Raw genomic sequence first — 72,089 nt, forward strand, 5'->3', positions numbered from 1 at the left:
GATAGTTCACTGAAATCTGGGAAAAAGTTCCCTCGATATCTCTATGTAGTTCCACCGTCCAAAATTACATAAACACGATCATTAACAACCACGAGGATAAAAGAAAGGGGTTCAGAATGTCCGGATGCTTACCTAAGCCGTGAATGGCGAGATTGGGCGGAGATGGTGGTGGTCACGATGTCGCTGCATAGTGAGGTGAGGGAGGAATTTTGCAAATGTTTTCCTTCATTTATGGGTTCATAGAACTCACAGAGGTAAGGTTGTAACGATTTTGCTGGTGGAGCTCGCTAGAAAGACGAAGGTGATGGTGGTGTGATTTCTTTGTACTTGCAGAGAGAGAGGGCCGAGATAAAGAAGTCGGGAGAGGAGAGAGCTAAGAGGGTTAAAAGAAGAAGGTGAGGTGGCAATCATCTAATGGAGGATAAGATGAGGGGGATTTGAAAAGTGAGAGAAAAAGTGTCCCGAGGTAGGGGGACACAGGAGAGGTGAAGGCATGGGGTGTGGGGTCCACATGTCTCACAAAACAATACAAAATATCTCTAAACATGAAATTACCAACTTGCCCTTGGTATACAATGTTTCATAAAATTTTAACCGTAATTCCAATTTCAATTCCGCTTGCGCCTACGCGTTCGTACCTTCGAGAATTTTAAGAATACGATAAAATAGTAACTTGTACGAGTCACGAAAAGGCGGTCAACAAAAGTCAACAATCTAAAGTAGCCAAATGGACTGAGAGAGCCCACCTGTTGGAGATGCTCTTATAATATAAGAGGTTAATTAATTACACTAACAAGGTTTATCATTTTTTCAAAAAATTATTTCATGTTTGGTAAATTACACTAACACTCTTAGTTTCAAATCTTCAAGATATAAATAAAAGAATAATGTACAACTATGTTCTCAGAAAGAAAGGTACTTATGTATACGAAACTAACTCCCTGCATTATTAGAGCATCTCCAAAGGAGATATCAAATTGTCCAAATCATTAATAACGGTAACAAAAGACAGCATTAATGTTTTCCAACCGAGAAGCCAAATTTGATGTGACATGACATGGATTGACATCTCTCCCCTTTGCTGCCAAATTTGACAGCACCTTCAAATTTTTTTAAATTAAATATTAAATGTTTTTTATTAATTTTTTATTAGTTTAAAGCATTATCCTTTTGTTTCTTTTCATTCCCAATGCAAAGAAAGTACATGAATTATTATTTTATATTTAAAATTTGACATATCGGTTGGAGAGCAAAAGCTTAAAAGATGTCAAAGTGCCATGTAAGCCTTCAAATTTAAATTTTAGGTTTAAAATTTGAAATCTCTCATTTGGAGATGGTCTTAGGAACTAATATAGAGATAATGGATGAAAGACCTCCACATTAATTAACCATAGTTGTTAAACAACTTTAGAGAAGATAGCTACCTCCACTAACCCATGTGCATTGTCAAATGAATCTTTCTAAATCACAATTTTCTTTTTAATTAACCCTTAAATATTTTCCTTCTCTATTCATTGAGGAAAAATAAGGAAGAAAGTATTATTTGATCAATCTAAAATGAGGAAATTGTAGTAATGGTCCCTCAACTTTAATTCAATTGGAGTAATGGTCTCTCAACTAAAAATTCATGACCATTGATTCCTTAACTCATCAAAATGCCCATCTATGGTCCTTTTCATTAACTCCATTTGAATTTCCGTCAAAATAAGTCACATGCCATGCATGTGAGGCTGAATTAAGGGGCAAATATGAAAAATCAAATGAGAAAAATTGTAGTAATGGTCCTTTAACTTTAACCCAATTGGAAAATCGTCCCTCAACTTTACCCAATTGGAGCAATGGTCCCTCAATTTTATCCCAATTGTAGCAATAATGCTTCCAATATGACTCATTTTGATGAAATTCTGATGGAGTTGACGAAAAGGACCATAACTGCACATTTTGATAAATTAAGGGACCAATGGTCAATTGAGGGATCATTACTCTAATTAGGTTAAAGTTGAGGAATCATTTCTACAATCTCTCATCTAAATTACATTCAACACTTAGAATGATGCTATTTGGAGACACACACACATAGACACATAGATATACATATATATAAAGTTGATATCATCAATTTCGGCACATTCTCTAAAAGAGTGAGTCACATTATAGAAAATACCTGCATGAACAATAAAACATGTCAATGATAATGTTAATTTTGTGTGTCTACGTAAATCTATATTGTATGCAAAATGGAGCAAGGAGCAATTGTTCGGGCGAAGATTTCTCCAAAGAGGGCTCCTCGGCACTCAACACAGCTCCCTAAGGGATTGGCACTTTGGATGTGAAGTCTAGCTCTTGCCTACTAATGTACTGCAAGAGGAGGACAAAGTTAGTTTTGAAAGGTGCCTTTGTAGGGCCTTAGGTGTAGGCCTTGAGGCTTGCAATCAAAACTAAGTGCTAGGCATGTCACTGCTATCTCAGTATAGTAGATGTAGAACAAGATTGTGCTTAGTCGATTACTTGCGTCCCAAGTTACTCGGACTTCTTGTTATCAAAGAATTGTCGTGGATGAGTTAAGCACACATTAAGTCCTTTTTCTTGCCTTGTGATCAAAGACTTTCAGTTCATAGTCTTGTATATTCGAAAGCACTTGGAGGGTAGTGACTCATCAGCTTTTTACTTGTATTGCCACTGAAAAGTGCTTTTTAGCTGATTGTGAGTTAGTCCCCATCACTTGACATTTAAATCATAGGCACATGGCCAATGCATTAATGAGAAGGCGCCAATTTGTCATTGGGCTTGATGCATGGGCTTCGGGCAAGTCTCCCTTCTAATTGACATTTCTAGGCCATCACACACTTGCAGCCTAATGTTCAAATATTAACCCAAACAATAATATTTCTTTTTTTTTTTCTTTCTTTCTTTCAATATCACTTCAAGATAAACCAGTCTTTTTACTTTGACATAGATGCATCCCATTGCAAAGCCTTGACCAGTAGCTATCATCTAATTGATTCTAAGCATTTCATGTTCGTGCATGCATGCATGGGATCTCAAGAATTTTCACGTTAATTTGGTTGTAAAAAGAAACGGACAATAATGCATATTAAGTTAGTCAAAGAGAGCAACTTCCATGCAGAAATCCATGCCATGTAAGTCGTCCAACTTAGAAATGTGTTGTCACATTAATCAAGTCATTCCACATGATATCACCTAGTATTACAGGCGCTCATGACATGCTTAATATTCCATCCATGGGAGGGGGTGGATGGATATTACTTAACCTCCACGAAATTAATGTGTTCGGAAAAGGATATTACTATCATCCCTCGAGACAATATGTTATTACCATGGTAATTAAATCAGATTAATTTGGTTACGCCTAGGGATGAAAGATGTATTTTTGCATAATTTATGTGTATAAAAAGTGCATGTCACTCTGCCTAAATCACTCAATTACATTCAACACTAGTGTGTTTCTTCTCTCATAGCCAGTGACCAATAGAAATAGCTATCGCCCAAGACTGAGTTCCTGCAGGTTTTACTGCAATGGCCCTCGGTTACATGGCAGAAGAACCCCCTTGCGTCTTCCTGCAGCTGCTCAACATATGTTCACCATACACGGAATGTGGCCGACAAATTTCTCAGCAATAGTAACATGCACTGCTCCTACTCAAGCTGCAAAGTTTAACATGAATCCGGTATCTATGTTAATTCATGCTTCATTTCCCAAATATTCTTACAACTTCATCGATTCTTTTTAATATTGTAGCTATGACCAAAATCTAAGTAACTTTTTTAATTATAATAATTAGTTGAGAGGAGATCAGCAATTGCTAAGAGACATGGATATCGAGTTAGTATATATAAGAGCGTATTTTAAGAAAGAATTAAACTACATGAGAATAAAGACGAGATGCTGACAAATTTGGTACTAAAATAAAGCCTAAACTGCTCCACTTGACTCCCATGATCAGTAAGCTACAAAAAAGTAAACCTGCTCAGGCTGCTCTCAACAAGAAAAATCCAAACGAGAACATAAAATATTCAAAACATTCTCCTACACTCTAGTCAAACGTTAATGAAGGAATGCAACAGTGTTAACACGGTAAAGCATTTAAACCTAGGCGGACCTGAAATTCTTGATAACATATTCAACATTCCACAACACAAACAATTAAAAAAGAAAGATGGGTGGCTGTGACATGAACGGTAACCTGTATGAGGAGAAGTTTAGTGCACCAATGCCTTGGATTGGCATGTATGTAGCAGCAGCATCCTTGGCCTGTCTGATTGCAATGGCTGCAGATGTAATCCTCGGCATCTGGCACCATAAGTACTGGTTTCCCTGCAAGTTCTTCTCCATTAATGCCACATCTCTGACCTTGATAGGTGTAGCCATCAAATTGTCGGTGGATCTGAACACTGCCATGCCCAACCGTCACGACCAGCTTGCAAAGCTTAGCAGTTCTGCCTTGATCTGCACAGCAATGGCTAACTCCATGCCGTCTCTTGGAGCCATGGAAAATGAAGAGATGTTCATGAATGTAATTGCCTTGGGAATTCTAGTCATCACCCTTATTGTCAATATTTGCATCCAATTAGCTACCGGTGCAATCTTTGTTTTCTGGAAGGAGCACGCTTCAGTTATGTTCATCATGCTTGTTTTGCTCCTCATGCTGATTTTCTCGGCTTTAACGGTTCCAACAACAAAGAATTATTTAGAAAAAGGGTACAAGAAAAGATACCAATTATCTTCAAAAGAATGCACAAATGCAAGTGGTAGAAAAGAAGTTACCAAACTCAGAGACACATTGACAAAGCTTTGGCTGATGGCTCACACCTCTAGCCCTCAATTTGTGATGGGCAGGTCAGTGACATGCACTGCTTCTGGAGCTTTCTGTCTTTTGAGTGCCATGATTTTGGCCCAAGCCATGTTTAGAACATACTTGATGCCATGGTCCATTAAGTTTTGCAGCGGGGAATCAGACTACAAATTGACAACCACTTTGATTCTATTTACGCAAGCAGTTGCAGTAGGAGTTGGTACTATTTCCCCGGCGTTTAGATGGTTCATCGCCATCAACTTTAAGTGCCCGAAAAGAGGAAATATAAGCTACAGAAAAGAATTCGAAATAGAAAGGTACTGGATTCAGGGGCTTGCGGAGTTGAAAAAGTGTCCATTAACTTTTAGAATCAAATCTCGGGACTGCAGGAAACTTGCACATGAAGCAAGAAACAAACTTTTGGACTTGTGTATTGCAATGCAAACGGGGATTGTCCTATCAAGCAAAGCAATTCGATCAATTTCCATTTTCTTGGTGAGTCGAATCTTTTTACTCAGCGACTTGTTCAGGGAGTGGAAGAACAAGAAGTTGGAATTCGACTCCATCCCAATGTCCCAGAAAAACCCAAGGCAAGATCTTAGTAATTATGTTCTGTATCTTGAAGGTGAGGATGCGTTGGTTCATTACATGATGAATTCCAACTGTGATGCTACTGATCATTGGACTCAGAAGGGAATGAAAGAAGAACCCAAGCATCTCATTAAGCTGTTGGAGAAATTGACAGCCTCACAAGGATTCAAGGGAGTGGCAGAGTTTGACAGTGATCAAGTTCCCTCTCTACAATGTGAAGAACCTCCAAATTGTTGGGCTCTTCCCGTTGTGACACTAACAAGTATTGCACTTGCACTTCCAAACATCGGTTCTGGTTCAATCGAAAATCTGATAGATGGGGTACATGAAGGGCTCATGTACATGAATGCTATTGAGGAACAGCTGGATAGCAAAGGAGTTCTTGCCAACATCAGAAAGGCGGCAGAGGTCGTGTGGCTAAGAGTTGATCTATATCACACATGGCTAGATTTGGATCTCAGAAAATTGTCACGTCAAGGGAAGAGTCTAAAGGAAACACTTGAAGAACTTTCTGAGACTGCAAAATCCATATTTGAAGAATGTAGAAAGCGGCGGATGAGTAAGGAGAATGTGTGTTCGAGAGATATCCCTTCCAAATGGTCTGTTAAGGAGCTTGCCGCTAATTCCATGTACAGGATAAGCCAAACTCTTCTGCTAAATCCTGATGGCCAAATCAATGAATCAAGTGAGAGATTGTATGAATCAATGGTTGTGATGATCTCTGACATAATGGGTGCGTGTCTAACAAATTTACAGGAAGCTATGGCAATCAAGTGTTTTAACAGCACAATTGAAGAGAGGGAGGAAAGTGTGAGACTTGCAGTTCACGTTCTTGGTAAAACTGAAAGGATTCTTTATATTGTGGAACCTGGTATTCCTTCAAATTTGGATCATCACCAAATGGCATGCATTGATGAGTGGCGTTCGGCACGGAAACCCCAGATAAATTTCAAGGCGTGCACATCATTTCCAATATCCGAGAGTGACAGGGATTCTTCGGCAGGCTCAAGTGATCACTTTTACCTGACGATGGATTAGGTTTTCTAGGCTGCTGTACTCTAGCATAAATAGGCTATTAAAAGACTCTTGTATTCAGCTTTTCATCAATAATATTCCAGAATTTAGATTCAAGTGTTCTCTTGGGATTTTTCCCTAGAACTCTGTTAATTCACTTCCTACTACGATTTGGCCCTATTTTACCCGCTGGACAGTTCCTACTGCCTTGCATCAGACTCTACAATTAAAACTAGTTGAAACATCTTTTAACTATACGTAAATTATCCTTAAAACTAGTTAAGATCATAGCATACAGAAACAAGAGGCTCAAGTTCAATGCATGCTAATTAAGCCACCTCAAACTGTTCAAAATTACTAAATTTAGGACATTATCTGCATATAGGAAGGATGAGCGGCTGAAAGAATTCGTTGACTACGTATCCCATTGCAAACAGATATCCATTCATCGATGGTGTCTAATACTTTTGCAATACCGTCACTCGAAACATCAAGACTCGACACTGCCGAGCTAGATCGTTTTACTTGCAGCCTTTCCTCACAAGCCTGTGACATATATTTTTCATGCATGGGAACAAGAGAAGAAAATTACAATTAAGTAGATTATCATTTACCAACTAAAACGCTTTCCCCAACTGACCAAAATGCAATCACATTACTAATCTTGGCAAAGACCCAACCTAAGCCATAAGCCATTGATAGGAATTAAATTTTTGTTTAGAGGAAAAAACAGAAGAATAACCAAGTTTCAACAACATACCATTTATCTACAATAGATCTCAAGGTCCACCTTCATTAGACTGCAAAGCGACAACGTTCAGCATAGAACACACTCTTTGTGATGCATGTGTAAATTATATAGAGAGCAAACACTTGTTTATAAGGTTAAGGTGTTATGGAGTGATGAGGAGGTTAAGATTAACTATATGGTGGGTTTATCAGGAGTTGTATAATGAAGAATATTAGCCTCAAGCAATCTCGATATAACTAGGACTGTCTTAGGCTCTTTGCTGATATGTTTGACTAGAGTTTTCACGGTGATAAGGTTAGTATGATAAGCATCACATAATGGGAAGTGTCCTTATTGAACTCCACTGTGTATTGTGTAAAGCTGGGGCCTGCACTCTCACAATACGCGCAAATATTCCTAAAATGAGTGTTGCAGAGATGAGAATGTTTCGTTGGATGTGTGGGCACATGAGAAAGGACAAGATTAGGAATGAGGATATTCGAGGTAAATTAGGACTAGCTGAAATTGAAGATAGATGAGAGAGAATCGGTTAAGGTGGTTTTGTCATGTGAAACGAAGATGCTCCGATTAGAAGATGCAATCACGAGATAGAGGCTCAAGGCCAAAGGGGTAGGGGAAGACCTAGGAAGACTTGAAGAGAGACTCTAAGAAAAGACTTGGACTATTTGGATCTAACAGAAGAAATAGCACAAAGTTCTAGGATTCATATAGTCCACCCCACTTAGTGGGATAAGGCTTTGTTGTTGTTGTTGTTGTTGTTGTTGTTGTTATTGCAGATTAAGAACTGACTGCATATTATCTGGGAAGGACATGCACGAGCATGTGATGGCTAAAGCCATTCTTATTCGTATATGTTCATCACAATATGTATGTCAGCGACGGCACTTGAATTCTAAACACGGACACTGATCCTCTAAAGAAGTTAAGTTGTTCATGTTTAAATTTTAAGTGGCACACCACTTTGTAAGTCGATACATGAATCAAATATCATTATCAGATCACAAAGGTCTGTAATTATAGTTAAAGAAATTCATGTATCAGCTGCAAGGGTGTTGTGATTAAAGAAAATAATTCACATTTTTCATCCGTCCAAACATGTTGATTTTTTGATATGTAGTTTTGGGGAATAAAGATTAATACTTTGAATGATATATGTGCTTTGACAGCAATGAATCCTAGCTCCATGAACCTGAACACAATTGAACCACTCACTGGTATCAACTATAAGAAATGGAAGCAAGATCTTGAGATCGTGCTGGGAGTTATGGATTGGGATTTAGCACTAAGGAATGAAGAACCACCTGTGCCAACAGAAGACAGCACATCGAGCCACTGACTTGGTCCTAGATACTCTTCGGAACGAAGTGGAAGAAGGGAAGAGATTCTCGAATGAGAAAAAAGGATCCAATGACTTCAATGGGATCTTGTATTTTCTGTGATACAAGAATTCTTTTTATTTATTTATTTATTTATTTATTATTATTATTATTTTTTTCTTAAAATTTTTTTTATTATCTTTTTTTATTAAGTTAAACTCAGTAATATCTATATACACTATAGAATTAATGGTTGACATAAGAGACAAGGAGCTATAAATATTTTACTTTATCTCTATTTTTATCTGAGATTTTATTGTTTTTTTATCGGATTTGTTTATGCAGAATCTAATCAATTAGAATTTTAATTTTTTTTTTGTTATTTTAATGTCTTGATTGGTTTGGATTACATTGTGCAATTTAGTCTTTTTATTTTTATTTTTTTTAATTTATATTTACTGAGATTCTAATTGTATTTGCACATTTTAATTAGGGAAATTTTATTCAAACCCATGTAACCTCTTTCTACACCCAACTTAAATTTTAAATGTTAATTGTTTGTTTTATCATCTTGCATATTACCATCAAGTACAAGATGAAATTAATAATAAAACTACAATTTATCAATAAACCCACACATTATAATTAAACGATACCATCACTCATTGTTTATCTTACGTTCATTCCGACTAAAACCCTAATAACTCTTATACAGAAAAATAAGTTTTTTTTTATCGATGGCTAAAACCGTTTTTCCAGCAAGGATGGAGGAGTTGGATGAACCAACATCTCACTCTCAAACCATTCGAATTAAATAAACAACATATAAAACAAGCAAAAGCCTTGAAGAAGTACCTAAGTTACAGGCCACATCTTTTACGTCAATTGTCAACAACCTTCTATAATCATGGTTAGGTGATGTGCTCTGGACTCAAATCATCAAGGAGTCCCCTCAAAATAAAAGGACCTGCATGAAAACTAGGAGAGAATTTATAGTCAATACGAATCGAAGTTCAGCACTGTGTTCAACATTGCCGGCCATGAACGCTCTATAGCTTCGTGAAAATTTTCCTCCCCTTTCTTGCCTCAGATATTGCAATTGCATCTGTGAGCAGGTACATAGGACCTACAAGATTTTTGACTTTCGAATTTCTTTGAAAACAAAACTACTTAGTTCGAAATTTTGTTTTATAAATGGGTGTAAAGAGAAATTAACATTTTGAATTGGGTATGGGAGGACATTTTAGGTAATAAATTTAGGTTTAAAGAGAGATTAATTCTTTAATTAAAAATAATATGGGTATAGAGAGTAAGTTGGGTGTAGAAAGAGGTTACATGAGTTCAAATAAAATTTCCTTTTTAATTATTTTATTCGGATTGCTAACTCAACAGTAGAGTACAAATTTTAATTGCGGCTAGTATCTTTTACACACTTGTATGAAGCAAAAGATTCGTCCATACCATCAGTAGAGTTTGTAAGACCATGATGGATCTTGAAAGGAATGAATGGGCGTTGTAATTCTTTCTACTTCTCGAGGTATAATGGTAGACCAAAAGGCTCGACTAGAAGGAATCAGAGGAGAAGTTTTGTGTTATATATGGTAATCTTTCTAATAGCCGACATGGCCATATTTGTGAAAAGAGAGAGAGGACAAGTTTATAATATTACCCCTCTTACATTAGTTGATACTTCAAAGCGATTTTACCTGGAATGAAACAACAAAAACGGATTGATGAGGGTGTAATTACTAAACAACTTACCAATGGTATGTATCTTTCGGATTCATTTAGATAACAAAAAAATTATTTTGGTTTTTGTTTCGTAAAGGATTCCATGCAATTTTATACATATACTAGCAGGAAATAGACTAAAAGTTGAGGTAAGTCCTTTTGATTCAACCAAATGGTGTATAATTTAGAGACTCCAAAGCCAAGACTTGAATGATTAGGTGGTTTTTTATTTCATCATTCTTTCATGTTCAAAGGTAAAATTTCAAGAAACTTATTTTCTTCCAATAAGTAGATTCGGAATTAAGAAAAGGAATGACAAATATGAAAATGAGGGCCTCTGTTCATAAAGTTTATGAAAAATGTCGATTGATCCATAGGCGGGGACGACTTATAGTAATTTCTAATTTGTTCTAACCTGAGACATAAACAAGGACAAGGATAATCTTTCTAAAACAAAAAGAATCTCGAAATCTAAACAATCCGATGTACAAATGTAAAATAAATAAGTAAAAAGAAAAGAAAAAAGGATCCGTTTTGACATGAAATGACACACTCCGAATTGAGTTGTGCTGGCCGACATTGGGAGGGTGACGAAGCCATAAAGTGTAGTGATGTGGAAAATGTGAGTAAATTTAAACCTAAAAGTGTCTAAATGGAAAAGTTCCCATGTGAGCGGGAATGAACCCATTTTACACGTGATGTTAGAGCATAAGTAAAGTACAGTTGAAGTAGAATGAGAATTATACCATCGAAGGTACTCTTCTATACCAACTTTTTCCAAGAATCCTCATGAACACAAAAGCTCTGCTACTAAAACTTGAAGGGGCAAAAAACAAGGGTGAGTGGGCCCAAAAATAAAACTTTTGTAAAACCTTTTTGAAAGCATAATAACCCCTCGCCGTAAAATCAGTATAGTTTCTAGATATATATACTACATATAGCATGAAAATACTTACTGTAGCCAGCAATATCACAAGAATGCAATACATCGCAATATTGCGTGAATAAACACAGGACGACCGATATCACATAATCTCACATAAACAAACATGTCATATCAAGTGGCTTATCGACATATGCTGGCATATGAGTTCATGCAAAGATATTCTGACATGACCAAGACTGGGTGTAATAATCATTTACGCTCTAGTACTATAATTATGTGAAGACTGGCACTATGCATATCACATACGAGTCCTAATCTACAATGGATCCAAAGTGAGCATGCGGTATGACGTGAACATATACGTGAAGCCTGACACTGGGCCCGGCGAATACTAACACCAGTGTAGCATACGATGAGCAGATAAGGTAAATATGATCATGCCGCAATAATTCAATCATTCTAGTCAATATAACACTATTCCTGGTCGTAAATATAATTAAGGAATCCCCTTATGGTACAATTACATGTGCATCCCGTAGGATTATAATGATTTCCTAATTCTCATCATTACGGCATTTCTTATAAGCATTAAATAATTATGGCAACACATAAAAAATTCGTTATTAGATGTATATATGGAAAGTAAACACACACACACACACACACTATATATATATATATATATATAAAAGAAAAGACCCACTTACAGATACTTGCGAGGTCGCAACCGTTCGGACTAGAGAATATGCTAAGAAGGGTCCCAGGAAAATTTCGTAAAAAGTCAACGGTCAACCAAAATGTCAACCGAGACGCTAAGTTGGTCAACTACGCTAAAACTTTGGAATTTCACTTAATGGATGTCAAAAATGGGCTCGGGGCATCGAAATTAGCTTAGGAGGGTTTCCGAGAAAATTTCAAAAAAGTCAACACAGGGAATATTCTAGATTCGATTTAGGAAATGGGTCAGTCAGATCTAGGCTTGGATTCAGGTTTGGATTTTTTTTTCGACGGGTCGCCTGTTTCAACAAAAGAGAAAGCAAGAAAATCCTAGCTCTAATCAGGGCCAAAACTCAACCATTTTTAGCGTATAATAGTCAAATTGAAGCTAAGGAGATAAGGGGTAAGATTATACAATTGTGTTCTCTCGTGGTGGCTAGAGTTGGTCGAAAAAAGGTCTAAAACATGCGAACTTCGCTGAAATCTAGAAAATAGTTTCCTCGAGCTATTTTCTGTCATAAAACTAGTCCAAAACCACTTATCACACATAGATTTACCCTAAACAACGAGAGATGTTCATCCGGATGCATTTTCGACTCACCTTCACTGCAAATTGTCAATCCTCATTGGAGAAATGGAGGTCAAGGTCTGGGTTGTACTTCACAACCTGGGGGTCTTGAGCTTAGGTTCATACACGTTTTTGTCCTCATTTCAGGGCCTAAAAATGTGTGATGGTGTGAACACTTGCTGGGGAAAATGGCAAGTGATGGTGGTTCAATATAGTTACAGAGGTGAGAAGAGAGTTTTTGAGAGAGGGCGACCAAGGGAGTTAGAGAGCTTAAGGGAGAAGAAGTGAGATGGCAGCAAGAGAGAGGTTAGAGAGTTTCTGGAATAGGACATAGGAGCAAGGGAAGGGTGATGTGTGGGCCCCACATAGCTCAAAAAACAAGACACAAAATATCTTTAAACATGGAATTACGAATTCACTCGCGATATTCGGTGTTTCGTAAAATCTTCATTATAACTCCAAATTCAATTCTGCTTGGGATCACGCATCCGTATTAACGAGTACTTCGAGAATATGGTAAAATAATAGCTCATACGCGTTGCAAAATGACGATCAACGAAAGTCAACACTCCTGCTTCTAGGGACATTTTGGGTTAATTCACATTTTTCAAATGAATAAAATCATTAAATTAGGGACGGGTTGTTACATGAAATTGATCTATCTATATATCTCTGACTTATAGATATGAGATGATAAAACATGGCAAAACCTATACCAAAAATTGGTTGCTGAAACATGGAAGAATTGAATCTTAGATTAAAACATTATGTATGGATGGTATGAACTGCCTAAACAAGATTTTTTAAACAGTGACCAACCAAGGCTTAATCACTACATCAAAAAATTTCCATTAATGAAAGATGTAAATCCACTGGAAAATAAAAAATACACATGCCGAATGAAATGGTTGTTGCTATTTGCTACAATAACGACTCATTGGTTTAACTGAATAACAAAATAAAATAGATATACATTTCTCTTTGTCTCAGGTCAATGGATTTTGTCAATCTATATGTAAACATAGAACCTATTTAGATATACTCGAATGACCCCTTCTCGTAATTAGAATGTATATATCCCTATTCCGATCTGCTTCGGTATGTAATGAACTTATAATCATGGAATCGACTTGATTATCAAATTATAGATTATAAGTTCATAACCCTAGCCCATTCCCATTCCCATATCACGTCCTGAATATGAAACAGATTTACAAAATACCCACCCAATTCATCCTATTTCATATCCAGGACGTGATATGATTCCTAAGAATGAATTCGATATGGATAGTTCCAATAAGATTTCATTCTTGAACAAAAATTTATTTTTTATTTCATCTATTCCCTAACCAGAACATGGGGGGATACACGTTACACTATGATTTTGAATTAGAAGAGAGGTTTTAAGAAATGAAAATTTTATTCATTCTATCAAGAATCGAGTCGGATTTGGTGTATCATAAGGGATTTTCCTTTTCTATAGGATTTAATAAAAAAAACAATTCTTGGATGAGATGTTCAACTCCAGGGATGAATCGAAAAAGAAATCTTTATTGGTTCTACCTCTTATTTTTATGAAGAGAATGAACCTATTTATTGAAGGATCATAAAAAAAAAAAGGGTCTGGACTTCCTACGGGAATGATTGGAAGATCCAAAATCCAAAATAGTGGTATTTGCTAACAACAACATAATGGAGGCAATCATTCAATATAGATTGATCGAAATCTGATTCAAATCTAATATAGCACCTATGGGTACATAAGAAATGTGTTGAATCGATTTTTTTTAATGAATAGATCTAATTGCAACTTCGAATATGAAATTCAAAGGGATCAAATAGGAAATGCCCTCTTACTAAGACAGCATAATGTTCTTGTAAATTATGGCCAGGTATATAAGTGTTAATTTCAAATCCAGAGGTTGAGTTTGGTTTTTTGGGGGTGATAATGGGAATGTTGACAGATAAGTCAACCTTACTACCACTTGACAAAATTGTACATGAGATTTTCACCTCATATGGCTCCTTGCTCAATTCTTTTGAAGTCATTGTAATTAATAGACTCAAATTAGTAAACAATCTTTGAAAAAAAATGAACGAGAGTGAAATTGTGTAGAGTAAATTATTTGTTACATTTGGTGTACAATTTTTGTTCAATAGGGGTGTATTTAGAATTTTTTATTTTTTATATTTTTAAAACCGTATGAGGTAAACATTGTCATTGCATATTGGGTTTATAAGCCACTTAATATTAAATATAATGTGGGGCGTAACAACATTATGTTTGTGGGCTAATAAAAAATGTCTTTCTATATTTATTTATCTTTATTTATATTTTTCTCTTGTAAGGATGCTTTGAGTGCAAACATGATTCTCTCCCACACATCACTTTTCATGAGTGAACGGTTGAGGTTTAACAAAATCTTATTGATTAAACCTTTTTTTATTGATAGGAGAGCAAAACTCCTTTGAGTGCGATACCTGATCAAACATGGCCGTTTTTACTTTCATCATATTTGAAAAATGTCACAAACATAGTTTCCAAATAATAAGAAATTAATACAAGATTTTAGCACAAGGCTTGGGCTGTACACTTGATGTTAATACAAGATGCTATTACTGGAAATTGTCATTTGGAAAGTATCTATTTTTAGACGGGTTTCTGTTATTGTGATGTTTTGGTTCATTAATACATTAACATAAGTAAATTTCTCTCTTCATGATATTATGTTACTGAATTAAAACAAAGCGAGACTGTGAACCAATTACATGCAAGTTCTCCTACTTTTGTCAACGGATTCATACAATCCTCTCATTTATCACGCGACTTTCTTATCATCTGAGTGAATTTGATTCATCGAGGAAGGGTCCATTCCATTCCATATAGGACAAACTAATTCTCGTCGTGATTAAAACAATAATTATATATGTGGTGGTGAGATAAGCAAGCACGGCAGCCATCACTACATTACGACGAAAGTCGTAAGTGATCTGAAACAAGTCAAGTTCATCAATGGAAAAACAAGTCAAATTTAACAAGAGCAAGATATTAAGGCTAAATAATTGGACCCGCAACACTTTGATAAAAAAACATTCAGCAGAAAACAACCATCAAACACAAAAGCTCTACCCTGTAGCCCAAGAAAACATCACACAAGATATTCACAAGCTGAGAAAGAAGATGGGCGGGTGCGACGTCGACGGGAATCTGAACCAGGACAAGTTCAGTGCTCCTATGCCTTGGATTGGCATCTATGTAGAAGCTGCATCCTTAGCCTGCCTCATTGCAAGGGCTGCAGATGTTATCCATGGCATTCGAAATTGGAAACTCTGGATGTAGGAGTTTGAGACCCTCTTGTCCCACATTGAGCAACAATATTTTTTCATTAGCCTTTATATAGGCTTATTTCTTCTTCTTAGTAATTAGAACTTGGACCATTTGGAAATGGATTGAAAGCTTGGACTTTATGGTTGTGTGGATTAAGCTTGAATATAATATAGCCGAAATACAATTAATATTAATTAATCAAGACAAGGGCCTTGGGGCCTTGGATATTTGCAATCACAGTATCCAAGTGAGATCATATTTTCTTCCACGAGCACAAGATATTGTTCGAAGGACATAACTTTTACGCTAGCCTCTACCTTCTGTGATCAAGTTAGTATCATTGATATTCTTATATTAGTTTCTATATTTATGGTATAATTTCATTCTGCGCATCAAGTATTTTTGGTTAATAAAATATTAGAATTTCAAGTTCTATTTATTTCTGTTATTTTTTGTTTATTTCTGAATTGTTCTCCAACACTGGTTCCTTGCATGTTCTTCTCTATCAATGCAACTACTTTGACCTGGATTGGTGTTGCAATTAAACTGTCAGTGAATCTCAATACTCCGATGCCTGGCGGTCAGGATCAGCTCGCAAAGCTCAGCAGTTCTGTCTTGATCTGCATAGTAATTGGTAACACCATGCCTTCTCTTGGAGTCATGAAAAATAAAGAAATGATGATGAATGCAATTGCTTTTGGAATTCTGGTTATTACTCTTATCGAGAATATTTGCATTCAATTAGCTTCTGGTGCAATCTTTGTTTTCTGCATGGAGCATGCTTTCATCATGCTTGTTTTACTTATCATGATGAATTTCTCTGCGTTAACCATTCCCGTATGTAAACGACATTTAGAACACGAGTACAATAAAAGGTACCAATTAGCTCTAAAAGATGGCAGAGATGAAACAGGTAGACCAGTGGTTACCAAACTTAAAGAATTTCTTATGAAACATTGGATGATGGCTCATACCTCTAGTCCCCAGTTTGTAGTGGGGCGTTCAGCAACATGCACGGCTTGTGGAGCATTTTGTCTTTTGAGTGCCATGATTTTAGCAGAAGCTGTTGGAGAAGTTATGTTTTTATTTAAATATTTATATATATATATATATATATTTTTTTTTTTTTATGTTTTGTTTTATTAAAAATATTAAGTATATAATTGTTAATTGCTATTAACTTTATCAGTTAATAAGGAGTAATTGGCATGACATAAATATACTTTGAGATTCCTTCTCTGTATAGAGAAGAAGAACAACTCTTAATCCATAATCCTTCCATAACCATTCCGTATTGATTTTTTCCCGTTTTGGATCTTGTCCGTTTCACTTTTTCTTTATGATTTCCAACGGTTTTGAACCTACAGTTTTGCACCCCAAATAAACTCCTACAATTTTGATTCCTTACGGTTTTGTAATCTCAACGTCTCTTTCTTTATTTAATACACACACACACACACATAAAAGTTAGGCATATGGTAGAAAGTTTTAAAAAGTGGAAAAAAATAGAAGTTTTAGATATATTGAGTTAATAGCAACATATTGAGAGGGTATGAGTTCGAAGGTGGATTGTTTTATCCTGGGGACGACGTGGTGTTTGTGAACTGCTTGCACACTTTGAGCAGAGCCGCAAAACGTATTAAAGAGAGCGACTTAGTCCGCGACTCGTCCCAAGAATCATTCACCACTCAAGGCTTCTACATTTTTCGGGTAACTTCGTTCCTTTCTATTTCAGTTTTCAACAATTTTAAGACGAATTCAATCTGCCATGCATTATAAGGCAAACTCTGCTTCTCAGGCAAATCTTGTTGAAGAGCAACTGATTGCAATGATATCAGAAATCAACGTAGTTGATGGATCCGAGGGATGGTGGGTGGACACTGGTGCTTCTCGCCATGTTTGCTATGATCGTTCTCTTTTCAAGACCTATTCTGTGACTGAGGGAAGGAAGGTGTTGTTGGGTGATTTGCACTCAACTGATGTTGCTGGTAATGGAGAGGTGGAGCTAAGGTTCACCTCTAGAAAAACCATGATACTAAACGATGTGATGCACGCTCCAGCGATAAGGAAGAATCTGGTCTCAAGCTTTCTTCTCAACAAGGCTGGATTCACTCAAACCATTGGACCAGATACGTATACTCTCACTAAAAATGGGGTTTTTGTGGGAAAGGGATATGCTACTGATGGGATGTTTAAATTGAATGTTGATGCTAATGAAAAATCTACTTCTACTTACATGTTGTCTTCTTTTAATACTTGGCATGCTAGACTTTGTCATGTGAACAAACGCTTGGTTAAGAACGTGAGTAACTTAGGTTTTTTTACCTAACTTATCTTTGAATGATTTTGAAAAATATGAATATTGTAGTCAAGCTAAAATCACTAGAACTTCGCATAAATCTATCAATAGAGAATCTGAACCACTTGACTTAATTCATTCTGATATATGCGAATTTGATAGAGTGTTAACTAGAAATGGAAAACATTATTTTATTACCTTTATTGATGATTGTTTGAATTATTGTTTTGTCTATCTTATGAAAAATTAAAGTGAAGCTATTGACATGTTCAAAACTTTCTTGACTAAAGTTGAAAATCAATTTAATCGTAAGATTAAAAGATTTCATAGTGATAAAGGACAAGAATATGAATCTACTGAATTTGTTAATTTGTTTAAGTCTCCTGGAATTATTCATGAAACTACTGCTCCTTATTCTCCTAAAATGAATGGTAAAACGGAAAGAAAAAATTGAACTCTTTGTGAATTGACTGTTGCTACTTTACTTAGTTTTAGAGCTGCTTCTTATTGGTGGGGTGAAATTGTGTTGACTGTATGTTATGTGTTAAATAGAATCCCTAACTCAAAAACAAATATTTCTCCTTACGAAATTTGGAAAAATAAGAAACCAAATGTGTTGTACTTCAGAACTTGGGGTTGTTTAGCTTATGTTCGTAAACTTGATCCAAAAAGATCGAAATTGGCTAGTAGAGCATATGAATGTGTTTTTATTGGTTATGCATGTAATAGCAAAGCATATAGATTTTATGATTTGAAAAACCATGTCGTAATTGAGTCACTTGATGCTGATTTTTATGAGAATAAATTTCCTTTTAATCTTCGAATTCTAATTCTTCTAAAATTTATGAACCTACTATTGTAGAACATAGTCAATCTGTATTAGAACCTAGGAAAAGTAAAAGAGCTTGAATAGCTAAAGATTTTGGGCCTGATTTTCATGTATATAACTTACAAGAAGATCCTAATACAATTCAAGAAGCTTTAACTTCTTTAGATGTAGACTTGTGGCAAGAAGCTAGAAATGATGAAATGGACTCCCTCGAGTCAAATCAAACTTGGCACTTGGTGGATCTTCCACCTGGTTGCAAAACAATAGGTTGCAAATGGATTCTTAAAAGAAAATTAAAACCTAACGGTTCAGTTGAAAATTTTAAAGCCCGACTTGTTGCCAAAGGCTATAGATGAAGAGAAACTACAGATTTCTTTGATACTTATTTACCTGTGACTAGAATAACTTCTATTCATGTATTGTTTGATTTAGCTTCTATTCATGATCTTGTTGTGCACCAAATGGATGTTAAAACAACTTTCTTAAATGGTGAATTAGAGGAAGAAATATATATGGATCAACCAGAGGGTTTTATTATTCCAGGACAAGAAAATAAAGTTTGCAAGTTAGATAAGTCACCTTATGGATTGAAACAGGCCCCTAAACAATGGCATGCGAAATTTGATAGTTTGGTTACTTCAAATGGTTTTAAAATAAATGAAAGCGACAAATGCATCTATTATATGTCTGAAAATAATATATGCACTATAATATGCCTATATGTGGATGATTTGCTCATTTTTGGTTTGAATATTCATGTTGTGAATAATGTCAAATCTTTGTTATGTGCTAATTTTGATATGAAAGACTTGGGTGAAGCTAGTGTAATACTTGGTTTGAAAATAACTAGGTCCAAACATGGGTTTTCTTTAGATCAATCTCACTACATAGAAATTTTTTTAAGAAAGTATAATTATTTTGATTGTAAACCAGCTTTTACTCCTTATGATCCTAGTGTAAAATTGTTCAAGAACACTGGTGACAGTGTTAAACAATCTGAGTATGTGAGTATTATTGGTAGCCTTCGTTATGCTACTGATTGCACTAGGCTTGATATATCTTATGTTGTAGGAGTTTTATGCAGGTTTACTAGCAAACCTAGTTTGGAGCATTGACATGCTATAGAGAGGCTTATGAATACCTTAAAAGAACGATGAATTTCATATTACACTATGAGAAGTTTCCCGTTGTCCTAGAAGGTTACAGTGACGCTAATTGGAATACTCTTTCAGATGACTCTAAAGCCACTAGTGGATATATTTTTAGTATTAGTGGTGTGGCTGTGTCATGGAAGTCTAAGAAACAGACTATCTTGGTGTAGTCTACTATGGAGTCAAAATTAATAGCACTAGCTACGGCAAGCAAAGAAGCAGGATGGTTGAGAAACCTACTGTCAGATACCCCTTTATGGGAGAAACTGATTCCAACAGTTTTGATCCATTGTGATGGCACAGCGGTAATAGCCAAAGTGCATAACCGTTATTATAACGGGAAAAGGCAACAAATACGTCGTAAGCACAACACTGTAAGAGATTATCTGTCTAATAGAGTTGTAAGAGTAGATCATATACTGTCTGAAGAAAACTTGGCTGATCCTTTGACGAAAGGACTAGCACGAGAAAAGGTTTGGAAAACCTTGAAAGGGATGGGACTAAAGCCCTTAGAAAATTGAGTCATTTGTGATGGAAACCCAACCTATAGATCGGAGATCTTAAGAAATAGGTTCAAAGGGTAATAGCTAATAACAAGTCGCAAGTGATATAAGTGTCTTGCTAATTTTAGTTTGGAATATTATTCCATGTCCATCCCTAAGAAGCATGACATCCTGAAGTGTTTTTAGGATGAAATATTTTTTCTCTTAGTAAGGTCTATACTCTATGTTGAGTGGGATATCTAGCTACAGGAATATCCTTGATAGTCTTACCTATGAGAATGTGGAAGTGAGGCCGCTTTCTATGAAATCTTGGGCAAGTTTGTAGAGCGTTCGCTATACTGGGATACAAGCACATGGATGTAATGTGTTGGCCTTTTGAACTTCACCTTAATAAAGTTGTGTGTGTGTGTGGTGTTGTCAGAGATAGAGTTCAAAACTATAAGTTACTCTAGTATAATCTGGATCACTAACATTATGTACAGGTTCAAGTTGAGAAACACCTTGACTTATGCATAGCTTTATGATATGTTGCTTGATATAGAATTTTTAAATAAAAACAAGTGGGGGATTGTTGGAGCAGTTATGTTTTTATTTAACTATTCATATATATATATATATATATATATATATATATATATGTTTTGTTTTATTAGAAATATTAATTGTTAATTGCTATTAACCTCATCAGTTAATAAGGAGTAATTGGCACCATATAAATATGTTTTGAGATTCTTTCTTTGTATAGAGAAGAAGAATAAGTCTTAATCCATAATCCTTCCATAACCATTCCGTATTGATTTTTTTTCCCGTTTTGGATCTCGTCCGTTTTACTTTTTCTTTATGATTTCCAACGGTTTTGAACCTACAGTTTTGCACCCCAAATAAACTCCTACAGTTTTGATTCCTTACGGTTTTGTAATCCCAATGTCTCTTTCTTTATTTTGTATTCCCAATTAATTTAGTAATTAATCAAGTAATTTGGTAATTACTCTCAATTTGAAAAGAATAATTGGGAGTTATCTTGTGGGTGAGGATTTGATGAGGAGTGATGAGAGGGTTTTGAATAAATACCATTTTGATCACCTTTGACTCTTCCTTGATTGAGCCGTTATTGTCCACTGCTTGCGCATGGGAATCCTGGTGTGCCTCGAGGGTAATTTTGCCTTTTTAACCCAAAAGTTCATATGTCGCCTCCATAATTTTCTTGATTATTTTGGCTCCACAAAGAGTACAAATCCTTAAAGCCTAGCAAAGTTCTCCAAATTGATCCTCTTTAACCTAATGGGCAAATAGCCTTATTTATTGTACTACAAGATAAAATTCTACCAAGAAATGGTCTTAGAATAAAACTAGGAAACATAATAAAATAATAAACTAGCAAATAAAAGGTTTCCTATTTAAAGTCAAATTCGGACTTCTTAGAAAAACAGACTTTTGACTGACCAAAGCAACTCCAATTTGGTCCCAAAAGGTCTATTTGAAAGCTTAAGATGTCCCCAACAAATCCTTAGAAGGAACCTTCCTCAAAATATACCATATTGACCTCAAAATACCAAAAACGTCCAAGAATGTCATTCTGGGAAAGTTGTGCGTTGGACCTTCTTTTCTTCACCATGGTCAACAGGCTTGGTAGAAAAATCTGGAATTTTGATACAATCGTCTTGAAAGATTCATGGACTTCCTTCAATCGTAATCACTCCAAAATTCATCCGTTTGATTATTTTATGATCAAGAGTAAGTTGCATATCCTACATTGAAAATACATAATAAAGTATCAAAATTCTACTAAAATAACCAATAAATTGTAACTAAGAATAGGGTAAAAACATATGGTATAATATCGACTCATCACACCACCAAGCTTATAACGAGGCCTTCGCTCACTTCAATGTCCGTTGCTCTTCCTCCCCCACTCCCCCACTCAACCTTTCAATTATGACCTTCACTTCTATGATCAGCTCCATAACCAAATCCACTATGAAAAACATAAAATGAAATGGTCCCCTCTCTCTCATTTTCTCCAAAGATTGAAACTTTGGATTTTGTTTTCTTTTTTTATTGAATTGGAGTTTTTGGTTGTTTAAGGTACTTTAAGGAGCACGGGTAGCTTTGAATTTATTCAATTTCGCTTGATTTTAATTGAATTTTGCTTTGTTTAATTTTCACAGGTATATTCGTACTTTCATATCAAATTTTTGTCATACTTACCATAAACTTAAAAGGAAGACTTTAATTTTGTACAGGTCCAAATTTTGGTTATTTTCCAAATTTCCCAGCGGAATCATCTCCTACTTCTTTACCAATGTCTAAACCCCTCAACATTAGGTGAGATGCTAATAAAAATGCCTTTCTTGTTGCAATCCTATTAGATTAGGGATGTGATTATGCAAATCCTATCATATCTAGGATATCCTTAGTAGATTCTATCATATATCTTAGGCTAGATATTATTCTGTTAGAGTTGTAATTCTATTGGGGTAAAGAATTTACCTTCTCTACTAATATAAATAAAGGTGCAATTAGGTGACATAACACACACCTCACAATTACACATCTGTCCCCTCTCTCTCTCTCTCTCTCTCTCTCTCTCTCTCTCTCTCTCTCTCTCTCTCTTTGTGCCACACCCCTCTCTTTGTCATTTATATTGTTTAATAAATTAGGCATACAACACGTTATCAAGACGCTCTTACTAGAAGCATGAAAACATTCCCTATGATGCATGAACCCCCTATATTTATTTTTTCTTTCTGATAAACACACACACACACACATTTATGCAATACGCAATTATGTTATGTGGAATTTGTGAGTCAAACAATCTAAAGAAATTAGAAGCAATTAGGGTTTTCCAAACCTTATATGTCATTTTGACTTTTTAGTCGCAATAATACATTGGCATATACAAGTTTATCTCTTCATGACATTACATATTGAATTGAAAAGCCACATGGCAACGAAAGTTAGAGCTAAATTCCGAGGAAGGTCGTAAGGTATAAAACTAGAACCAAGATTTTGAAGTTTCGTATCTTGGTCTGCATCGCCATTCAATATTTCTTGACCCACCATTGGCCAAACCACTTGGGAAAATATTCCACCATAATTAAGGCAGTTAAGTCTACTCTCATGCAAACTCCTGGCGATTCTTTCATCTGACTGTAGACTAGAGCCAATCCATTGAACTGAAAAATAATTTGGCCAACGGATTCACACAATCCTCTCTTTTATCACACGACTTTTCTTATCATCTGAGTGAGTGCGTTTCATTGAGGGCCCGCCTCCATTCCATATAGGACAAAGACTAATCCTCGATCTAATCAGGATTAAAACCTAATAATTCTATATGCTATCATTGTCAACCGACACTCATCGGGTGGTGGTGACATAATCAAGCACGTCAGCCATCATTGAATTAGTCATTAAGTGGTCTGAAACGGGTCAAGTTCATCAATGAAAACAAGGCAAATTTAACATAGTCAAGATATTAAGGCTAACAAAGCAAGATATTAAGGCTAACAAAGTGGACCGGCAACACACACAATCATAACGCAAACGCTGCTCAAGAAAACATCACACAAGATATTCACAAGTTGAGGAAGAAGATGGGCGGCTGCGACGTCGACGGGAATCTGAACCAGGACAAGTTCAGTGCTCCTATGCCTTGGATTGGCATCTATGTAGCAGCTGCAACCTTAGCCTGCCTAATTGCGATGGCCGCCGATGTTATCCATGGCTTTCGACATTGGAAACTCTGGTTCCCTTGCAAGTTCTTCTCCATCAATGCAACTTCTTTGACCTTGATCGGTGTTGCAATTAAACTGTCGGTGGATCTCAATACTCCGATGCCTGGCCGCCAGGATCAGCTCGCAAAGCTCAGCAGTTCTGTCTTGATCTGCACAGTAATGGGTAACACCATGCCTTCTCTTGGAGTCATGAAAAATAAAGAAATCATGATGAATGCAATTGCTTTTGGAATTCTGGTTGTTACCCTTATCGTGAATATTTGCATTCAATTAGCTACTGGTGCAATCTTTGTTTTCTGCATGGAGCATGCTTTCATCATGTTCATCATGCTTGTTCTACTTATCATGATGAACTTCTCTGCTTTAACCATTCCCGTATGTAAACGATATTTAGAACACAAGTACAATAAAAAGTACCAATTAGCTCTAAAAGATGCCAGAGATGAAACAGGTAGACCAGTGGTTACCAAACTTAAAGACTGTCTGATGAAACATTGGATGATGGCTCATACCTCTAGTCCCCAGTTTGTGGTGGGGCGTTCAGCGACATGCACGGCTTCTGGAGCATTTTGTCTTTTGAGTGCCATGATTTTAGCAGAAGCAATGCTTCGGAGTTACTTGATGCCCTGGTCATTTACATTTTGCAGCGGCAAGTCTGACTACAAGTGGTCAACCACTTTGGTTCTTACTGTGCAGACCACTGCAGTAGCAGTTGGTACAATCGGTCCTGCATCAAGATGGTTCACCGCCATAAATTTCAGATGCGCAAAAAGAGGAAACAAAAGCTACAGAGAAGAACTTAAAGTAGAAAAGTACTGGACCCAGGGACTGTTAGAGTTGAAAGAATGCCCTTTATCAATGAGAATCAGAAATAGGCACTGCAGGAAACTTGTTCACGGCATAAGAAACAAACTTTTAGACTTGTGTATCTCAATGCAGACGGGCAATGTCATAGTGAGTAAGGCCATTCGGCTTATTTCCATCTTCATTGTTAGCAAGATATTGTTATGCTGCGACTTCTGCAAACAGAGGAAGTCCAATGTCAACACTATTTTTAATGATTCGGGGACAGAGTCAGGGCCAAACCCAAGGCTAGATCTTAGCCGGTACGTTCTGCATCTTGAAGGTGAGGATGCATTGGTGCACCACATGATGAGAAGCAACTATGATGCTACCGATCATTGGTTTCGAAGGGGAAAGAAGCTAGAGCCTAAATATATCATGAAACTGTTAAAGAAATCAACACTTTCACAAGGATTCAAGGGAGTTGCCAATTTTGACAGTGAACAAGTTCCCTCTCTAGACATGGAAGAACCACCAAATTGTTGGGCACTACCTGTCGTGACACTTACAAGTATTGCTCTTGCACTTTCAAACATCAGCAGTAGTTCAATTGAAGAGCTGATAAATGGTGTTCACGAAGGGCTCATGTACATAAATTTTATTGAAAATTACCTGGATGGTAAAGAAGATGTCACCAATGTCAGAAAGGCAGCAATTACAGTGTGGCAAGGAGTTGATCTCTATCACAAATGGCTAGATGTGGATCTCCGTAAAATGTCACCTGAGGGGAAGAGCTCAAAGGAAATACTTGAAGGACTTGCTGAGACTGCAAAGTTTATATTTGAAGAGTCTAGAAAGAAGCATATGACTACGAATGCATGTTTAAGAGATAACCCTTCAAAATGGCCTGTTAGAGAACTGGCTGCTAATTCCATGTATAGGATAAGTCAAACTATTCTGATGAATTATGAAGGCAGCATCAACCAGACAGGTGAGAGATTATTCGAAGAGCTGAATGTCATGATTTCGGACATAATGGCTGCTTGTCTCACTAATTTACGTCTAGTTATAAAGAGGAAGTGTCTGAGCATCGGCATTGAAGAGAGGGAGGAGGGTGTGCGGCATGCAGTTTACATTCTTGGCAAAACTGAAAACATTTTGAATATTCTAGACCATAGAATTCCCCCAAGTATGGACCTGCACCAAATTTCATGCATTGATGAGTGGCGTTCGTTGCACAAGGACAGTCCCTTGTACTTCCCTTCTCCATCTCCATCAGAGGGTGACGAAGCCTCTTCTCTTTCAAGTGACTTCTACCTGGTGATTGACTAGAATTAACAACAGTGGTCATGTTAGAACATAACGAGTTGAAGCTACTTTCAAATTTTTTTTCACATCTCTTTTAGTGGGTATTCGAAACTAATATATGTAATAGACATTATTGATAGCGGCAAACAAAACTGTAGGGCATGATCTTATCTTTTTTCTGAATGGAACCCCCTTCCCGTGATGAATTACTTTTGTCACTGAAAAAAAAAAAAAAAGATACACTTACTCGATCGTTCGTTTGTTTTGAGTTTCTTGGTTATTGCTGCTATCGGGGCACGAAGCCTAGTATGAAATGTTCATTTATGGCACAAATGACGAAGCCTTAGTTTATTGAATCGAAATTCTAGTAATTGTTCTAATCTGTAGAAGCACCAGATCCTGTTTTTGTTAAATTCTTGCTTTGACGAACAAAGGCTGCTAATTTGTTTTTGGGTTTTTCTTGTATTTGGGATTTGTTACGCTATCCTTCTGTATTGTAATTTTGAGTTGTTCGTAGTTTGCAGATGTCAAATTCTGTCAGGATTGAAGGTTTACTTGGCATTTTACTGTTATGAACTGTGTAAAAACATTCTATTTTTTTATTTTTTTTTAAAGTGCGCGATATCATTAATAGTAAGAACGTTTAGGACAAACCAGAACAATTACAAAATGGCTTCTTCAAAAAGAAAACCAGTTACAATTCGAAACTGAAAAGAGAGCAAATCTAGTGTGACGATGAGCGGCACCATTAGCTTGGAGAAAAACATGGGTAGAAAGAGCTCCAGTGATTGTGGACAAAAGCACCTTAGAATCTTCAATAACAAGTCCAACATCCGACAAGTAACTAGAAGAGTCCCAAAGGTCCGTCACAATCTGGAGGGCATCACTTTCAAGGATAATATTGTGAAACCCCTTTGTGTCGCCAAAAACAAATTAACTGGCATGCGCCGCCATCGCTTCAACCATAAGAGAAGACAAGGGAAAATCAATTTTCGTGGCAGCAGCAACCACAAAACAGCCCATGTGGTCCCTGATAATCACCCCAATGCCCCTTGCATAGAGTTGACGTCCCATCCACCGTCAACATTAATTTTTAAAAAAGATCGATGTAGGCGGGACCAACGGATGAGATGCATGTTGAGGTGGAGGGAAAGCAACCTTGTCAAATTCCTCCCACCAAGAAAGGAATGGGCAGCGATTACGTGGGGTGGTTCCATCGATTCATTCCATAATCGACAACTCCTAGCATCCCAAATGGCTCATAGGAGCATTAAGCAGATAGCGAACCGTGAAGGGTTTAAATGTGGGGAACAGCTGGAACTCCACTCGAGAATCGTTGATTGAGTCGCAAGACGGGGTGGGTGGCCAATAGGAGAGGCAAGCCAGACACATCGAGCGAAAGCACAATCACGCATGAGGTTGAGAGTTGAGTCACCCTGAATACCACAAAGGACGCAGGTTATATCCGTATTCACACGTTTCTTCCTCATATTCTCACGGGTTGGGATAATGTCCAGGCCAATTTTCCAAACCGCAATCTTCATTTTTGTTGTGAGGAACCTTAATTTGCAGCCCATATTTTCTTCCAAAGGTGTTAGGAGTGGGAGACAAAGAAGCCCTGTCACGACATGAGGCCAGCCAATCCTGAGCCACTTGATCCGCATTTTTTACGGAGAAGTTTCCTTTATTGTCGCAATCGTCCGGCTTTCTAAGACTCAGAGGGAGTGAGAGAATGCAATTGGTTTCAACGTCTGAGAAGAGGAACTTCAGCAGGGAGACGTTCCAGTTTCGGGAATCGTCGATGAGATCATAGACAAAATGTGCAGCATGGTCTGGTGGTTTCAGTGAAAAAATCCAAGAAACGAGTGGGAAGAGGAAGCCATCTGTCCTCCAAGATTTTGACTATCACCACGCGGAATCCGCCATCTGGAACCCCGGTCGATGATGCTCCTAGAGCTACAGATGCTCTTCCAACCCTGTTTTTCCAAGAAGCTGAGGTTGAAGGCATATAAATTTCTGAACCCAGACCCCACTTTCTTCTTTAGGGAGGCAAAGCTTCTCCCAAGTGAGCCAATGAATCTTCTTAGAGTCTGAAGCCCCACTCCACCAGAAATCAGCAACAGAGCGGTTAAAATCATTACAAAAATACTTCGGAAGGAGGAAACTATACATCGTGTATAGCGGGATTGATTGGGCAACAACTTTGACAAGGAGTTCATGCCCCGCGACACTGAGTAATTTGCCCTTCCATTCCTGTAGCCTCTTCCATAGTCTCTCTTTGATATGGCTGAAACAAACACCTTTGTTATGGCCCACAACCTTTGAAAGCCCAAGGTATTTATCATGCCGATCCATGATGTGGCGGCACTCATAATTTTGCAGCACGTCCATGATGTTAACTTTTTGTCCCGATGCCTCCTCATATTTTCGCAGCACGTCCATGATGCGGCACTAAGAGACGTTGATGCAGTAGCATAGAGCAAACTGTCATCAGCAAAGTGTGGGTGAGAGATGGATGGAGCATGTTGGGAGATCGCCACACTGTGTAAGTGACTCTCGACCTCTTTATGGGCTAATAAGGTGGAGAGACCCTCAGCATGGAGGAAGAGGTAGGGACATAATGGGTCTCCTTGTGTAAGACCCCGGGACAGATGTAGGTATCCCATCGGAGAACCATTTATGATGAAAGCATAGGAGACAATGGACACGCAAAGCATCAGGAGGTTAACCCAACAGAGAGTGAATCCCCGTTTGAGTAGGACACTATAAATAACCCCACTCGATTCGGTCATAGGCCTTTAACATGTCGAGTTTTAGAGCCACAAAACCCTTCCTACCCCACCTTCTTCTTTCCATACAGTGTGCGCTACTTCGGATGCGAAGATAATGTTGTCAAAAATTTGTCTACCTGGGACAAAGGCACTTTGATTTTAAGAAACAATCAGTGGCATGATGGACTTCATCTTGTTCATGAGGACTTTAGATGCAATTTTGTATAAAACATTACAAAGACTGATCGGCCCGAAATTGGATAATTTCGTTGGGCATTTTTGCTTCGGGATCAGAGATATATATATATATATATATATATATATATATATATATATGTATAATTGGTCTTCTTAAGAATTTTGCCGGAGAGGAGGGATAAGATAACCCTGGTAACATCGGGACCAATAATGCTCCAGAACTTCTGATAAAAAAGTGGGGGCAGGCCATCTAGACCCGGAGCTTTGTTAGGGTTCATCTGGAAAAATTGCATCCTTCAAAACCATACCACTCCACCAATTCCCAGAAGACCAGGATCGGTCTTTTTGGCCTTAAACCCCCACCTTTTTTTTAGTAATGGAGGATTTCGTTGAAATCGCTCTCGCAGACCCAAGGCAAAGATGATTCCGTAGCCAGGTGCCTTAGGAGATCCCCAGTCTCAAATCTTCTAGTCAATGTGGTGGAATGAGTGAGATAAAATCCGTATAAGGACATTCGCTTTCCAAAAAAGGCAAGTTTGCCCTACTGCCCTCAAGAGTCAACTCAAAACACATGATCAAAACCCAATTGTAGCATAATATACCTTAGGTGACGCACACTGCTTTTCGTTTCAGAGATAAAAAAAAATGTGGGGATCTTTTTGCTAGATTAAATCTCGCAGCGTCTGAACTATCCGAAGATTCCCAAGCCCCAGGTAGTTCCAAAAGAAGGTATACATGGCTGATGGCAGGCTGAGAAACCTCAGCCGCCACTGATGGTAGTTGATTAGTTGATTTCCTGATTTCCTCCTTCCCGACAACCATTTCTCTGCTTCTTCAAGTTCCTTGGATGAGCCCACCACCACGTCGCTGAGGTTAAAGGAGTTAATTGTCGAGGGGTTTCACTGTCACCACTTTCTAGTCTTGGCCACCCAGGTTCTTTTGAGGACGTCCTCTAGAGGCTCTGTTTTGGGCATAGTGTAAGGGTTTCAGTTGTCCTTGAATAAAAGAGATTCTCGCACGTTTCTGAGGATGCCCTTTGACCAAATCATGGGACTTTTCTTTCTTTTTTTTTTTTTTTTTTTTTTTTTTTTTTTTTTTTGTTTGGGAGGGGACCAAGGAGGTTACCACCGAGAGGGAAAACCCATGATCCTCAAGCTCAGTGATCTGCGCACCACTAGTGTTGGATGGACCAGCATAATCATCGCCCAAAGTATTGAGGAAAGTTGAGAAGGCCCATGGCGTTAGAGAAGGCCCAAGTAGTGGCTCTTGTAGGATCATAACAAACCCTATCCAAATTCAAATCATTGACAACGAAAGTCAACTAGCCATGAATGTAGAAGGTCCTGAAGTTATCAAAGTGCAACATATGCCCATGATTCTTTAGGGAAGGTTGTCTCTTGACGCTAGTAGTCAGTGCAGTACTAGGTTTCGTGCACAATGAGCCAGGGCCAATGTTCACAATGTTTGTCCCCATCCCATCACCATCGTTAGTGCTCAGAGTGCTCAGAGATAGACAATTGTCGCACACGGATCTCCACACGACCTCTTCCATAACCTTTTGCATCATCATCGATTGCGCTTGAAACTGCCTTGTCGGCACTTGCCATGACTCGTCAAGAATACCATAGAAACCCCCCCTGTTGTCCCATTTTCCATGCGAGTGCAATTCGTTAGTGCCAGTTAAGGCTTTTGGGCAAGAGTGTGGTGGAAAATGAAGGGTGAAGACCGATGAAATTAATAGAGTTCGTGGATCCTCCCCATACGTATTTTCTCTAGTCACAGATAACTTGGTTTCCCATATGCAGCCCCTTGAATGACCCAGTCCTCAACATCTATAGCAGAAGTCCGTCAGACCCTCATAACAGAGGCGAATAGTTAACGTGCTGTTCTTTGGTGAGGGCATCATGAAATGAGCCAGTAGTGGTCAAAGGGCATTAAAATCAACCCTCATTCTTAGAAACCCACGGAAACCAGCCTCAGTTGGGTCCTCCACCTGAAGAACGACACCGATTTTTCCGCCTAGCCACAATGCGTTTTTCACTATGCATAGATAGTGCCATGAGCTTGAACCTAAAAAACAGCTATGTTAGCCTTGATATGGTCCAGGGAGTGGAATTTGGGCTATAACTTGATTGAGAAGGCGTAGCCCTTCACCGTCCAAGGGTTGCTTTCGAACAACACCTAGCCAGCGCCTCCTTACCCACCGTGATTGCGTAGATGTTATCCTTGGCCATGGCCACACGAATCACTCCCAACTTGTGCCAAAGTTGTCGTAAGGCTTCCTTGACAACTAACGGCAGAGGCTCTTGGTCTACAATCAGATAAACACTCAATTTCTTCGACCCCGGGTCAAATTGGTTCCTGGCCATGATGCAAGCGCTAGATGAAAACAGTTGAAAGATGAAGACTCCCAACAAATAAAAGTACAAAGCCCACAAAACTAAAGCGTAGCACAAAAGTTACCAATCTGATCCACCTAGGTTTAGGGGACACCATGGCCGGAGAAAACATTCTATGTTTGTAATGTTGCTTCGGGAGAAAGGAAAATTTGGAAAAATAACCAAAATTCGGATGCTAAATAGAATTATAGCCACCCTTTTAAATTTATAATAATTATAACCAAAAGTTGACACGAAAGTACTAATATACCCTTGCAATGAGGTGTTCCCAGAAAAACCAAAATTAAAATGATGCTCAGGTGTATTTTACCACCATCTCTATCCCTTCTAAAAGCCATGATGTGCATCACAATCCCTCTCTTTTCCTTATCATCTTCCTCTTTTATATTCTCACACATAACACTCATTCGGTTTGGAATCCTCAAAAATCTTTCGACCTCCACATGAAGTCGACTCTTAGTCTCGATCTCATCTTTCTCCTTTACTCTCCAAGCTCTAATTTTCCAACTGCGACGCTGTAATCCTGGAGTCCAAGCACTTGCACCGGCAAGCTTAAGACAAGGCTTGCTCACTTCAATGTCCATGCTTTTCCTCTGCATCTTAGCCCCTTAATTATGACCTCTAGTTCTACGATTAGCTCCATAACCAAATCTGTGGTGGAAAACCCATAATGCAACGGTCCCCTCTCTCATTTTCTCCAAAAATTGAAACTTTGGATTTTGTTGGGGTTGTTTAAGGTACTTTAAGTAGCACGGGTGGCTTTGAATTTATTCAATTTTGCTTCGAATCTCTTGATAATTGAATTTTTCTTTGTTTAATTTTCATGGGCATAATTTTATATAGGGTTAATCTCTGTTTACTAACCTAAAGTTTCGTGGTTTTCAACATTTGGTACATAAAGTTTTTTTCATCCCAGAGTCATACCTCAAGTCTTAAATTTGGGACAGTTTCATACCTCCGTTAGTCAAACTGTTAAGTCTGTCGTTAACTGATGACGTGGCGCCCATGTGGACAATGACTGGGCGCCACGTGTTATCCACGTGGAAATTAAAAATAATTTAGTTATTAAAAAAAAGAAAAACCTTCTTTCCCAAATCCCACCCGTGCCCACACTTCCACCTGTGTCCACCTTCCCACCCTCCTTTCTTTTCCTCCGCACCCAATGCTCTCCTTCCCTCTTCGACTCTGCACATCCACCCTCTTCCTCCTCTCTCTTCCGCACCCAGTGCTTCCGTTCCCTTTTCGACTCCTGCACTTCCACTCTATTCTCACCATCACAAAACTATAAAAAAAAAAAACCACATCCCAAACCATAAAAAATTAGAAACCCACAAAGTTCAACATCATCAAATTCAAAAATTGAAAACTGATGGTAAAAAATCTGGTGCAATTCAACCTAGATCTGGGTTTGGTGTTGGATCACAATGGGTTCATTCCCTTACATCTGGGTGTCATCAAGAAGCGAGCTACGGTTGTGGCCGAGTCAAACCGGCGGTGACTCAGATTTTGACTCAGGGAGGTGAGGGTGGGTTGCATTTGTGTGTGAAGCATCACAGGCTGGAAGTGTTGAAGGTTTTGGTGGAATGTACAAGGAGAGGGAATTGAAGATGGATGTGTGGAGTAGGTGTGGAGTAGGTGTGCAGAGGAGAGAAAGGGAGTGAACGGATCGGGGGTTGAGGTAGGAGTGGTGCGAGAGAAAGAGCTTTGGGGGGTGGGAGAAGGGGTGGGTGATGGGAGGGTGGTCACGGGTGGGATTTGGGGAAGAAAGGTTTTATTTATTTATTTATTTTTTTTGTTTTAAATAAATAAATTATTTTATAAATAATTATTTTTAATTTCAACATGGATCCCGGTCATTGTCCACATGGGCACCACGTCATCAGTTAATGGCAGACTTAACAGTTTGACTAACGAAGGTATGAAACTGTCCCAAATTTAAGACTTGAGGTATGACTCTGGGATGAAAAAAACTTTTATGTACCAAATGTTGAAAACCATGAAACTTTATGGTAGTAAACAGAGATTAACCCTTTTATATAAGTCCAAAACTTGAAACTTTGGATTTTGTTGGGGTTGTTTGAGGTACTTTAGTACTTTCATATCAAATTTTTGTTATACTTACCTTAAACTTAAAAGGGTGACTATAATTTTATATAAGTCCAAATTTTAGTTATTTTCCAAATTTCTTGACGGAATCAGCTCTTGCTTTACCAATGTCTAAACCCCTCAACATTAGGTGAGGTGCTAATAAAAAAATGCGTTTTTGTATTTATTCATTTTTATTTATAATTTTCTCTTGTGAAGATGTTCTGAGTGCAAACATGATTCTCTCTCGGACATCACTTTTTCATAAGTGAGTGATTAAGATTTAACTAGACTTATTGAGTTAAATCCTTTTTATTGTCTTTTGATGCAAAGGAGGGGAAAGATCTGAATGTAATACCTGATAAAGCATGGTCGTTTTTCTTCATCATCGTTCAAAAATGCCACAAACATTATGTCCAAATAATAAGTTAATACAAGATTCTAGCACAAGTCTTGCTTGGCTTATACACAATGTTAATAGAAGATGCTATTACTGGAAATTGTCATTTGGAAAGTATCTGATTTTAGAGGACTTACATAAAAAGTGTTTACCGTCATTTTCATGTTTCGGTCCAATAATACATTGGCATGTATAAGTTTTTCTCTTCGTGACAAAGAAAGTTAGATGACACGCCCCAACCCAGATATCCAAATAACACCTGGATGGCACGTGCTGGCCGACACTCGAGAGTAACGAAAGCCATAAATATGTGAATATACAAGAACATAAGGAAATATGTAATCTAAAAGTCACACGACAAACAACAATCATAAGGAATATACAAACGCTAAAGAAATAATGATAATAATCTGAGTTAAACATAAACAAAATAGGAATATGGTAGGTCCCATCACTCGAAGGTGAAGCTGTACGACTTTGGGTTATGCCAGAAAAGAATTATAACTACATAACACACCGACACTAGCTGTGGCTAGTGAAGCTGTCTAACACTGGTTTCGCCAGTAAAGTACGTCATAATACCTTATCGCTCCTCTACTGTGTCCTATGACCATAGATGTATACATACTCAAGCTGTGTGTATGTGCAATATGAATACCCACTAATTAATTACAAAAAACGTAACCCAAAATCTCACGCCAAATTTAGAATACCAAAACCTCATCATCCAAAGGCATAAGCATTTCAATGAACCTAATATCCATAACCATAAAATTCCATAAATCATTAAACTAATAAATCATAAATGTTTCATAAAAGCAGATTAAATAAATCATAAAGCATGAATTTAGATATTCAGTGAACTTATCATAAAACATACTTAATTCATGAAATGTAGAATTATAAAAACATGCTTTCCATGAATGCAACCTAATATTTATAAAACCATGCAATTTGAGAAGGGATCCATTCACAAATATTCTGCTACCAGGGAGCCGATTGAACTAGGGAGGACGGGATCACTTCCTACCAATGCACCTAAACACAAATAGGGACCATTTATTAAAACTCTATTAAAACAATCGAATTTGGGAAAAAAAACAGCGGATTCGGATTCGGCAAGTCAAAAAACCTAAGGAGGGACCTCGGGTTCCCCTACACGCCGCCGCAAGCGTCGCCATGGGGTGGCGGCCAGGGTCACCACACGCCAAGATGGGTCATCGAAAAATTCATCGGCGCCACCACCACAGTGCCATGCCTTCGGTGAAGGTGTGTGCGCTCTACGTGCCAGCCATGAAAGCCTTCTATATGCCGCGAGTACAGACGTACTTGCCTTCTTCGAAATTCTGGAATTTTTCCAGATTTTTCCACCAACTTCAAGAACTCATTGGAGCTCAATACAAATCCAAATCGAGTGTTCAAAAGCCAAAATGTAGGAATGAGGAGAAGAGATTCATACACTTAGGAGGCCCAACAAAGATCAGAATTGGCCGAAAAAATGGCTTGATGATGGCCAAACGACCATATTTTCGAATTTTCCAGAAATTAATAGTGACTTCCTTTGTGTTTCTCTATGTGCCTACACCACCAAAACAACCCAAAAACTTACTAATCGTGAACCTAGACACGATCTACAATGATATGGACCAATTTCGAGGCTTACTTTCGCTGAAATGGCAAGAATTCGCAGGAGAAGTTCTTGCATAGTAACTGCATGGTGCATTGCGGGGAAGAAGTTCCTAGGTGTTTTTCTCCTAATTTTTTGTTCAAGGCCTCACCATAGTGGCTAGGAAGGGTGGAAGGTTGGTGGTGTTGTTGGTTTGTTAGTGTATGAGTGTGTGTTCGACAAAGAAAAAGAGAGAGAGTGAGAGAGATGAGTGAGGGAAAGAAGAATAAGAGATTAAAAGAGAGAGAGAGAGAGAGAGAGAGAGAGAGAGAGAGAGAAAGAGAGGTACTCGGGAAAGAGAAGAACACCCCAGAAAAATGGGGAATCTGCCACGTGTCAGCTAAGGGAAGGTCCAAAATGGAGAAATATCTTCAAATGTGAAATTACATAAATGCCCTTGACATTCAAAAATTCGTAGAAACTTTGTTTTAGCTCCAAAATCAATTTCGCTCATGCCTATGTGTTCGTATCAATGATCGCTATGTAAATAAATTAAAAGAAAAATTCCTACATCATAAAACAAGAGTCAACGAAAGTCAATGCTTTCGTCGTTAGGGGTACTTTTGTAAATTTAACTAATTAAAACGTAAAAGCAGAGACAAGTTGTTACATTAAAGCTGAATTTCGAAGAAGATCAGAGGGTATAAAACTAGAACCAAGACTTTGAAGTTTGGTATCTTGGTCTGCATCGCCATTCAATATTTCTTCACCCACTATTGGCCAAACCAAGAGGGAAAATATTCCGTCCAAAATTACATGGTTAAACCTAAGGAAAACTAACCAAAAGGGCTTGAAAACCAAAAATCATGTTGTAGGTTTATTTAATAGTTAGTACAAAGCTCACTTTTAATAAGCCCAACTTAAGATTGGCTAACCTAAATAATAAGCTGATTTATCACTTTTGCCCTTAATGGTTTTAGGTTAACTTACGTTAATTAATCTGTTAGTTTAGTTATTTTCAAATTAGCACAACCGGCTAGAAGGTTTTTTTTTTCTTTCAAAAACATTGTAGAGTTCTTCAATCTATAGTTTTTAATTTTTTTTCGTGAACTAGTTGAAGGTTTTGAGAGTCGCTTGTTTGAAATCTTAATCTTCGTGTTGTTTGTTTAGGTCCTTCGAAGTAAGAATTATTCTTCAATTCTTTTTTCTGAAACTTGGTTGAATGTTTTGAGATTTTATTTTAAATTTGTCATCTTCGTTATTGTTCATTGTTTCACTAGAGTTTCGTAATTGATCGCTGTTCTTCATAGTTTCGTTGTTTTGAGTTAATCAACACTACATTACAAGTTCTAAGATTCTAGTTTCATAGTTTTTCACTACATTTTGTCATTGTTTATTGTTATTTGCATATAATTTTTGTGTACTGATTTGTAATTGTTTATTTATTTATTTATTTGTTCATTAGTTATGGAGAATGGTAAACTAACTCAGTTTACATATGGCGGTTTATCCATTGTTAATTCTATTTCATCAACTTCTACATTCAATCAGATTTGTATTGATATTTGTTCAAGGTTTAAGGGTTTGAGACTTGGTTGTTTTGAGTTGCAATATGCTTTGAATGAAGATCCTACTTGTCTTCTAGATTGTGATGCTGATGTTATGAATATGTTGATGGTTCTTGATGTTGTTGGAAAATACATCGTAGAAATATTGGTTATGGATAAATGTGATGGTTCTGTAGTTCAATTACCCATGGATAACGTTTGTTCTTTGTGCCGTACATCAAGCTTTATGATTGTTGTTGGTGAAAATGATCATTTAAGGAAGTATGGTTCTCATGGTATCCATAATTATATGCCATATCAGTGAGATAGTTACATAGCATCTGAGAGGCAAATTTTTAGGAGAGGTTTTGTTGATTTCTGAGATAAATTGAAGAAGTTTTCTATTGAATGTGGTTTTGATTTGAAGTATTTGAAGATTGATAAGAATCGCATTAGTGTTGAGTATTGTAGGAAGGAATCTGATGGTTGTCTTTGGCGTGTTTATGCGTCCAAGTGTGATATTAATGATTTTTTCGTTATTCGGAAGTTGCATAATGTGCATACATTTAATGGTATGATTCGAAAGAAGAAAAACAAAGTTGTTGGCCATCAATTTGTTGCTTCTCACATAAAGGACAAGGTTCAATCAAATCCTCTTATTAAATCAAAGGAGATTATCTCAAACTTAAAATAGTTTTCTGGATTAGATATTGATTATGCTACTGCATACTTTGGCAAAGAGAGGGTAGTTTTTGAACTAAATGGTGATGATGTCAATGCTTATAAGTTCATGCCTTGATATGTTGAATCTACTTGTTCAAGCAATCCCGAATCTGTGTTTGAGCTTGAAGTTATCCTACAGACCAATAGATTTCTTCATTTATTCATTTCTTATGATGTATGGATTAAAGGTTTCATGTTTTCCCGACGTTATTCTCTGATGGTACTTTTATCAAGAGCAAATATAAAGGAACACTTCTATCTTGCTGTGCAAAAAATGGCAATGATAGTGAGTTAATACTTTCTTATTTTACATTCGATTTCTTTTTTTTTTTTTTTTTTTTTCTTTTTGTATCTGGATGTGCAAACACTTTTCATAAATAGTTGAAGCATAGTTTAAGAAATAGTTCCATGATATTTATACTAGCAGTTCCATCACATTTTCATAAGTAGTTGACAATTGACTTTATTTATTTCTTTTTCTTGTGCATAGATATTTCATTTTATTTTAAGTAAAGGAAAAAAGATGCAGATATACTTCAAGATACCAGGTGTCTAGCTCACAGATATATGTTGAAATTTGAGCAATCAAGCACTTATCAAGGCCGCGTTGAAAACCGCTTAAACTTGACTTGACATTTCTTGAGCTCGATGAATTAAATGTTGACCTCTACAGTTAGACGATCTACTTGTTCCTTTAGATCATTCTTTCTTTGGTGTTACTTTTTCTCTTTTCATGTAGCAAAAAGAATCAACTATCTGAGTTGACATAGGTCTGTTTGCCATCAAACTGTGCATATCTTCTTTGAACACCATTATTCAGTAATAGTTGAAATCTGTACTTTTTATTGTCCCGTATTCATCGTTACAGAAAAGTGGAACAAGTTTTAGATATATAACAAGTTGGTATTTTTATACAAGAAAAGCATTTATGTGTACTAAATGTTGATTTAAGAGTGTTCGTAGTACTTATGTGTTCTTTGTTAAGCTAAACTGAATTAATCTTCTTTTGTCATTTGGTTTAACAATCTTGTATACTTGCAGTTAGGTTTATTGCATGCCTTTGTCTCTGTGATTTGTTGGTGGAAAGTTATCCAACTGTGATGAAAGCTCGTCTTTTAAATCAAAATTGAATGAGGGAGTGTCCCAATGACTTTCTCTTTCTGTTTGGTTGTTGTTCTCGCAATTGTTTGCGTTTTGCCTTGCATGTCATTCTTCTGGATAACATCATTGTTTATTATAGCTTCAATGTCTACTTCTTGATCTGTTACTTTTGTCATTAATGTAACTCTTTTCTCCCAGAATGTTTGTTGTCCATCATCACATTTAGTTATTTGGTGGATTCCCTCCTTCTTCAAGTATTTACGTATACGATTTTGTGTTTTAAAGAATGAGGATCTTGTTCTTCTTGAATCTTATGGACTGCTACTATTTCACCTTTCTATGTGTTTTCTTGCGTATTGTTTTTGGACGAGTCTCTTAAATCTACAAGCATAAAGATCAAATATTGAACATCAACACGTACACATAAAATTTTAAGATACATGTGTCGATCTTAAATACTTTATGTTTGTTGAAAATTTTCGTGAGGTTTTTAGTTTGTCGGATTAAAAGTAATTAGGTTTGTGTGAAGAAAATACTCACTGATAGCCATACTTGATTTCTTTTCGTTGCTCGCTAGGCAGGGGAGAATTCTTGTTTTTCATATACAGGACATTCAATCTTGGATTAATTTAATTAAATAACATGATTTTTATCGGATGTGCAGTAGAAGAAATATGTTCTATGTATACTTCGTAAAAATGAGGAATTCAACAAGAAACAAAAACAACGAGCAGAGGAGGATGAGATGGTTGGAGAAGATGATAATAAATCAGCTTGTTCGATTGAGACGCACGGAAAACGGCAGCGTCTCTTACATGTGTACCTGATCTGCAATACCTCTAGCCACGCAACAATATGATCAGTAGTCCACCATTAGCAGGTGGATTAGTGCATGCAAGAGAAGAAAAACCGGGACAAGAATTACTTCTACCTTGCGTTAACAACATACCGTCATTTGCAGACAATGAACTGGGTGCCTTGCAATGGGAAGAAACTTGGTGTCAGTAACAGCAAAAACTCCAACCATGCATTGACAATATTGTACCACCTGCTGTAACACTACCTGATGATTTTATCAATATGTTGGCGACACAGGATATACTGCAACTATGCAAGCTGATCGTCATTATCCATATGTCAGTGAAACCGGATTTACTTTACAACTCAAGCTCATGATCATCAATATGTTGACGCCTCAGGATTTACTGTGACTACTCAAGCTCATGATCTTCATCAATATTTGGATGGCACAGGATTTGCTTCGACTACTCAAGTTGATCATCTTCATTCATATGTCGACGGCACAGGAATAGCTGCGAGTACTCAAGCTCATGATCTTCATCAATATGTCAACGGGACAGGTTTTGCTGCGACTACTCAAGTTAATCATCTTCATTCATTTGTCGATGGCACAAGATTTACTGTGACTACTCAAGCTCATGATCTTCATTCATATGTCAGCGGGATAGGATTAATGCGACTACTCAAGTTGATCATCTTCATTCATATGTCGACGGCACAGGATTTGCTGTGACTACTGAACCTCATGATCTTCATCAATATGTTAACGGGACAGGATTTACTGCAACTGCTCAAGCTGATCATCTTTATCCATATATCGATGACACAGGATTCACTTCGACTACTACTCAAGCTGATCATCTTTATCCACCAAGTAATAATGTGTTTGGAGGATTGGGCGATTTAGTCAATGATAATTGCGCCTCAGACTATATAGGGGATGAGGATCCCTGAGTTTCTGTCGATGATAATTGCTACTCAGACTAACACCAGAGCCACAGCATGAGGATCTGTGAAGGGGAATGTTGTAAATTTTTAGGTTTTGGGTTATGTATTCCACTCATGTTGTAACAAATATTTTCCGAACCGGTGGTTGCTTCTATTGCAATCTTTGAAATTGAAATTTATATCCTTTTCTTTCTCTAATTAACTCGAACTTTAATTTATTTTTTGCTAGCTTAATTATTTGCCATGCAAGAGAATATTTAGCTTATTTACTTTCATCGTGTACTGAACTTATATATTTTTCTTATATATTGCTACTATTTGAAAGTGGAACAAATTTTAATTTCTCTTACGACACAAAGTTACAAACCGCAAGAAAGGAAAGGAATACCAATTAATATTTTTCCTAGTGGCATTTGGCTCAAATTAGGTAGGTCTCATAGTCGACTCACATATAAAATGATTATGATACTACATATTTGCGGTGATTGTTGCTAGCCTAATAATAATGGGCATGATTGCTTACGTTTGTTGTGATATTCTGAGTGCATTATAATATCACATTATTTTTTTCAAAAAAAAAAAAAGAAGAAGAAGAAGAAGAAAAAACATTTCCAGACAATGAAAAGAAATTGTTTCAATTTCCAACCTCTTGACATATGGGAGCTCTCAATAGACAATGAAATTTATAAAGAAAGTTGAGATTTCATCATAAAATTAATTAGCAATATAAAAAGTAGCCCAATTTACGTATAAACTCATGCAAGGTTCATTCTTTTAGCAATGTGAATTTATTTTCAACAGTTTTCAAGCTACACCAACTTGAAAGAGCAACATAATCAAATAAGTAACATTGGTAATTAGACAACCACTTTTCCCACTTTACCTTACTATTGCCGCTAACATTATTTCACTCGCACTATCATATATAATAGAGCTCAGCTTTCTTAATAGATTATTACATGATGTTAGTACCATATTTTATTGATCTCAAAATTACCAAGTCTTGGTCAACTTCATATCTTTAGGGACCCACTAAAGGATTCGTGTTGAGGCACCCCTGCCGAAGTGCAAGAGTTTCCCTCCAACTAGGAGGTCAATCACAACGACAAACATGTCAACGTCTAAATAAAAGCTCCTAGAGTCCCACATCGACTATGGACGAAAACGTATGCTTCTCGTCAACTATAAAAGGAGATCCTACAATTAAATCCAAATCCCATTATTGTACCTAAATTATTATTAGAACTCACTAATGATGATTATGCTTTAACCATTGTATTATGTAGACTCTATATTATTAATAAGAACTCCTCTACCCTGGTGGACGTAGCCTGACTACAGGTGAACTTGACTTTGTTCCAAAGTCTCACTGATTTTGTGCATTAACACATGTGATTTTTCCATGTCCGGAAATATACACTCAACTAGCATCCCCATAAATCTTTGTTGGTCTAACAGAAATTCTGTAATCAAGATCCAAAGTCATTCTTGATAACACACTATTGTTTTCGCTTATTAGATTGTTGCTACCCACAGGTGGAGTAGACGAGGGGAATGAAACACGAGGGCTTCTTACACATAGAGTGTTGGATCCGACAACCGTGGAGTACGGATGGTAACCAAAGGTATCTTCTTCTTCAAAACAATCCTAAACTTCTGCGAAACATCCGACTCCTCTCCTTGTGGCAGTTTCCAGTCAAAAGAATGCAAAAATGTAACAAGTAAATGCATCACCATCCTCTCAGCCATTGCAACCCCTGCCCATATTCTTCTACCTGACCCAAACAGAAAATAGTTGAAGTCACTCCCACTGTAGTCCCATTTACCATTCAAGAACCTATCCGGGTCGAATTCCAGTGGATTTTCCCAGCTAGAAGGATCTCTATGTTTCGCCCAAACGTTGATGAAATTCGAGAACCTTTCGGAATGGTGTAGCCTCCCACGGTGCATGTTTCACACCAACAACACACGAAGATACCGTCAAGGTGAATTTCCTTTGCAATGCCCTGTAAGTTCATACTTTTGGATCCTATGGTTTTTTACTCATTTCAGCTTGTCTAATGTAGGTTTTGGGGAAATGTTTCAATTCAAACATTGATAGTCATTCTCTTAAACAGGTTTTCAACTCTAAGTAATATTTTAGTTGAATGGTAGTTTATGTTATTTTTTCCTTTCATTTTCCGTTTTTGGTTTTTTTTTTTTGTTTCTTTTCATCAAAGGTAGGTAATAATCATTAAAACGAAGTCCAAACAGACTAATTACATCTTACATAGTCCTAGAAGAAACCAACATATGAGCATGAGTAATGGTTCTTCATTGCAGCAATTACAAAATAGTACGTACATAAATTAAAAACTATAAACACATTTTAACCCCAAAAGATTAATTAGTCCTCGACCTAGAGGTGGCTAGTAAAGAAAACCCTAACAGCCTAGGTGCTGGATGACCCACCGCAACTGCTCGGAAATCAGAAGTCGCCAACAACTCACACCACCAATTTCGCATCACAAAATAAGTCGTGAATGATGAAGTAAATATCAGCTTCAATTTGTATCCTTGCTAAAAGTAATTAGCATCACACAAATTCTCGTGCACAAATGAAATGTCAATTATGTATGTGAAGGGATTAACATGCTAGTTTCAAAGTGTCGAGGCCTCAAAATGCATTTTCATATTAATCAAGTCATGCAACAAATATTCCTAGTGTGGCATGCATGCTTTATATTTCATCCGTGGGAGGGAGGGGTATCAATTCACCTCCCCAAAACTAATGCGGTGTAGATAATATCGTTTACTAAACAAAAATAATACTTTTTTTTTATGGAACAATACTTGGCTACTCAAAGATGAGTAGGAACTCCTACTCAAAGATGAGTAGGAACTCCTACTCAAAACTCTTAGTGTTTTAATCATAGAGCTTTGCGTTCATGATCAGAACCGTTCATACTATCAATTACACTGTAAAGATTATCTCTGCAAAAAATAAATTAAAACTAAGGTTGTTTTGTCAATCTATTATAGCAAGTATATAGACGGTTCGTAATACTTTTAGCAATACCGTTCATTTGTTTTTAAACAGTTTGATGACTAAATGACCTTAATTTTAATTGATTTTTTTTTGCTGAGACGATCTTTATATGGTGATTTATAATATGAACGGTTCTGATTATAAACACGAAGTTCTATAAATTAACAACGAACTATTTTGAATTTTTTTTTGAGTAGGAGTTCCTACTAATTTTTAAGTAGCCAAGTATTGTTCTTTTTTATATGGGATAGGATCAAAGGACAAATGTTTCTACTTCTTTGTAGCTTTTAGATTTTATAACATTCAATGGTTTAGATTAAAAGTGATGTGAATAGTTTTAAACATTAAATGACTTAGATGATGATGTGGATTCTAATTAGTAAGGAAAATATTAATCTAAATTAAACACAAATATCTAATAGAATAAAATTGAAGAAAATAATAATCAGAATATGAATCCTAATAACAAAAAAAACATGAAATCTCTTCTTTGCGATGAGGTCTTCAATGTTCAAATAATCAGAATTTGAATTCTAATAAGTGCAAAGCTTGATGTTCCTATTTCCACAGTAAGATCGCTAGAAACATCAGAGATTAGCCTGCATAATAGAAAAAAATTGTTGAAAAATAGAAATGAAGCAAGGCAAGAAAATCTACATCTAAGTTACAATCTAGAACCAAAAGCATACAATCTCTGACACATCCGGACCTGGAATGTCCACTGGACTTCGAATCGAGCTGTGTTAGCCAACACCAGGAGGGTGACCAAGCCATAAGGTGTAGTGATGTGGAAAATGTGAATAAATTTAAACCTAAGTGCCTAAATGTAAGATTGCGCATGATAGCAGAAATGAACCCATTTCACACGTGATGTCAGAGTATAAATAAAATACAGTAAAGGTAAAAGAGGAATTATACCTTCGGTAATATTCCCACAACAATAGTTTGCCAGAAATCCTCGTCGACACGATAGCTCGACCACTAAAACCTGGAGGGGCAAAAAAAAGGGTGAGTGGGCCTAAAAATAAAGTTTAATAAAAACCTTTTTTAAAACTTTATAACTCATCACCGTAAAACAAGCATAGTTTTCAAAATATACATACTATGTATAGTATGAAAATACTTACCATAGCCTGCAATATCTCAAGAATTCAATACAGCACAATATTACGTAAATAAGTGCATGACGTCCGTAATCGTATAATCTCGCATAAGCAAACATATCATAATGAGTGCTCATCAACATATGCTGACACATGAGTTCATGCAGAGATATTCTGAAATGAACATGACTGGGTGTAACAATGATATTTGCTCTTGTACTACAATCATGTGAAGATTGGCTCTATGCGCAGCACATACGAGTCCTAATTGCCTGTAACAATCTAGGACAAGACTGGCACCTACAATGGATCCAAAGTGAGCGTACGGCGTGTTGTAAATCTACCCTAAAGCCAATCATATGATGATACTTTATGGACATTTCACATGTTAAACTAATCTAGTTTAATATAAAGGGCAAAGATTATTGTTTAAAGCTGTCTCATATAAATGTTATATGCTTAAACGATAAGTCCAAGGAATATGTAATTGGGAAAATGTGATCTAAAGAAGTTAGATTCATGAGACCATTCTCTTTCGTATACGTATCCTAAACGTTCCTGATCATAGGATTCCCAATTGGGCATTGACAGTCCATTAAGATCAGTACGTGTTATGTCTTCTTTAGAGAGAGTGACTGGTCTTAAGTCATTGGTGTGACTGACACCAAGACAAGCATGTAGGTGCTCAATAGAGAATAAGAACTTTTCCAGCCAAACTCAGCTGAGTTCCAGCCTTCTTCTTCCAGTCTTCGGCGGTTGCAGGGCAATCGCCCGAAAAAAAATAAAATAAAATAAAAAAAGGGGCCTAAGCCTAAGCCTGTAGCCCATTGTTCCAGCCCAACCCATTTCTGAAATGGGCTAAAATGGGCTCAGAATATTCCTTAGGTTGACTTTTTTCAGAATTTTCTCGGGAACCCTCCTAGGATAATTTCGACGTCCCGAATCCCTTTTTGGCACCCATTGAGTGAAATTATAAAGTGTTAACGTAGTTGACCACCGGGGCGTCTCGGTTGACTTTTAGAGTTAATCGTTGACTTTTTACGAAAATTGCCCGAGACCCTCCTTAGAGTATTTCAACACGTTGATTCCAAATATGTAGTCCGTTTCTCCAAATTTAAGCGTTTTAATTGAGTTTTATTAATGGGTCACAATATTATGTTTAGGTGCAATTACTATCGGAGACTCCAGCTTCCTAACTCGAACATATATGACATCGTAAGCAACTGTGAGTGGGTCTTTTCTTTTATATACTATATATATATATATATATATATATATATTGTTAGTTTTCATTTATACATTTCATAAAGAGTTTTCTACAATACGCCTAGATTAGCATGACAGTTATAAGATTTAGCACATTGATAGAAATTAAGAAGTTATGCTACGTCCTACGGGATGCACATGTATGAGTATTATTATTGATACCATAATTATAGTTACGGATATGAATGATATTATGTTGATTAGAACTATCGAATCACTAGGGCATGACTATATTTGTGTTATCTGCTTATTGTTTGCTACACCGGTGTTAGTACTCGCCCGAGTCAGGGCCAGTCTTTCATATGTACATGCACATCGTGCCATGAAGTAATAAATTTGTGAAAAAAAAGTTCATTTGAGCAACATCTATGCATACAATTAACAATTAAAGGCAGAATCATGTTTGTATGCACTCAAAAACAAAACTATACCCATGAAATACAAGGCCTAGTAGTTGTGGTGAACCAAGACTCAACTCAAATCTTAAAGCAAAGAGTTGAGAAACTTTTATACCTTTGAATCACCTCTTTGCATAAGCAAAGGCTAATCACCCAAGAGAGAGGGTCTTCATTCATTACTTCTTAGCTCCATGGATTTCTTGGAGGAGAATGGTTGAACGGATTCTCCAAGTTCCCAAGAAAGGGAACCTCTAAGTTTCCACACCAAGGAGGGACTTGAAGAAGAGATGAGTGACCTTGGAGGAGGATTGATACTAGTAAATCCCCCTCCAAGGGGGCCGACCTCCTAGAGAAAAAAAAAAAAAGAGCTTCTGTTCTCTCCAATTTCCTCAAGAGAGAACCCTTTTGAATTTTGGCTATAAAGTCATTTATCTAGTCACTTCACTTAAGTGACAAAAAGAACCAAAAACTTTCATTCATGGTATGGTCGGCCTTTTAAAGGCTTTGGGCTGTTTGGGCCCTTTGAGTCTTTAGTCATTAAGTTGTCAAACAACTTAAGTTAATGGGCTTGACAGTTCTAAGCCCAATGAGCCTTGAGGTCCACTAATTACTCAAAAGCTAAAACGAACTTATTCGTTTGGTTAATTAACATATTAATTAATCCTAACCATAAATAATTAAACCATTTAATTATCCTTACTCATCTCCGTTGTTTCTTCAATCTCTACGTTACATGGTGTACGATCCATTAGGTTCCTTTGAGCGAGGCAATGGGCGATTAGAACTCTTCAAATCGATTGTGAATTGAAACTTACTTTCAATTCACCCTTTAGTGATTATACACCTTTAGGGCTTCCACAAACCATGTGTAACACCTAGCAGTATGTCATGGCTACCCAAGCTAATCAGAAGAGGTGGAGAATCTATTCAATTTGGGATTACAATGCAATACGATCTTTCTCTAATACAATACTCTTGACCACATTGTTTGGTTTGATAGTTTATTCATGTCTACTATCCAATGTGATTCTCTTACTTATATGATTATCTTGAATGTGATTTGGAACGACTTCCTAAATCTCATTCATACTCTGATCAGAGATTCTTAATCATATCATATAGTATTCTCCCTTAAACGGTTTGAAGGTTAGAGATCCCTTATTGTGCATTGACTTGCCTCTATGGCTAAATGGCTTAACCTAACTATGTCTTGGACACCCTTTGACGGAGTGACTTTGACATAGTCAAAGATCAAGGACCTAACCATAAGACAATTATGATGCCTCAGATCAAAGGACTACTTTACATTATCCAAACCATGAGTTCTCATGTGACATGAGTATGAAAACTCCTTGTTGATCACGTTCAATGGACCAAAGGTCTTAACTAGTTCATTTCTCAACCAAAATCAGAAATTCAAACGCCAAAGTAAAGCTCAAGAGTTAAGGAATCGAAATATATCAAAGTGAGGTTGAGTTGAGGTCGGGATCGACCGAAAAAGGACTGCAAATTTCGGATAGTTCACTGAAATCTAGGAAAAAGTTCCCTCGATATCTCTATGTAGTTCCACCGTCCAAAATTACATAAACACGATCATTAACAACCATGAGGATAAAAGAAAGGGGTTCAGAATGTCCGGATGCTTACCTAAGCCATGAATGGCGAGATTGGGCGGAGATGGTGGTGGTCACGATGTCGTTGCATAGTGAGGTGAGGGAGGAATTTTGCGAACGTTTTCCTTCATTTATGTGTTCATAGAACTCACAGAGGTGGTAAGGTTGTAACGATTTTGCTAGTGGAGCTCGCTGGAACGGCGAAGGTGATGGTGGTGTGATTTCTTTGTACTTGCAGAGAGAGAGGGCTGAGATAAAGAAGTTGGGAGAGGAGAGAGCTGAGAGGGTTAAAAGAAGAAGGTGAGGTGGCAGTCATCTAATGGAGGATAGGATGAGGGGGATTTGAAAAGTGAGAGAAAAAGTGTCCTGAGGTAGGGGGACACAGGAGAGGTGAAGGCATGGGGCGTGGGGCCCACATGTCTCACAAAACAATACAAAATATCTCTAAACATGAAATTACCAACTTGCCCTTGGTATACAATGATTCATTAAATTTTAACCGTACCTCCAATTTCAATTCTGCTTGCGCCTACGCGTTCGTACCTTTGAGAATTTTAAGAATACGATAAAATAGTAACTTGTACGAGTCACGAAAAGGCGGTCAACGAAAGTCAACAATCTAAGGTAGCCAAATGGACTGAGAGAGCCCACCTGTTGGAGATGCTCTTATAATATAAGAGGTTAATTGATTACACTAACAAGGTTTATCATTTTTTCAAAAAATTATTTCATGTCTGGTAAATTACACTAACACTCTTAGTTTCAAACTTTCAAGGTATAGATAAAAGAATAATGTACAACTATGTTCTAAAAAAGAAAGGTACTTATGTATACGAAACTAACTCCCTGCATTATTAGAGCATCTCCAAAGGAGATATCAAATTTTCCAAATCATTAATAACGGTAACAAAAGACAGCATTAATGTTTTCCAACCAAGAAGCCAAATTTGATGTGGCATGACATGGATTGACATCTCTCCCCCTTGCTGCCAAATTTGACAGCACCTTCAAATTTTTTTAATTAAATATTAAATGCTTTTTATTAATTTTTATTAGTTTAAAGCATTATCCTTTTGTTTCTTTTCATTCCCAATGCAAAGAAAGTACATGAATTATTATTTTATATTTAAAATTTGACATATAGGTTGAAGAGCAAAAGCTTAAAAGATGTCAAAGTGCCATGTAAGCCTTCAAATTTAAATTTTAGGTTTAAAATTTGAAATCTCCTTTGGAGATGGTCTTAGGAACTAATATAGAGATAATGGATGAAAGACCTCCACATTAATTAACCGTAGTTGTTAAACAACTTTAGAGAAGATAGCCACCTCCACTAACCCATGTGCGTTGTCAAATGAATTTTTCTAAATCACAATTTTCTTTTTAATTAACCCTTAAATATTTTCCTTCTCTATTCATTGAGGAAAAATAGGGAAGAAAGTATTATTTGATCAATCTAAAATGAGGAAATTGTAGTAATGGTCCCTCAACTTTAATTCAATTGGAGTAATGGTCTCTCAACTAAAAAGTCATGACCATTGATTCCTTAACTCATCAAAATGCCCATCTATGGTCCTTTTCATTAACTCCATTTGAACTTCCATCAAAATAAGTCACATGCCATGCATGTGAGGCTGAATCAAGGGGCAAATATGAAAAATCAAATGAGAAAAATTGTAGTAATGGTCCTTTAACTTTAACCCAATTGGAAAATCGTCCCTCAACTTTACCCAATTGGAGCAATGGTCCCTCAACTTTATCCCAATTGTAGCAATAATGCTTCCAATATGACTCATTTTGATGAAATTCTAATGGAGTTGACGAAAAGGACCATAGCTGCACATTTTGATGAATTAAGGGACCAATGGTCAATTGAGGGATCATTACTCTAATTAGGTTAAAGTTGAGGAACCATTGCTACAATCTCTCATCTAAATTACATTCAACACTTAGCATGATGCTATTTGGACACACACACACACAGAGACACACAGATATACATATATATAAAGTTGATATCATCAATTTCGGCACATTCTCTAAAAGAGTGAGTCCTAACATTATAGAAAATACCTGCATGAACAATAAAACATGTCAATGATAATGTTAATTTTGTGTGTCTACGTAAATCTATATTGTATGCAAAATGGAGCAAGGAGAAATTGTTCGGGCGAAGATTTCTCCGAAGAGGGCTCCTCGGCACTCAGCATAGCTCCCTAAGGGATTGGCACTTTGGATGTGAAGTCCAGCTCTTGCCTGCTAATGTGCTGCAAGAGGAGGACAAAGTTAGTTTTGAAAGGTGCCTTTGTAGGGCCTTAGGTGTAGGCCTTAAGGCTTGCAATCAAAACTAAGTGCTAGGCATGTCATTGCTATCTCAATATAGTAGATGTAGAACAAGATTGTGCTTAGTCGATTACTTGCGCCCCAAGTTACTCGGACTTCTTGTTATCAAAGGATTGTCGTGGATGGGTTAAGTACACATTAAGTCCTTTTTCTTGCCTTGTGACCAAAGACTTTTAGTTCATAGTCTTGTATATTCGAAAGCACTTGGAGGGTAGTGACTCATCAACTTTTTACTTGTATTGCCACTGAAAAGTGCTTTTTAGCTGATTGTGAGTTAGTCCCCATCACTTGACATTTAAATCATAGGCACATGGCCTATGCATTAATGAGAAGGTGCCAATTTGTCATTGGGCTTGATGCATGGGCTTCGGGCAAGTCTCCCTTCTAATTGGCATTTCTGGGCCATCACACACTTGCAACCCAATGTTCAAATATTAACCCAAACAATAATATTTCTTTTTTTTTTCTTTCTTTCTTTCAATACCAGCCTTTTTACTTTGACATAGATGCATCCCATTGCAAAGCCTTGACCAGTAGCTATCTTCTAATTGATTCTAAGCATTTCATGTTCGTGCATGCATGCATGGGATCTCAAGAATTTTCACGTTAATTTGGTTGTAAAAAGAAACGGACAATAATGCATATTAACTTAGTCAAAGAGAGCAACTTCCATGCAGAAATCCATGCCATGTAAGTCGTCCAACTTAGAAATGTGTTGTCACATTAATCAAGTCATTCCACATGATATCACCTAGTATTGCAGGCGCTCATGACATGCTTAATATTCCATCCATGGGAGGGGATGGAAGGATGGATATTACTTAACCTCCACGAAATTAATGTGTTCGGAAAAGGATATTACTACCATCCCTCGAGACAATATGTTATTACCATGGTAATTAAATCAGATTAATTTGGTTACGCCTAGGGATGAAAGATGTACTTTTGCATAATTTATGTGTATAAAAGGTGCATGTCACTCTGCCTAAATCACTCAATTACATTCAACACTAGTGTGTTTCTTCTCTCATAGCCAGTGACCAATAGAAATAGCTATCGCCCAAGACTGTGAGTTCCTGCAGCTTTTACTGCAATGGCCCTCGGTTACATGGCAGAAGAACCCCCTTGCGTCTTCCTGCAGCTGCTCAACATATGTTCACCATACACGGAACGTGGCCGACAAATTTCTCAGCAATAGTAACATGCACTGCTCCTACTCAAGCTGCAAAGTTTAACATGAATCCGGTATCTATATTAATTCATGCTTCATTTCCCAAATATTCTTACAACTTCATCGATTCTTTTTAATATTGTAGCTATGACCAAAATCTAAGTAACTTTTTAAATTATAATAATTAGTTGAGAGGAGATCAGCAACTGCTAAGAGACATGGATATCGAGTTAGTATATATAAGAGCGTATTTTAAGAAAGAATTAAACTACATGAGAATAAAGACGAGATGCTGACAAATTTGGTACTAAAATAAAGCCTAAACTGCTCCACTTGACTCCCATGATCAGTAAGCTACAAAAAAAGTAAACCTGCTCAGGCTGCTCTCAACAAGAAAAATCCCAAACGAGAACATAAAATATTCAAAACATTCTCCTACACTCTAGTCAAACGTTAATGAAGGAATGCAACAGTGTTAACACGGTAAAGCATTTAAACCTAGGCGGACCTGAAATTCTTGATAACATATTCAACATTCCACAACACAAACAATTAAAAAAGAAAGATGGGTGGCTGTGACATGAACGGTAACCTGTATGAGGAGAAGTTTAGTGCACCAATGCCTTGGATTGGCATGTATGTAGCAGCAGCATCCTTGGCCTGTCTGATTGCAATGGCTGCAGATGTAATCCTCGGCATCTGGCACCATAAGTACTGGTTTCCCTGCAAGTTCTTCTCCATTAATGCCACATCTCTGACCTTGATAGGTGTAGCCATCAAATTGTCGGTGGATCTGAACACTGCCATGCCCAACCGTCACGACCAGCTTGCAAAGCTTAGCAGTTCTGCCTTGATCTGCACAGCAATGGCTAACTCCATGCCGTCTCTTGGAGCCATGGAAAATGAAGAGATGTTCATGAATGTAATTGCCTTGGGAATTCTAGTCATCACCCTTATTGTCAATATTTGCATCCAATTAGCTACCGGTGCAATCTTTGTTTTCTGGAAGGAGCACGCTTCAGTTATGTTCATCATGCTTGTTTTGCTCCTCATGCTGATTTTCTCGGCTTTAACGGTTCCAACAACAAAGAATTATTTAGAAAAAGGGTACAAGAAAAGATACCAATTATCTTCAAAAGAATGCACAAATGCAAGTGGTAGAAAAGAAGTTACCAAACTCAGAGACACATTGACAAAGCTTTGGCTGATGGCTCACACCTCTAGCCCTCAATTTGTGATGGGCAGGTCAGTGACATGCACTGCTTCTGGAGCTTTCTGTCTTTTGAGTGCCATGATTTTGGCCCAAGCCATGTTTAGAACATACTTGATGCCATGGTCCATTAAGTTTTGCAGCGGGGAATCAGACTACAAATTGACAACCACTTTGATTCTATTTACGCAAGCAGTTGCAGTAGGAGTTGGTACTATTTCCCCGGCGTTTAGATGGTTCATCGCCATCAACTTTAAGTGCCCGAAAAGAGGAAATATAAGCTACAGAAAAGAATTCGAAATAGAAAGGTACTGGATTCAGGGGCTTGCGGAGTTGAAAAAGTGTCCATTAACTTTTAGAATCAAATCTCGGGACTGCAGGAAACTTGCACATGAAGCAAGAAACAAACTTTTGGACTTGTGTATTGCAATGCAAACGGGGATTGTCCTATCAAGGAAAGCAATTCGATTAATTTCCATTTTCTTGGTGAGTCGAATCTTTTTACTCAGCGACTTGTTCAGGGAGTGGAAGAACAAGAAGTTGGAATTCGACTCCATCCCAATGTCCCAGAAAAACCCAAGGCAAGATCTTAGTAATTATGTTCTGTATCTTGAAGGTGAGGATGCGTTGGTTCATTACATGATGAATTCCAACTGTGATGCTACTGATCATTGGACTCAGAAGGGAATGAAAGAAGAACCCAAGCATCTCATTAAGCTGTTGGAGAAATTGACAGCCTCACAAGGATTCAAGGGAGTGGCAGAGTTTGACAGTGATCAAGTTCCCTCTCTACAATGTGAAGAACCTCCAAATTGTTGGGCTCTTCCCGTTGTGACACTAACAAGTATTGCACTTGCACTTCCAAACATCGGTTCTGGTTCAATCGAAAATCTGATAGATGGGGTACATGAAGCGCTCATGTACATGAATGCTATTGAGGAACAGCTGGATAGCAAAGGAGTTCTTGCCAACATCAGAAAGGCGGCAGAGGTCGTGTGGCTAAGAGTTGATCTATATCACACATGGCTAGATTTGGATCTCAGAAAATTGTCACGTCAAGGGAAGAGTCTAAAGGAAACACTTGAAGAACTTTCTGAAACTGCAAAATCCATATTTGAAGAATGTAGAAAGCGGCAGATGAGTAAGGAGAATGTGTGTTCGAGATATATCCCTTCCAAATGGTCTGTTAAGGAGCTTGCCGCTAATTCCATGTACAGGATAAGCCAAACTCTTCTGCTAAATCCTGATGGCCAAATCCATGAATCAAGTGAGAGATTGTATGAATCAATGGTTGTGATGATCTCTGACATAATGGGTGCGTGTCTAACAAATTTACAGGAAGCTATGGCAATCAAGTGTTTTAACAGCACAGTTGAAGAGAGGGAGGAAAGTGTGAGACTTGCAGTTCACGTTCTTGGTAAAACTGAAAGGATTCTTTATATTGTGGAACCTGGTATTCCTTCAAATTTGGATCATCACCAAATGGCATGCATTGATGAGTGGCGTTCGGCATGGAAACCCCAGATAAATTTCAAGGCGTGCACATCATTTCCAATATCCGAGAGTGACAGGGATTATTCGGCAGGCTCAAGTGATCACTTTTACCTGACGATGGATTAGGTTTTCTAGGCTGCTGTACTCTAGCATAAATAGGCTATTAAAACACTCTTGTATTCAGCTTTTCATCAATAATATTCCAGAATTTAGATTCAAGTGTTCTCTTCGGATTTTTCCCTAGAACTCTGTTAATTCACTTCCTACTACGATTTGGCCCTATTTTACCCGCTGGACAGTACCTACTGCCTTGCATCAGACTCTACAATTAAAACTAGTTGAAACATCTTTTAACTATACGTAAATTATCCTTAAAACTAGTTAAGATCATAGCATACAGAAACAAGAGGCTCAAGTTCAATGCATGCTAATTAAGCCACCTCAAACTGTTCAAAATTACTAAATTTAGGACATTATCTGCATATAGGAAGGATGAGCGGCTGAAAGAATTCGTTGACTACGTATCCCATTGCAAACAGATATCCATTCATCGATGGTGTCTAATACTTTTGCAATACCGTCACTCGAAACATCAAGACTCGACACTGCCGAGCCAGATCGATTTACTTGCAGCCTTTCCTGACAAGCCTGTGACATATATTTTTCATGCATGGGAACAAGAGAAGAAAATTACAATTAAGTAGATTATCATTTACCAACTAAAACGCTTTCCCCAACTGACCTAAATGCAATCACAGTACTAATCTTGGCAAAGACCCAACCTAAGCCATAAGCCATTGATAGGAATTAAATTTTTGTTTAGAGGAAAAAACAGAAGAATAACCAAGTTTCAACAACATACCATTTATCTACAATAGATCTCAAGGTCCACCTTCATTAGACTGCAAAGCGACAACGTTCAGCATAGAACACACTCTTTGTGATGCATGTGTAAATTATATAGAGAGCAAACACTTGTTTATAAGGAGTGATGAGGAGGTTAAGATTAACTATATGGTGGGTTTATCAGGAGTTCTATAATAAAGAATATTAGCCTCAAGCAATCTCGATATAACTAGGACTGTCTTAGGCTCTTAGCTGATATGTTTGACCAGAGTTTTCACGGTGATAAGGTTAGTATGATAAGCATCACATAATGGGAAGTGTCCTTATTGAACTCCACTGTGTATTGTGTAAAGCTGGGGCCTGCACTCTCACAATACGCGCAAACATTCATAAAATGAGTGTCATAGAGATGAGAATGCTTCGTTGGATATGTGGGCACATGAGAAAAGACAAGATTAGGAATGAGGATATTCGAGGTAAATTAGGAGTAGCTGAAATTGAAGATAGATGAGAGAGAATCGGTTAAGGTGGTTTTGTCATGTGAAACGAAGATGCTCCGATTAGAAGATGCAATCACGAGATAGAGGCTCAGGGCCAAAGGGGTAGGGGAAGACCTAGGAAGACTTGAAGAGAGACTCTAAGAAAAGACTTGGACTATTTGGATCTAACAGAAGAAGTAGCACAAAGTTCTAGGATTCATATAGTCCACCCCACTTAGTGGGATAAGGCTTTGTTGTTGTTGTTGTTGTTGTTGTTGTTGTTGTTGTTATTGCAGATTAAGAACTGACTGCATATTATCTGGGAAGGACATGCACGAGCATGTGATGGCTAAAGCCATTCTTATTCGTATATGTTCATCACAATATGTATGTCAGCGACGGCACTTGAATTCTAAACATGGACACTGATCCTCTAAAGAAGTTAAGTTGTTCATGTTTAAATTTTAAGTGGCACACCACTTTGTAAGTCGATACATGAATCAAATATCATTATCAGATCACAAAGGTCTGTAATTATAGTTAAAGAAATTCATGTATCAGCTGCAAGGGTGTTGTGATTAAAGAAAATAATTCACATTTTTCATCCGTCCAAACATGTTGGTTTTTTGATATGTAGTTTTGGGGAATAAAGATTAATACTTTGAATGATATATGTGCTTTGACAGCAATGAATCCTAGCTCCATGAACCTGAATACAATTGAACCACTCACTGGTATCAACTACAAGAAATGGAAGCAAGATCTTGAGATCGTGCTGGGAGTTATGGATTGGGATTTAGCACTAAGGAATGAAGAACCACCTGTGCCAACAGAAGACAGCACATCGAGCCACTGACTTGGTCCTAGATACTCTTCGGAACGAAGTGGAAGAAGGGAAGAGATTCTCGAATGAGAAAAAAGCATCCAATGACTTCAATGGGATCTTGTATTTTCTGTGATACAAGAATTCTTTTTATTTATTTATTTATTTTATTTATTTATTATTATTATTTTTTTTTAAATTTTTTTTTATTATCTTTTTTTATTAAGTTAAACTCAATAATATCTATATACACTATAGAATTAATGGTTGATAGAAGAGACAAGGAGCTATAAATATTTTACTTTATCTCTATTTTTATCTGAGATTTTATTGTTTTTTTATCGGATTTGTTCATGCAGAATCTAATCAATTAGAATTTTTTTTTTTTTTTTTTTTTGCTATTTTAATGTCTTGATTGGTTTGGATTACATTGTGCAATTCAGTCTTTTTATTTTTATTTTTTTTAATTTATATTTACTGAGATTCTAATTGTATCTGCACATTTTAATTAGGGAAATTTTATTCAAACCCATGTAACCTCTTTCTACATCCAACTTAAATTTTAAATGTTAATTGTCTGTTTTATCATCTTGCATAATTACCATCAAGTACAAGATGAAATTAATAATAAAACTACAATTTATCAATAAACCCACACATTATAATTAAATGTTACCATCACTCCTTGTTTATCTTACGTTCATTCCGACTAAAACCCTAATAACTCTTATACAAAAAAATAAGTTTTTTTTTATCGATGGCTAAAACCATTTTTCCAGCAAGGATGGAGGAGTTGGATGAACCAACATCTCACTCTCAAACCATTCAAATTAAATAAACAACATATAAAACAAGTAAAAGCCTTGAAGAAGTACCTAAGTTACAGGCCACATCTTTTACGTCAATTGTCAACAACTTTCTATAATTATGGTTAGGTGATGTGCTCTGGACTCAAATCATCAAGGAGTCCCCTCAAAATAAAAGGACCTGCATGAAAAACTAGGAGAGAATTTATAGTCAATACGAATCGAAGTTCAGCACTGTGTTCAACATTGCCGGCCATGAATGCTCTATAGCTTCGTGAAAATTTTCCTCCTCTTTCTTGCCTCATGATGCAAAATATATTAAGCACACAAATTAAACCCTCTTCTGACAATTGTAGCAAAGTATGTAAGTAGGGATCGTTCAAAACCGGGGATTAGGAGGGATTGCTAAACTCTTGAAAACTGACCTAAGAACTCCAAAACAAAGTTAAAAACACTAATTTGGACTCAAAGAATGAAAAACCAAAGTTAAAACACTAAAACAAAACAAAAACTCAAAACAGCAACTAGAAGACTCAAAACTGCCTAAAAACCACTTTCTGGGCAGTTTTGAGCACCTACACTAATTTGGACGAAATTGGTTGAAAACTTGACTCAAAACACTTAAAAACATGAACCAAAACAATTTCTAACTAAATTGAGACTTCAAAGTAAAGGGGGATTTGATTTGGACGAAATTAAAGTTGAGAAAACAGATTGCAAAGTAAAACTGATTTTGAAACGTTTTTGGGGTTTTTAATGGATCATGGACTAGTTAGGGGTTCTTTCTCCACACATGACAAGTATGCAAATGACTCGATTTCCAGTTATTCCTTCATAGAATTATGAATGACAATGCCCCAAATTAACCGTGACATCACTAGTTAATTCTCAAGTTTTCCTTGTGTTATTGAATTGGATGACATCATACGACAACCCAAAGCATTCTTCAAAAGTTCCTTACATGACATCATAATAAAGATACAATCAAAGATCATTACGTTCAATGAAAACTATAAGCATTGACAAAGCACTTGTGACTATGACATCATGACACTTATGCTAGGAATTGAACTTAACGCGATTGTGACTAGCAACCTTCACTACTTGTGAATATAAGTGTGTGACAATTATGTGAAACAAACTTATATTCTAGCATCATATTCATGCAAGCCAATTAAGTGTCGACCCCTAATTAACAAACACAAATACGTTATTACTCGCACAGTTAAGCCAATTGCATTCACGATTCAAGAACTCATAACTGGAATTTATCAAATCAACTTGCACACATAGTTATGGCTTCGAAATCACCCCTAACCAATAGGGGTTTAGCCACTCATGTTCATAGCAAAATGAAAGGAAAATAAATTAAACATTGAAATCATAAAACGAATTACACCTAGAATGCACCAACGACGAAGCTTGAGCATCCAAGAGTCTTTCCTTCTTTCTCCTTGCTACGGCACAAAGGTGGATGGGATGGTTGGGATGTGTTTTAGGATCAGGGATTATGGAATTGGATGAAGGATAGATGAATGGACAAAAATTGAATGAATGAGTGATCCCCTAGTGCCTTGCTGCAAACCCTTATTTATAGGGCTAGGAAAGGTTTTGAAATACTTAAAGGATATATGTGTGTAGCTTGGACAAGGTAGGACGGCTAGTGACAAGCTAGGAAGGCTAGGAGACAAGGTAGGACGGCTAGTGACAAGCTAGGACGGCTAGTGACAAGCTAGGACGGCTAGGAGACAAGCTAGGACGGCTAGGAGACAAGGTAGGACGGCTAGGAGACAAGCTAGGACGGCTAGTGACAAGCTAGGACGGCTAGGAGACAAGCTAGGACGGCTAGGAGACAAGCTAGGACGGCTAGTGACAAGCTAGGACGGCTAGGAGACAAGCTAGGACGGCTAGGAGACAAGCTAGGACGGCTAGTGACAAGCTAGGACGGCTTGTTCTTCCAATACAGAAATTAGGCACCATGTGTGAATAGATAAAGCCTTCTAGAAATAAGGTTTTTAGGCCCCCTTGCAGCTCCCTAACTGAATTCAAGCCTTCAAATTCGTCCATCCTCATGCCTCCATGCTTGCACTATCCAATCTTGGCCCAAAAATGCTCTAGAATGCTCCAAATTGCTTCTTTTTGCATACTTTGACACTAAAACCTGAAATTGCACGAAAATGACTTTAAACACTAAACTAACTAAGGAAAAACAACATAAATGCATGAGAACAAGCCAATTAAGTCACATAAAAATGCTCCTATCAAATTCCCCCACACTTAGCTTTTGCTAGTCCTCGAGCAAAACAAAGAAATAAAACAAGACAAAACAAACAAACATAATCTAAACCTTCCAACGTTTGCCTCAGGGATTTCCAATGCACATGACATGTTAAAGATTATCATTCCCACAGATTTGAGTCAATTTAACACTTAAGCACATGCTTAATCATAGTCACTACTTACTAGTTCACAATTAACCAATTAAAACAATGTTTTGAATGTAGTAACATGCCTTAGAGAATTCCCTCAATCCTTAATAGATTTGCACTCTATTTTCACTCAGATTTTCTAACTACACACCCTATACTAGTTATATGTGAGAGAATTGATGTAGATATAAAAACGAATGCTCACATATATGTATCACAAAGAACGCAATTTCCGGACTTAATAGGCATGTTTAGATATGATCTCATGAATGGAATGCTACTACTTAGATGCGAGAACCAGTGACACCATATGCTCATACCAAATTCAAACTCAACAAATTGAAACACATAACACTCAAGATAGAAGTTTAAGGGTTGCAACGGGGCTTGGGGTATTGGTTAACAAAGAAAGGATAGGGAAAACAAACGTTCTTCAAGCATTAGTAAGCAAAGTAATGAAGTTAAGACTTAGAATTCACTTAGTTTGCAGAAATTAACTTAAAAATACAAGGGGAAGACTTTAAACAACTTCTTGGGGCCGAATTCAACTTTTTGGACCCTTTCTTCAACAAACAACACCTTGGAACTTTTTTTCTCATATTGTTCAACTCTTTTCATACTTTATTTATTTATTTTTTTCACGAATTTTTCTTTTCTTTTCTTTCTACCCTTGCTTATGGCACATAATTCTCAAAATAAAAACTTCCCCCACACTTGGTTTCTGTCATAAAGGAATTCCATTTGAATCATGCTTACTATACTTTAAGAACGAGGGTATGGATAGTCCTAATCTAGGCTAGGTGAGGGTAATGTGGGTTAACAAAGAAAAGGCTAAACAAGGCTCAATGGGGTTAACACCTAAACATATAATGGAGTAGGGCACACGGCTTTTTGGCTAAAGTGGTGGTCACTACACAACTTCATCTTGAATATGTGTTATGCTAATCAATACCATGCTTTGAATGAAATGGGCATGACTTCTAGTGTTTGGAACTAAATGATGAAACGCCTTCTAAGTAGCAACCAAGCAAAGAATAATGAGATCATGCAACGATTTTAGAAAACAAAGAATGCACAGATTTGAACTCTCCAAATAAACGTTTAGGTTCAAGTCTCACAAGGTTGTAGCGTTAATTTGAGTTCCTTCCTTCAAGCATGTTACAAAAACTGATTTTTTTTTTTATTTTTATTTTTATTTTTTATGATTGCATGTGAATTCATAAGTTATAACCACAACCAAGCATAAACATAGAGTAAATCAAACTTTCATCCATGTTAATCACTCTCTTTAACAGCCATGTATTTAAAAACCAAATCCTCATCATTGTGTTGGAAGGTACCCTAAGACACAAACAAACACACAAAAACAACTCTTTTTTGGGTTTTTTAAAACAAATTTTTCAAATTTTTCTTTGATTTTCGGATTTTTACTTCAAAACATACTAAAACACACCAAAACTGCTTAAAAACACTTAAAAACAGCAAGGAACAAGTTTTGAAATAATGGGTGATAAAATCCCACGAATTTGAATGAAAAACACTTAGTTACCCCCCCACACTTAAATCAAACATTGTCCTCAATGTTTTAAGCATAGAATCACACAAAGAAACACACAAACAGCAAGTAAAACAACTAAATAGGCAGATTAGAAGGAATCAACAAAGAGAAGGGTTTAGGAACGCAAATCTGGAATTGGAGTGCTTTCTAGGTCTTCCTTTGTTGAATGGCATGGGTTGCCTCCCAAGTAGCGCTTTCTTTAACGTCTTGCAGCCGGACGAAGAACACGTTCAGGCACCATTGGTGCCCACGGCATGGAGTGAGATCTCCTCCACAACCTGCCCCATGGCATTCTCATAGTATGGCTTCAATCTATGTCCGTTGACCTTGAATTCCACCCCATTCCTTAAGCTTTGGACTTGAACTGCACCATGTGGGAAAACATTAGTAACAACAAAAGGTCCAATCCATTTAGAACGTAACTTTCCGGGAAATAAACGTAAACGAGAATTAAAAAGTAAAACTTTCTGCCCAATTGTGAAGGTTTTGCCCCTAATCATCTTGTCATGAAACGCCTTCGTCTTTTCCTTGTAAATGCGGGCATTCTCGTAGGCTTCATTCCTTAGTTCCTCAAGCTCATTCAATTGGAGCTTCCGATGCATTCCAGCAGCATCTAAGTCCAAATTGAACGTTTTGATGGCCCAATGTGCCTTATGCTCTAGCTCCACGGGTAAGTGACAAGGTTTTCCATAAACTAGCCGAAATGGAGACATCCCTAGGGGTGTTTTGTAGGCAGTGCGATATGCCCATAGTGCATCGTCTAAACGCATGCTCCAATCCTTCCGGTTAGGCCCCACGGTCTTCTCCAAGATTTGCTTGACCTCTCTATTTGATACTTCGGCTTGGCCACTTGTTTGTGGGTGATAAGGTGTTGAAACCTTATGCTTGACATTGTACTTCTTGAAGAGTGCCTCAATGGTCCTATTGCAGAAATGTGAACCTCCATCACTTATAAATACCCGCGGCATCCCAAATCTAGAGAAAATGTTAGTCTTGATGAAATCTGAAACCACTCTAGAATCGTTAGTACGGGTAGCTTTTGCTTCTACCCATTTAGAAACATAATCAACCGCAAGCAAAATATAAGTGAAACCAAATGAAGAAGGAAAAGGACCCATGAAATCAATACCCCAAACATCAAAGATTTCAACATTGAAGATGGGTGTTTGCGGCATTTGGTCTTTTGCACCAATAGAACCTGTTCTTTGACATCTATCACATGTTAAGCAAAACATTCTAGCATCTTTGAACAATGTAGGCCAATAAAAACCAGATTCTAACACTTTACGAGCTGTCCTTTGGGTACCAAAATGGCCTCCACATGCATAAGAATGACAAAATGCTAGAATTGAGTTAAAATCAGAAGTTGGCACACATCTTCTAATAATCTGATCTGGGCAATATTTCCATAGATATGGATCATCCCACACATAAAATCTTGCATCATGTATCAATTTATCACGTTGGACCTTGCTTAGGGTGTTAGGAACTTGCTTAGTCACCAAGAAATTGACCAAATCGGCATACCAAGGGGTACTTACCTCAATGGACAGAAGTTGTTCATCCGGAAACATCTCAGAAATGGGGAGGGACTCTTCTTCACGCACCAATCTACTCAAGTGGTCAGCCACCACGTTTTCACAACCTTTCTTGTCCCTAATTTCAATATCGAACTCTTGAAGTAGGAGCATCCAACGAATGAGCCTTGGTTTGGCCTCCTTTTTGGTGAAAAGATACTTCAAGGCTGCATGGTCAGTGAAAACAATTACTTTAGTGCCAATAAGATATGATCTAAACTTATCTAAAGCAAATACAACCGCCAAGAGTTCTTTTTCGGTTGTAGAATAATTCAATTGAGCATCATTTAAAGTGCGGGAAGCATAATAAATAACATGTGACTGTTTATTTTTCCTTTGACCCAAAACAGCCCCAAGTGCATAATCCGAGGCATCACACATCAATTCAAATGGAATGGACCAATCCGGGGGAGTTATGATGGGTGCCGTGGTTAGGAGCTCTTTGAGATGCTTAAATGACTTCTCGCATGCCTCGTTGAACTCAAAAGACACATCTTTTTGGAGGAGGCGGCATAGGGGTTGTGCAATCTTGGAAAAGTCCTTGATAAATCGTCTATAGAATCCTGCATGACCAAGAAAAGAACGAACCTCTCTAACCGAAGTAGGAGAGGGTAAGTAGCGTACAAGATCTACTTTAGACTTATCAACTTCAATTCCTTTTTCAGAGATTATATGACCCAAAACAATACCTTGTTTAACCATAAAATGGCATTTTTCCCAATTTAAAACAAGGTTTGTTTCAACACAACGTTTCAAGATTAACGTGAGATTATCCAAGCATTTATCAAAAGAATCACCAAAAACACTAAAGTCATCCATGAATATTTCAATAATCCTTTCAACATAATCAGAAAATATGCTTACCATACACCTTTGAAACGTGGCAGGGGCATTGCACAAACCAAATGGCATGCGTCGATATGCAAATGTTCCAAAGGGACAAGTAAAAGTGGTCTTTTCTTGATCATCCGGGGCAATGACAATTTGATTATAACCTGAATATCCATCAAGAAAGCAATAAAAAGAATGACCCGCTAACCTTTCCAACATTTGATCTAGGAACGGCAATGGGAAGTGGTCCTTCCTTGTGGTGGCATTTATCTTCCTATAATCGATGCATACACGCCAACCGGTTTGGATTCTCATGGGTACAAGCTCATTCTCGGCATTCTCCACAACCGTCACTCCGGATTTCTTAGGCACACATTGGATAGGTGAAACCCAACGACTATCGGAGATAGGATAAATGACTCCACAATCAAGAAGTTTGATTATCTCTTTTTTCACAACTTCCATCATTGGAGGGTTAAGACGGCGTTGAGCCTCTCTAGTTGGTTTGGTCCCCTCCTCAAGAAATATGTGATGCATACAAGTTGTGGGGCTTATACCTTTGATATCGGCCAATGTCCATCCTAGGGCAGATTTGTACTCCTTCAACACATGCATGAGTTTTTCCTCCTCTTGTGCCGTGAGGGATGATGATATGATGGCAGGCAGTGTCTCATTTTTTCCCAAGAAAATGTACTTCAAATGGCTTGGCAAAGGTTTGAGTTCAAGGATAGGTGCCTGAATTATGGATGGAAGCAACTTGTTAGTCGAAATGGGAATGGACTCTTTGTTAGGAAACTTACCATCATGTATTGGTGATGACTCAAGGGCAGCAACTACTTCAAGAAAATCCTCACTAGGAGGCACGGCATAGGATAGTGTATTTGTGCCGTGGGGTTGCATGGATGTTGCTCCCTTGGTTTTGACTTCTACACCACTTGTAATGACTTTTTCAAGCATATCATCATTCAAATCTTCAAGGTATCCCTGCGCCAAAGAGTCAACAGTATCAATAGAGAAACATGAATGATCTTCACTAGGATACTTAATAGAATCGGAAAGATTGAAATTAACAACTTCCCCATCAAATTCCATGGACAAAGTTCCATTAAACACGTCAATCTTAGTCCGGGCCGTTTTCATGAATGGCCTTCCAAGTAGAATGGGCAGCGAGGTTGCATGATCCGATTCATCCATCTCAAGGACATAGAAATCCGCCGGAAAGATCAAATGATTAACCTGCACCAAAACATCTTCCAAAACTCCCTTTGGATAGGCATTAGATCTATCGGCCAATTGTATGATAACACCATCCTTTTTCAATGCTCCTAGGTTCATAGATGCATATATGGAATATGGCATAACATTTATAGAAGCACCTAAGTCAAGCATGGCAGATTCAAATCTAGTGTTACCTATGACACAAGGAATGGTGAAACTACCCGGATCTTTGCATTTGGGAGGTAGTTTGCGTTGCAAGATGGCGGACACATTCTCACCTACTTTTACCACTTCCTTGGTCGACATCCTCTTCCTAGTGGTGCACAACTCCTTCAAAAACTTGGCGTATCTAGGGACTTGCTTGATTGCATCCAACAAGGGTATGTTCACTTGAACTTTCCTAAATGTCTCAAGGATGTCCTTTTCAGCTTCTTCCTTCCTTGTTTGCATAAACCTACTAGGAAAAGGAGCATTCGAAGGAAAAGCATTAGTAGAAACTGAATTTGACACATTCTTACCCTTTTTGGCCGAATTAGACAGTTTTGGGGCACTAGGAACTTGCGGCAAAGACTCTCCCACCTTTGCCGTGGGTTTGCTTGATTCTTCCTCTTCAATTTGCAAGTTTTCATCACCTTTGGGACCTGATTGTGATGGTGTAGGATCTGCCCCAATCTCTTCTCCACTTCTCAAGGTTATGGCCTTTGCACTTTCGAAGCTTCCCTTTGGATTTGGAACGGTGGAACTAGGGAGCTTTCCTTGTTCACGAAACTGCCCCATAAACTCGGCAATTTGCCCCATTTGTTTCTCCAATTGATCCACCCTTTTGTCTTGGTTTTGCATAGCCTTAGCTTGATCGTCCTGCCCATTAGACAACTTAGTTAGTATCTTAAGAAGTGCATCATTGTCAAGGGACGTACCTGAGGCACTTGGGCCGGATTGGGCTTGATTTTGGGGTGGGCCGTAGGTTTTGGGAAAGAACCCAGGGGGTTGTTGCCTAAAGCCTCCTTGGTTTTGAGATTGTTGGGGCTCCCTCCATTTGAAATTTGGGTGGTCTCTCCAACCGGGATTATATGTGTTGGAATAAGGATCGTTCCTTGGTTGGTTTTGGCCTTGAAACCCAATTGCATTGGCGCTTTCCCATCCACCATTTTCAATCAACTGTGGACATTTTTCAGAGGCATGTCCATGCATAGAACATACGCCACATACAATTGGTCCTTGCATCTTCATGCCCTCGGCTAACTGAGACACAATAGAAGTAAGATTAGCCAATTGTGAATTAATGTCAGAAGTAGAACTTACCTCATGAACATGTTGCCGTGGGGGTCCTCTTTGGCCTACTCCTTCGTATTGTTGATCGTTCAACGCTCGATTAGAAATCAAGGTCTTGGCAGCCATAGGTGTTTTGTCCACTAATGCTCCACCTGCCGAGGCATCGAGCATTTGACGTTCTAATGGTAGGAGGCCCTCGTAGAAGTATTGCAAAAGTAGCTCCTCCTTCATCTGATGCTGTGGACAAGAAGCAACAAGTGATTTAAAACGTTCATAGTATGCAGGAAAAGACTCACCTTCATCTTGTTGAATTCCACTTATTTTTTTACGAAGAAGAATGATGCGAGAAGTTGGGAAAAACTTCTCCAAAAACGCTCTTTTCATACTCTCCCATGAAGTGACAGTGCCAGGAGCCAACTCGTATAACCAATCCTTAGCTTTATCCATTAAAGAGAACGGAAAAGCTTTCATCTTCAAAATACTTCCGTCAACATTGACGGGAGTCATGCTTGAACAAACTACTTCAAACTCTTTAAGATGCTTGTTTGGATCTTCCATGGAAAGCCCATGGTATTTAGGAATGTGGTGCAACAAGCTTGACTTCAACTCGAATTCATCGGTCTTGCCTTGGGCAGCCGCGGGGTATTGAATGCATAATGGTGCGGCATTGGCCAACCCTGAGGCCGAAAGCTCTTTAATGGTCCGATTGTCCGCTGCCATAACTTCTTCTTCCAGTTCTTCAAACTCAGATTCGGCCTCTGAACTTGAACTAGGTTCACTATGTTTGGGATGCCTCCTCTTTCTTCTCAAATCACGTTCAAAATCGTCGTTAAAGTCTAAGATATGTGCATGCACAGTTTGAGAACTCCGCGTCATGCACTAGTACCTAAAAAAAAACAAGAAACAAAAATAGGTCAGAAACTAAAACAAAATCAGAAACAAAGTGAAATAAATGAAACAAAAACAATCCAAGGGATTTAGCAAAGTTGCTAATCCCCGGCAACGACGCCAAAAATTTGATGCAAAATATATTAAGCACACAAATTAAACCCTCTTCTGACAATTGTAGCAAAGTATGTAAGTAGGGATCGTTCAAAACCGGGGATTAGGAGGGATTGCTAAACTCTTGAAAACTGACCTAAGAACTCCAAAACAAAGTTAAAAACACTAATTTGGACTCAAAGAATGAAAAACCAAAGTTAAAACACTAAAACAAAACAAAAACTCAAAACAGCAACTAGAAGACTCAAAACTGCCTAAAAACCACTTTCTGGGCAGTTTTGAGCACCTACACTAATTTGGACGAAATTGGTTGAAAACTTGACTCAAAACACTTAAAAACATGAACCAAAACAATTTCTAACTAAATTGAGACTTCAAAGTAAAGGGGGATTTGATTTGGACGAAATTAAAGTTGAGAAAACAGATTGCAAAGTAAAACTGATTTTGAAACGTTTTTGGGGTTTTTAATGGATCATGGACTAGTTAGGGGTTCTTTCTCCACACATGACAAGTATGCAAATGACTCGATTTCCAGTTATTCCTTCATAGAATTATGAATGACAATGCCCCAAATTAACCGTGACATCACTAGTTAATTCTCAAGTTTTCCTTGTGTTATTGAATTGGATGACATCATACGACAACCCAAAGCATTCTTCAAAATTTCCTTACATGACATCATAATAAAGATACAATCAAAGATCATTACGTTCAATGAAAACTATAAGCATTGACAAAGCACTTGTGACTATGACATCATGACACTTATGCTAGGAATTGAACTTAACGCGATTGTGACTAGCAACCTTCACTACTTGTGAATATAAGTGTGTGACAATTATGTGAAACAAACTTATATTCTAGCATCATATTCATGCAAGCCAATTAAGTGTCGACCCCTAATTAACAAACACAAATACGTTATTACTCGCACAGTTAAGCCAATTGCATTCACGATTCAAGAACTCATAACTGGAATTTATCAAATCAACTTGCACACATAGTTATGGCTTCGAAATCACCCCTAACCAATAGGGGTTTAGCCACTCATGTTCATAGCAAAATGAAAGGAAAATAAATTAAACATTGAAATCATAAAACGAATTACACCTAGAATGCACCAACGACGAAGCTTGAGCATCCAAGAGTCTTTCCTTCTTTCTCCTTGCTACGGCACAAAGGTGGATGGGATGGTTGGGATGTGTTTTAGGATCAGGGATTATGGAATTGGATGAAGGATAGATGAATGGACAAAAATTGAATGAATGAGTGATCCCCTAGTGCCTTGCTGCAAACCCTTATTTATAGGGCTAGGAAAGGTTTTGAAACACTTAAAGGATATATGTGTGTAGCTTGGACAAGGTAGGACGGCTAGTGACAAGCTAGGAAGGCTAGGAGACAAGGTAGGACGGCTAGTGACAAGCTAGGACGGCTAGTGACAAGCTAGGACGGCTAGGAGACAAGCTAGGACGGCTAGGAGACAAGCTAGGACGGCTAGTGACAAGCTAGGACGGCTAGGAGACAAGCTAGGACGGCTAGGAGACAAGCTAGGACGGCTAGTGACAAGCTAGGACGGCTAGGAGACAAGCTAGGACGGCTAGGAGACAAGCTAGGACGGCTAGTGACAAGCTAGGACGGCTTGTTCTTCCAATACAGAAATTAGGCACCATGTGTGAATAGATAAAGCCTTCTAGAAATAAGGTTTTTAGGCCCCCTTGCAGCTCCCTAACTGAATTCAAGCCTTCAAATTCGTCCATCCTCATGCCTCCATGCTTGCACTATCCAATCTTGGCCCAAAAATGCTCTAGAATGCTCCAAATTGCTTCTTTTTGCATACTTTGACACTAAAACCTGAAATTGCACGAAAATGACTTTAAACACTAAACTAACTAAGGAAAAACAACATAAATGCATGAGAACAAGCCAATTAAGTCACATAAAAATGCTCCTATCACCTCAGATATTGCAATTGCATCTGTGAGTAGGTACATAGGACCTACAAGATTTTTGACTTTCGAATTTCTTTGAAAACAAAACTACTTAGTTCGAAATTTTGTATTTTGAATTGGGTATGGGAGGACATTTTAGGTAATAAATTTAGGTTTAAAGAGAGATTAATTCTTTAATTAAAAATAATATGGGTATAGAGAGTAAGTTGGGTGTAGAAAGAGGTTACATGGGTTCAAATAAAATTTCCCTTTTAATTATTTTATTCGGATTGCTAACTCAACAGTAGAGTACAACTTTTAATTGTGGCTAGCATCTTTTACACACTTGTATGAAGCAAAAGATTCTTCCATACCATCAGTAGAGTTTGTAAGACCATGATAGATCTTGAAAGGAATGAATGGGCGTTGTAATTCTTTCTACTTCTCGAGATATAATGGTAGACTAAAAGGCTCTACTAGAAGGAATCAGAGGAGAAGTTTTGTGTTATATATGGTAATCTTTCTAATAGCCGACATGGCCATATTTGTGAAAAGAGAGAGAGGACAAGTTTATAATATTACCCCTCTTACATTAGTTGATACTTCAAAGCGATTTTACCTAGAATGAAACAACAAAAACGGATTCATGAGGGTTTAATTACTGAACAACTTACCGATGGTATGTATCTTCCGGATTCGTTTAGATAACAAAAAAATTATTCAGGTTTTTGTTTCGTAAAGGATTTCATGTAGTTTTATACGTATACTACCAGGAAATAGACTAAAAATTGAGGTAAGTCCTTTTGATTCAACCAAATGGTGTATAATTTAGAGACTCCAAAGCAAAGACTTGAATGATTAGGCGGTTTTTTCAATTTCAACATTCTTTAGTGAGGATACAATTCGAAATTAAAAATTTCAAGAAACTTATTTTCTTCCAATAAGTAGATTCGGAATTAAAAAAAGGAATGACAAATATGAAAATAAGGGCCTCTGTTCATAAAGTTTATGAAAAATGTCGATTGATCCGTAGGCGGGGACGAATTATAGTAATTTGTTCTAACCCGAGACATAAACAAAGACAAGGATAATCTTTCTAAAACAAAAAGACTCTCGAAATCTAAAGGACCCGATGTACAGATGTACAAATAAATAAGTAAAAAGAAAAGAAAAAAGGATCCGTTTTGACATGAAATGACACACTCCGACCTGGACTCCGAATTGAGTTGTGCTGGCCGACATCGGGAGGGTGACAAAGCCATAAAGTGTAGTGATGTGGAAAATGTGAGTAAATTTAAACCTAAAAGTGTCTAAATGGAAAAGTTCCCATGTGAGCGGGAATGAACCCATTTTACACGTGATGTTAGAGCATAAGTAAAGTACAGTAAAAGTAGAATGAGAATTATACCATCGAAGGTACTCTTCTATACCAACTTTTTGCAAGAATCCTCATCAACACAAAAGCTCTGCTACTAAAACCTGGAGGGGCAAAAAAAAAGGGTGAGTGGGCCCCAAAAATAAAACTTTTGTAAAACCTTTTTGAAAGCATAATAACCCCTCGCCGTAAAACCAGTATAGTTTCTAGATATACATACTACATATAGCATGAAAATACTTACTGTAGCCAGCAATATCACAAGAATGCAATACGTCGCAATATTGCGTGAATAAACACAGGACGACCGATATCACATAATCTCACATAAACAAACATGTCATATCAAGTGGCTTATCGACATATGCTGACACATGAGTTCATGCAAAGATATTCTGACATGACCAAGACTGGGTGTAATAATCATTTACGCTATAGTACTACAATCATGTGAAGACTGGCACTATGCGCATCACATACGAGTCCTAATCTACAATGGATCCAAAGTGAGCATGCGGTACGACGTGAACATATACGTGAAGCCTGTCACTGGGCCCGGCGAATACTAACACCAGTGTAGCATACGATGAGCAGATAAGGTAAATATGATCATGCCGCAATAATTCAATCATTCTAGCCAATATAACACTATTCCTGGTCGTAAATATAATTAAGGAATCCCCTTATGGTACAATTACATGTGCATCCCGTAGGATTATAATGATTTCCTAATTCTCATCATTACGACATTTCTTATAAATATTAAATAATTATGGCAACACATAGAAAATTCGCTATTAGATTTATATATGGAAAGTACACAAATACACACACACACACACACACACACACTACATAAAAGAAAAGACCCACTTACAGATACTTGCGAGGTTGCAACTGTTCAGACTAGAGAAGCCGGAGTTCCTGATTGTAATCGCACTTAAGCATAATATTGGGTTTCATAAGTAAAACTCAACTAAAACAATTAAATTTGGGAAAATGGAGCGCCGATTTGGAATCAGAGTGTCGAAATATGCTAAGAAGGGTCTCGGGAAAATTTCGTAAAAAGTCAACGGTCAACCAAAATGTCAACCGAGACGCTAAGTTGGTCAACTACGCTAAAACTTTGGAATTTCACTTAATGGATGTCAAAAATGGGTTCGGGGCATCGAAATTAGCTTAGGAGGGTTTCCGAGAAAATTTCAAAAAAGTCAACACAGGGAATATTCTAGATTCGATTTAGGAAATGGGTCGGTTAGATCTAGGCTTGGATCCGGGTTTGGATTTTTTTTTTCGACGGGTCGCTTGTTTCAACAAAAGAGAAAGCCAGAAAATCCTAGCTCCAATCAGGGTCAAAACTCAACCATTATTAGCATATAATAGTCAAATTGAAGCTAAGGAGATAAGGAGTAAG

At 37.5% G+C, this 72,089-nt stretch overlaps 4 protein-coding genes across 4 annotated transcripts; 3 read left to right on the forward strand and 1 right to left on the reverse strand.

The window, feature by feature from the left end:
• Positions 1-3,752: 3,752 nt before the first annotated feature.
• Positions 3,753-6,915, forward strand: LOC125480606. The gene has a single exon (XM_048591612.1). It carries the CDS (start codon positions 4,179-4,181, stop codon positions 6,441-6,443), a length of 2,265 nt encoding a protein of 754 aa, XP_048447569.1. The 5' UTR covers positions 3,753-4,178; the 3' UTR covers positions 6,444-6,915.
• Positions 6,916-23,993: 17,078 nt separating this feature from the next.
• On the forward strand, positions 23,994-26,535 carry LOC103934747. The gene has a single exon (XM_009344495.2). It carries the CDS (start codon positions 24,098-24,100, stop codon positions 26,351-26,353), a length of 2,256 nt encoding a protein of 751 aa, XP_009342770.2. The 5' UTR covers positions 23,994-24,097; the 3' UTR covers positions 26,354-26,535.
• Positions 26,536-27,626: 1,091 nt separating this feature from the next.
• LOC125480569 lies at positions 27,627-28,995 on the reverse strand. Its single transcript, XM_048591529.1, has 3 exons — positions 28,290-28,995; positions 27,828-28,161; positions 27,627-27,765 (listed from the first exon to the last, which is right to left on the reverse strand). Exons 1-3 carry the CDS (start codon positions 28,993-28,995, stop codon positions 27,627-27,629), a joined length of 1,179 nt encoding a protein of 392 aa, XP_048447486.1.
• A 23,397-nt stretch (positions 28,996-52,392) lies between these two features.
• On the forward strand, positions 52,393-54,657 carry LOC103934749. Its single transcript, XM_009344496.2, has one exon. It carries the CDS (start codon positions 52,393-52,395, stop codon positions 54,655-54,657), a length of 2,265 nt encoding a protein of 754 aa, XP_009342771.2.
• The last annotated feature ends 17,432 nt before the right edge of the window (positions 54,658-72,089 follow it).

This window comes from the organism of the source record quoted next, unplaced genomic scaffold (genome assembly GCF_019419815.1).
Source record: "Pyrus x bretschneideri cultivar Hongxiangsu unplaced genomic scaffold, Pyrus_bretschneideri_v1 Contig34, whole genome shotgun sequence".
In the NCBI taxonomy this organism is placed as follows: Eukaryota; Viridiplantae; Streptophyta; class Magnoliopsida; order Rosales; family Rosaceae; genus Pyrus; species Pyrus x bretschneideri.

Excerpts from the sequence above, each read along its gene's own strand:
- LOC125480569 (XM_048591529.1), bottom strand. The coding sequence starts at position 28,995 with ATGGGATACCTACATCTGTCCCGGGGTCTTACACAAGGAGACCCATTA. Across the intron at positions 28,162-28,289 it reads ACAGGGTTGGAAGAGCATCT|ACCATGCTGCACATTTTGTC; the intron begins GTAGCTCTAGGA and ends TGAAACCACCAG. Across the intron at positions 27,766-27,827 it reads CCTGGACATTATCCCAACCC|GGTGACTCAACTCTCAACCT; the intron begins GTGAGAATATGA and ends TGTGGTATTCAG.
- LOC103934747 (XM_009344495.2), top strand. The coding sequence starts at position 24,098 with ATGGGCGGCTGCGACGTCGACGGGAATCTGAACCAGGACAAGTTCAGT.
- LOC125480606 (XM_048591612.1), top strand. The coding sequence starts at position 4,179 with ATGGGTGGCTGTGACATGAACGGTAACCTGTATGAGGAGAAGTTTAGT.
- LOC103934749 (XM_009344496.2), top strand. The coding sequence starts at position 52,393 with ATGGGTGGCTGTGACATGAACGGTAACCTGTATGAGGAGAAGTTTAGT.